Genomic DNA, 72,089 nt, shown 5'->3' with positions numbered 1-72,089 from the left:
ATGAATTAGATGAATCTTTTCCCACTGCACCACAAGCCCAGAAGAAAACATAACATTAACAACAGAGACAAAGTTGAAAATTCCGAAAATGTCACCTTGTATGTCATACAAATAACAATTTCCCATACACCTTCTATTTATCCATATAGGAAAGAAGAATTCCTTAGAAAGTGGATTCTATAAAATGATCAACATATATATATATGTATGTATGTATGTATGTATACCCTGGCTCAGAACAAAACAAAATGACAGAAACAAGTTGAAAATTTCGAAAATATCTGAGTCATACATACCGTCATTTGACAATGTCACCAACAGTTGTTTCTAATCTTTGGATTGGAACTTGTGCTCACACGTATTTCAACTGTATCCCTCTAGAAATTACGTAATACAGACGGCAAATCTGCATCCATTCTGCAACTGCAAGCACAGAGACAGCAACACAACTACAAAGCACAATCTACTTGTTCATGTTTGCAGGAATCATATCAAACCCACCACTGAATTTGTTTATAAACCGAAATCACAAAAAATAAGAATGTATAGTAATGAGGATAGCAATAAATAAACTTCACTTTCCAAAACCAAATTAGTTTATACAAGTTCATTTGTTAATCAAACGTCTCGTAATATGCATCTCTCTCAGTGGACACAACAATGCACAATTAAGTACAAACAGTGAATTGTTTACAATTGGGTGACAAAAATCAATACAACAAATTTGGCTCTCATTTTGAAGCCAGTTCTAAGAATTTATAACAGAATAGAATCAACTATATATATCATCTATTGTGATCGTCAGCTATGATGGAGGTATTAATAGAGAGTACCTATGTCTGTGATTGATGATGATCTCTTAGTAGACATCTTTTTATTGCTTCTTAAGACAGACGGTCGCCATTTCTTTGCTTCGCTAATCTGGCCTTAAATTGGGGTTAGTAATTTAGGGGCTAAAACATTTTCAGTTTCACTGCTTTTTTATGCTCTTAGAAGGACCTTATCTGCCATCATTATCTTATAACTAGCATGAGGACCTTCTGATGTATCCCGCAGATTCACGTGCCAACCCATGGCCTTCCCGATGTCCTGAAGCTCATCCATGACTGCAACGGAGTCTCGGATGTAGACGCGTCCACCCGGCCTCAGTATTCTATCCATCTCAAGCATTATGGTTGACATATTGCACCTGAAACATATCAATTTCGCAGATGGTACCCAACACAATGATTTTCACATTCACTCCGTTGACCACAAAGAAATCAAATCTAAGGAAACAAACTCAAACAGAGAAATCTAATACATCCTGTATACCTGTTCCTTTCAACTGAGAACAAACCAGCTGCATGCAATAAATCGTAGGTTCTTGGATACGTATCAAATGGTTCGCACCTGACATGTTACAATATTGTTTGTTCTGTTATCAATTACCGACATTTTCTTCTATATCACTGTAGTTTAAAACATGCATCCAAAAGCTTGATACTGATCTATATAAAAAAAAGTTTCGTATGTTACCAATCGTGCATAACTCCGATGAGTCCACGATCATAAATAACAGGCAAGGTGTTGGGGCCACTAACAGGAACAACATTCAACACCCAACAATCAAGTTTAAGATCGATCAACGCTGCTGCAAATCTGTTAACGAAGAAGATCTTAACCACATATATCAGGGGAGTAATGAAGAAATGGCAGATCAGTGGAAGAGTGGCTGATAAACATACCCTCCAAATCCAGCTTTCATATCCATTACATTTCTTAGTCTAAACGACTTCCAATGAAATGCACGAACATAGCTGTCTATTATCTCATTCCAGTATTTAGATTCTGCCTGAAAGAGCTCATTTCTGGAAATGTACGCATCGTATTGAATTGTCTGAAGCCTATCAGGTGGTGTATGCAACCGTGCAGGCCAAACAGTGATATTTCCTCCGTAACCATCTTCTGGAAGACGAGAGATGCATGTCTTAAGATTCACATTCCTGTCTCACAAGAAGTAATCAAAGATAATGCATAAAAATTACATATCAATAAAATAACTATAGAGAAAAGGGGGGAGAAAAAAAAAAGGAAAAGGAAAACTACAATTCTCTAATAACCTTAGAATTGCATTCATACCATACTCTGTCTGGGTCGTCATTTTGGTCACAAAGTGGTGGTTTAGTTGCTGCCTCACGATTTAGATAACAACTATTATTTAATGGCTTCTGCCAAATTGCTATATATCCATCTTTTTTCACAAACTCCCAACATAGTCGGTTGGTCAAATTGAGCATCTCTGGCAACCAAAAAAAAAAAAAGAACACACATAAACCTCACTTGAAAATTCAGAGATATTTAGGTCACTTTCATCCAAACTAACAAAATGTAGGCACAAAAACATATAACTTTCATCAGTCAGGTTCTATTACTTTCTTATCTAAAAAGCTTGAAGAGGACAAAAAGAGCTTGCAAGAGAATGGTTTTGTATTACTAAGAGCACAAATAGAGATGAGTGTAGAGTGCAAAATTTAAAACCGCTAACTAAGAATTGCTCATCCATACCAAACTTCACAGGCTAAAACACATCATCAGCATGTGATCTTAAGAAAATTAATAGTTACCTTCCCACTGTTCCTCTAGAACTTCTTCATGCTTATAAACTGGTTGTGCTGCCCATGCAAAGTATCCACCGGCCCTGAGCATTCGGTTAACCTCAAGCAGCAAGATACCATCTAAAAATGACGAAGTTGAAGATTAAAAATCAACAAAACAGCCATACAATGAACCTAAAGTAAATATGCTTAAAAACAAAGCTTCAACAGACAAATACTATAACTAAACAAAGTCTGGCACATCAAAAACATGAATTTCAAGAAACCTGTTTGAAATCCACTTAGGACTTCATGAGCAACAAAGTAAAAGGGTCATCATGATGTTTATCTTTGATAAACAATGATATATGGCATGAGTAGAAAGAATAAGAAGTGTTTCACTCTGGAAAAAGTATTGGGGAGTTTAAGTTATAGTCCTAAGTTCCTTGAAAAGAACATTAATTATAAAGTAGTATTTTTTTGCTCGTTGATTTGGATGTCATGCATCGCCAATGAATGTCTAGATGAGTTCTAGCAAAGAAAAATGTCATTCTTAAATTGAGTACCAAAGTGAATTCCATTCTTATCCTTGTTCATATTTACATGATATTATAATGGATGAGATAAAAAAGAAAAAGTACCATCACGAGTCCAGTTGATTCTGCATCGCGAACAATGTATTAAGTCAAAAGCTTGACTGGGATACAATAAACGATGAGTTGCAAATGCAGCAACCATTGCAGGCACACCTCGTTCAAGAGCAAACTGAATCTGATTCTCATGAACATCTTTTGGAGCAATGGACATAGTAGTGACATTCCGCGACAGCAAATAAGCGCCAAAACTTGCAACACCACATCCAATATCCAAGACAACGCGAGTATGACGGCCAAAGGCTATATCAGGGATCATCTAGTCAATATAAAGAGAAACAGCATCAGATTCCATGTCACCAAATGCATAATTTTCTATTCTAAACTTTCATAATTACAGTCTTAGTTACCTTTGAAATATGATCCAAATATTCATCAGCACCATGTATAAACTGTGTACCACCTCCAGGAAACCTAAACTTATCTTTGTCTCTGGTAATCCAGTTTTGACCCCCTTTATCCTCAACTAGGCGAGTATGAGGAACATTGCTGAACCAAACCTAAAACCAACGATACGCCTAAGTTAAGAAAACTCCAAAATATTTTCAAGAAAAAAACCAAGTCTTAATTAGTTGTAATAGTTTCAAATCATTCAATTTCTGTAACTAATTATCATAAAGCGAGCAATACCTCGTCTCTGCTTCTTGGCCAAGGGATTGGGGTTTGATACCCCTTCGGCGGCGGAATCAGGCAATCGAAACCTCCACCGGCGACAGGGCAATGCCTCTCGAACTTTTCCCCTCTTTCCGTTGACTCGAGCTTTGCAATTGCGTCCGCATTATCCAAACAAGGTATATACTCACTCATATTCTGAGGGCAGAGACCAAACTTCTTAATCCGGAATCTCCGAGAACCACCCTCGCCATTGTCAACCTGAGTGGAATTCCCCCAATTCTCTACATATTCAGGATCGAAATCCCCTACCTCAAATTGATCGGACATAGTTCCATTCTCGTCCACAATTCCAAATTTCTGCACCGAATCAGACGGCGGAGGGGGAGGATTCGTAGCGAGCAAGGGCGATGGAGTTGGGTCGAGATTCAATGTCTTATCAGGAAGCGTCTGAGTATCATTGTGATCAATCAGATTAGAGATATTGAAATGCTTGTTGTAGTTTGGTGAAAGTGAAACCGAAGGAGGTTTAGTGGTAGTAGTGGTGAAGAAGATAAGCTGCTGGTAACCATCAGACCAATGCTTCCCAAAGTAAAAGAAAGTAACAGCAACAAAAACAAAGGTAGCGATCTTGAACAATGGAGGAGCTCGAAATGAATCGCCATTGCCTAACGAATCAGATCTCATTCTTGTTCAATTTGCAGAGTTTTCCAGATCTCAGATCTTCTTCGCTTCCTCTTCTCTGCACTCTAAGCAATTGGGAAGCGGAATCGGAGGAGAAGAATTTAAGGAGAATTTGCAGAATTTAGCGCTAAATTATTATTATTATTATTTTCTATTTAATTTTGTTTTTCGAACTGTAAAAATAATACCAATATGGGGAACTGAAGTTGGCGGATTTAGATTACATTACTTTACTCCTCGTGTCCGAAAAGGCGAGTGAAATTTCATGTTCGAACTCACCCTGAGTTGCACCGAGTTTTAAAACAGCCTACCTGATAACACGCCACGTGTTAAAATAGACTTCATAAATGGAAGGCCGTTTAGAATAGTTTCAATATTAACGTCGGTGACCCACGAGACCGTAACGGTGAGGATTACAAATGCACCTTTCCAACTATACACGTCTTTGGGTAAAAAAAATATTCGTCAACTCATTTTTCTTATTTACCAATTTTTTTTCTGGATATAATTATTACACTATGAGTGATGAAAAGGAATAATTCTAAAAAGAGAGAGGCAATGAAAAAGAATTCATGACAATCGCTTCCTGAGATAAAGACTGATTTTTTAATTTACTTTACTTTTTAAATTATTAGTTCCTTTTCTAAATTTCTAAAATTATAGGCCCGTTTCATAATCATTTAGACTCTATTTGTTAACTATTTAATTTTTTGTTTTTATTTTTTAAAATTAAACTTATATCATCTATATTTCTTACCATGATTTGCATCTATGTTAAATAAATGATTGAATTCTTAACCAAGTTCCAAAAACAAAAACAACTCTTTGAAAGTTACTTAACCATTGGTGAAAAGTAGATAATAAAAAAATAATTTTGGAGTTAGAAGTAGTATCCATGGACTTAATTTTCAAAAAACAAAATAGTTACCAAATGAGACTTTAGTTTTTTGCTTTTGTTTTTTAAAATTAAGCATAATTCATCAATATTTCTCACAATAATTTGCATTTTTGTTAAGTACAATGAATGAATTCTTAATCAAATTCTAAAAACAAAATTAATTTTTTGAAAACTATTTTTTTTTTTTAGTTCCCGAAATTTTGCTTGGTTTTTTAAACAATTGGTGAAAAGTAGATAACAAAAAAAAATTGGAGATAGAAGTACTATCCGCCAAGCTTAATTTTCAAAAACAAAAACAAAAAGTAAAATGACTACCAAACGAGATCGTAACTTTTTTATGTTTTTTGAATTTTCTAATGAGACAAAATACCTATTAAAAATGTATAAACATACTCAAAATAATTATACAAATTTGGATTTAGAATATCATTTTAGTCCTTATAATTTGAATTTTTTTATTTTAGTTCTTGTACTTTTACCGATTCAATTTTAAGAACATTCATTTGCAGAGAATCTTAAATTTAGTATCTATTCCTTGTCTTATTTATTATTATTTAGGGGAAAAAATCTTATTATTTATTAGCAATTGCACTCTAAATTTTGAAACTATATTCACAAATTATATGTTTTTATATGACAATTATTATTATTATTATTTAGACAATTTTAATAAAAATTAATTTTGAGAGAGTATTAAATTTAAGATTTATTAAAAGTCCAATAACTAAATCTAGACATTTTAAAGTATAAAGATTAAAATTGAATTAAATTTTAAGATACAATGACCATAATTTTTTTTTTTTTTTTTTGAAAAAGATTAAACTTATAACTTAATTACTCTTTAAAATATATACAAAATTATAAATGCTGAAGTTGAGAACTTAAAACCTTTTATGTAAATTTTAAAACTTTTTTCAGTCTTATCTATGAATTTTAGAATGAGATTCCACATCTAAGTTAAAATAAATATATGTCTTAACTATTGAATTATACTTAGACTAAAAATCAATAATATTTTAACTATTGAATCATATACTAAGAGATGATTATGTACATCACCATACTTTTCTCTCCTACACATGTGTTATGGTGATGAATTATTTTATTTCTATATATAGTAGTTAGTTGGTCTTTCAAATAATAATTTAATACTAATATTCTTTCCATATATGATGCTTCTTTCCCATGGTTATTTCTTCCACTTCTAATTACAATATAGACATGACAGGGGCTGCACTAGTCCTTCTTCTCTTTTTCAATTTTGTTTCTTGATAATAAGAACAATAACTCTGACAAAAAAATCAGTATATCACATTTTTTAATAATGCTTCGTTTCTAAAAGTCAGAGATTTAATCATCTACACGTGCAGTTGTTGTGCTAGAAAACGAAAAAGAAAATATCAAATTGCATGATGAACATGAAAGTAACTCAAAAGCATATCCCTATTTTGAACTTTCAACATGATAAACCAGAGACAAAAGTTGGAAGGGCTTTTAACAACTACATAACTTTCTTATTAAGAAGAGAGGGATCTTTAAAGGCAGGGTGGAAATCCGGCCAAAGGAAAGCACCCATAGCGAACTGTCGTTTGTAGGGCAAGTCACCACGAGTCGGGAGACCGTACTCGACGAGAAGACGGTCGAGCTTCCATTCAGGCATGTCCTCGTAGTCCTTCTTCGAGTATCTCGGGTAATGAAGTGGCATTTGAAAGAAGCTTGTTCCTCCATTATTCTCCATTTTTTTTTGTTGGTTTTTGAATGTGGTTGTAGGTTTGATGGCGGCGGAGAGGTGTGTTTTTATAGGGAAGAAGGAGAGTGAGAGGGCGGCAGAATAGGCATGGAGTTGGTCACAAGGATTGTTTGATGCAACTTCTCATATGCTATGCGTTTATTGCTCATCAACGACTTAAAATGGATTTTGGGCCTCTCCAAAGCTCAATAATGATATATATGGGCCAATACAATATCCAACTCTTCTCTTGGATCTGGACTTTCCCCGAGTATTAGTCTACTATATAAATTAATATTTTATAATTTTTTTAAAATTCAGTAATAGCAGCATATCCAAACAGTTTTAACCTTTTTATCATGGATGTTCAAATAATCCGAACTACCAAATCCAAAATATATGGGTTAGGTTGGATTACTTTTGTTATTATTTTTATTGGATTAAGTTGGGTTGGATCGTGGGTTGACTAAAAAAAATTTGGTTAACCCAACTCAACCCGAATTTTATAGATAATCTTTGTTTAAAGTTTGATTGGTTTGTATTAATTAATTTGTGATTTTTTAATATTTTTCTTATAAAATTGTTATGGTATTTGCTTTTGTTTAATGTTTGCAATAAATATCATAGATATTTGGTGTTTAGCATTTAAATTTTATGAGATTTTAGTTAATAGTTATATAAATTTACATATTTTTAATTAAAAAAAAAGTTATAACCCGACAACCCAGCCAACTCAATCCAAATTTTAAGGGTTGGTTTGGATTGGGTGGGAGACTTTACTTGGATCATTTGGGTTGTCAACCTAACCAACCCGAATTTTCGAGTTGGTCCTACAAACACCTTCAATTCAACCTAATCCAACTCATATACACCCCTACTTTTGATATTCTCTTTCATAATATATTGTTTTTTTAATTTACTATTAACTATATAAGGATTTTATTTTTAAAATATAAAAAATTACATAAAATTTGTAAATTTATGTAATTTTGAAATATTTAATTTTTTTTTCTTATTAACACTATTTTCAAATTTTGACTTTGTTTTTATTATTTATTAATTTTGATTGGATTAATTTAAGGTAAAATATTTCAAAATAATATTTCTTTTGTAGATTTCATTTATTTTCTCCTATATTCCTAGTTGAAAATCAATATATCACCTCTCTATTGAGATTTCAAGTATATGTTGAATATATTGAAAAGTATAGATATACATTGCATATATCATGATTTATTATTTTGATATGTTTACAAATATACTGAAAATGTAAATAAACATTAAACATGATATTCGTTATATAAGATGATAGATTGTGGATATTGTGTTGTTCATGTAATTACTAAATATATATTGGTTTTCTTGTTTTTGGCTCTAGAGAACCTCCCTTCTTTATAGCCTTTGGTATGTATATATCTCTCTTTACACCCTTTTTCTCCTGTGGTTTGCCATGTGCACTGCTTTCTGCCTTACTTAATTCATGCTCTGTTCATTCATAATTTTTTTTTTTACAAAAAAAAAGTGAATAAAATATATAAGACTATAAATTGTTGTATAAAATTCGATATACCTTGCTATTGGGTTATTTAGATTTAGGAGGGAGTTCTGAAAGTTAATTAGGGAAAAGGGAGGTTTCAAACTTATTTAGGAGAAATGGGGACTTTTTTGTCCTCATCCATTCGGCAATATTTTTTTTTTCGGTACTAGAGACGCATTCGATAATATTTTATTTTATTTTTTTCACATTGAATGCATCTCTTGAAAAGATGCATTTATTTATAAAAAAAAAAAAAAAGAAAAAAAGATGCGTTTCTTGAAGAGACGCCTCCCTAAAAAAAATAATAAAATATTTTTGCTATTATTTTTTTCATTCTTTTAACAACCCGAAACTCAACTCTTTCATTACTTATGTTTTTTTACAGTTAATAATATTTCATTTGTTTAACTCTAAATCGAGCATATATTCTCACGTTGATTGGGGGATTGGTATTTCCCGACAAATCCAACAATAGAGTGCACCTGATGTATCTTCCTCTCTTGGTGGATTTTGATGTTGCCGGGACTTACAGTTGGGACACTGGATGTCTTGCATGGTTGTATAGGCAACTATGCAAGGCAGTTATAGATGGAAAAGACATTGCAGTCCCACTTTTATTGCTACAAATTTGGGCATGAGATCGATTTCTTCTTCTAGCACCTCGACGACTCCATAGATACGAGAATAACTTAGGTGACAGACCACTTGAAGTAAGGTAAGCATATTTACCTCATTATTGTTGTATTCATTATGAAATACTAATAGCTAAAATTCAACTTCTGATTGTTGTAGATGGAATGACAACTATTCTGTAATTAGAGCACCTATGCATGTCCTAGTACAGTGTAGACACATATTCGATACACATATGCCTAACCAGGTAATATTTTATTCATTCATATATTATATATTCATAATGCTTCAATCTTCTGGTTAATTCATTTTTTGACACATATGCGTGCAGATTATTTGGGAGTCATATAATCATCTTATCCAACTATTGCCGCCATACTGTCTCGATGGTAATGAGATATGGACATCCAGATGTCCACTCATATGCTTCTTCATTGTGGAGTGGCATCACCTAGATTGTGTGATGCATCAATTTGGGACGTTGTAACAAATTCCTTAACCTTGCAATACAGACGCCCGACTTCATTAACACGATCTAAGGGGCAGGCATGAGCGAGACTGAATTGCATATTTGGCTCCTCAAATTACAATCTGGGAAAATCGATAGAGTTTGGTTGTTAATAAACCTCCTATTAACAATGGTGTAGGTACCGAGCCTGGATATATTGAATGGTATTCCATTGTGAGCAGGCAGTACATAACTAAAGCAGGAGCATCCTATCACTTGTTGGTATGAGTTTATTGTTTACTATGATTGTTTGATTTTATTTCTTCATTGTACACCAAAATAAATTTTAAAGTCATTAACTTGTTATTCAATTCTTTTTCAGGTCGAGCTTCCAAATTTTCCAATATCTGCTCAAATAGCCTTGTGTAGACTCACCTCGATATATCGAGTGCGATATTTCGATGGTGATGTTTCAATGGAAGAACGAGGTGATCCAGCAAGACATGAGGATAGTTCTATTTGACCTAATGTTCAGAATGAATATCCAACAACGCCACTCGATCATTTTACACATACTTCCACGATGTCCTCTCCCTCAACATTTGAATTTTTTCCAACAACCCTCGGTACACTAAGCATGGAAGAAGGACAAACTTCACATGTCCATCCAAATATCCATGACCAGTATGTGACATATCGATAACATAGTGAGGGTATACACTTTGTAGAGGAAAGTCAACCATCAAGTGTAGGAGGACATGGCGATCGTGGACACTATGTCACTCAACATAAACGATCTAGGCGTAATAGAAGATCTTCTTCCAGTCACGAATAAAGAACATTGTACATATGATTAAATTTATTAATGAAATTCAATTACGAAAATGCACTTGCAGTCTACAACACATCTTAAAGAACCTTGAATATTATTTACAATAGTCGAAAGTTAATATCTATATTTTTGCATAAGTTTCTAACAACTTTAAACAAAAACAATAATTTGAAATTAAAAATTAATATTGAGTATATCAAATCAATTATAGCAATTTCTTAATCTCAAAATAATATTATTATTTATACTTTTAAAAAACTAGTAATATTACTATCAAAATAAAAAACGAGATTAGTGAGATAGTTGATTTTAGGTAAGAATGATTTAGAGTTAAACAAATGAAATATTATTAACTGTAAGAAAAACATAATAATGAAAGAGTTAGGTTTCGGGTTGTTAAAAGAATGAAAAAAATAATAGCAAAAGTATTTTATTATTATTTTTTTTAATTTTTTAGGGATGTGTCTCTTCAAGAAACGCATCCTTTTTTTTAATGAATGCGTCTCTTCAAGAGACGCAAAGAGATGCATTCAGTGTGGAAAAAATAAAATAAAATATTGTTGACGGAAAAAAATAATAAAATATTGCTCGGATGGGGACAAAAAAAGTCCTCCTTTCTCTTAAATAAGTTTGAAACCTCCCCTTTTCCCTAATAAACTTTCAAAACTCCCCCCAAATCTAAATAACCCCCTTGCTATCGCTACCCACTTTGACTGGCGAGCCTGTTTCTTATTTTTCTTTGATGGAATCACTAACAGTTTGTAGTATAGCACTTACTCTTGTTTTCGATTGTTTTTTTTCCTTTGCTATCACTAAACAATAAAAAAAATCATAACCATTTTCAAGATTTTTACTATGAAGGGATTGTAAATCAGTTTTATGATACACAACTTCCTAAAATGTAAGAGTCGGAAATTTTAAAATTTTAAAATCGTTGGTAACTGTATGAAATCCCTAAATTTATAGATATCTACCCAGTAAGAGGCCACTCTCATCGAAACATTATATCATGACTATATTAGGGTTAATATAACAAAATAAACATCAATAATATTGATTCGATAGTCATGGTCATACAATATTCACAGTACAATCTAACCAGCTACCAATCAATACATTAATAGTCTTATCGGCAATAATAGAGGTACTAACCTTTACATGCAGGTATACAGGTAAATAATTTTTTTCGATGAAGGCTTTCCGATCGACTATTTACAGTGGGGGCATTTTTAGTGGAGGTGGCAAAGAAGGTATATCTCAGGGAGATGGGTAGACGGTCGAAAAGGTTAAATGGATGGTAAGTGTTAAGGGTAGATGGATGGTAAGTGTTAAGGGTACGACTAAAGATGGGTGTGAGGGTCATGTAACGACTGAAAAGGTATACATCTGTGTTGCGGTTGATGTCTTAAATCTCGTGGTTTTGTAGTTTACAATTGTATTGTACAACCACTTTATTTATCTAATATTTGACATTTAGTTACATTAACCCACAAAAAAAAAAAAAAACAATAAACCCAAATTCAGGTTACCTTCTATAACTTAAACATGTATGTAGAGGCATATCGGTGGATTAAGTAATAACCTAAACGGTTAATAGTAGATGGATAAGGTTGGGTACCTTATCTTGTGACACTACAAATACGACCCGCTTTGTAATTATTACAATTGTTGTAAAGTGCACAAATGATCTGATTCTGATCATTCATGTGAAGATATGTGAGCGAGGTACTCCATACAAAGAGTTTGTATAAGACCGTCTCTATAAATAACCATTATTAGTAGGGACTTACATTTCATACCATAAGTGACTTGATCTGAATCAAGTTATAGACTGTTGCCTATGAAGGCGGTCCTTTGATTTGTATGAGTGAAAATGACTAATTTGACCGACTCAATATGTCTATCAGTTTGAGATTCGTCTGGTTGGGGAGTTAGGAACGCAAGTTCGCAAGAATGAATTCACTCCTTCCCTATTCTTAGGGTAGGTAAAGAAATTGCTCCTTAAGGGCTAATTCTGGGGCTTGAACAATGTGGCGTCACACCCTCTCTTGGTCCAAGAAGGGTTTGATTCTTAGACTTGAACAATGTGGCGACACACTCTCTCCTGACTCGAGGGTTTGGTTATAGTTGGACTATAAGTTATTGTTCATTATAGGGATTAGTGGTGGGCCCAGTTGTACTTAGGAGCAATCTGTGAAGGATCAATGTACTGTTGATTGGTTATATCTAATGGACACAGAAATTTATCCATATTGCGAAGAATGCAACTGTCGATCTTTAGTGGAGTGACCAACGGGCATGGCAGAATCAGCAGGGAAAGAAGACCCTGTTGAGCTTGACTCTAGTCCGACTTTGTGAAATGACTTGAGAGGTGTAGGATAAGTAGGAGCCGAAAGGCGAGCGTGGGGTGTTGGGAGGGCCTAAGGCGCGTGCTCGGGGACAGTGTCACTAACCTCTAAAGAGGTTTTTGATGTGCACCTGGGCGCCCACTCATAAGCCTCAGCCACGAGCCTTGGCATGCACACGATCGCCCAACCCATATACTTGGGCATCCAAACACCACGGTCTCTTTTCCTTTAGTGGAGTGACCAACAATTAATGGAAGTTGATTAATTCAATTAAAGAGCTCAATTGATTAATCAAGTACTATTGAAACTTCAATTTATAGGTTCATAAGATCTCCTCGTTAGTTCAATTGAGATTAAAGAGAATTGAATTAATTTGGATTAATTTGAATTTTTCAAATTAATAAAGAGAATTAATTATATAAGATATAATTGATAAAAAAATATTTATATGAAATATAATAATATAAAGTTTTATTTGAGAGAAAATGAATATTTGAATATTGTGCAAATCTTAAAATTAATATGAATTTGATTCTTATTAAATATTATAGGTTAAACGAGAGAATATTAAACTATAGATTATATTATATGATATGATATAAACTATAGGTCATATGTTACATTAGATATAATATATGTTTCTTTTAATATATATATATATATATATATATAAAGGAAAGAAAATTAGTTTTTGTTAATTAAATAATTTAGTTATTAGGGAAGGGAGTTATTTGGTAACTTTTTCCCTTCCTCATTATTCTTTTATTAACTAATATATGGAAGTGGGAGAGTTGAATCTTTTATCTTTCCCTTCAATTCTAGTATAAATATAGGTGTTGTGATGTGATCCTGGACTCTCTAAAATCAAGAACATTCATCCATTTTTCCAAATTCATCTTGAAGCGCATATACTCTCAATGATTCTCTACCCCGAGAATACCGGGATTTCCACATGGTGGTGTTCGATTGATTGAAAAATTTGATGCATTTTTGGTTGCTCATGAGTTCTGTTAAATTATAAACTACTTTTGTTAGGATTTTCAGGTTGCAAAGTCAAATCTTCTTTTGTTAGATAGTTGAGCTTTGTTAAGGGATTCTTGTTAGCTAATTTTAGTGTTGTACCAAGCTATTTATACTTATACAATTGATCAATAGAGACACACAGAAAATCATCCATTCAGATCTTGTTTTTACACGGTATCAGAGCCTTGCTAGCTGGTTTCTTCTTCCTCTTGTTCTCTGTCATCACTGCCGTCTAGTCATCACACCAATGTCATCCGCTCAGATCTTCTGTCCGGTGTGAAGAAGAACCACCCAAATTCCCTATCCGAAGCTACTATGAAAAACTCGACCCTCGATCCCTGATTCTCGATTCAAAACTTGACCCTCGATCCTCACTGTGAAGAACTCGACCCTCAATCCTCGATTCCTAGTCAAGAACTTGACCCTCGATCCTCAATTCCAAATCCTCGATCGGGGTTCGTGTCTCACATCCGAAGCGCGTGAAGAACTCGACCCGAATCTTGACCCACACCCAACTCGCAACTTGGACCCGAGCCTGTGAAGAACCGCACATCGAGTTGAGATCAAATCGAGCTGCCAAGCCGATGAGGGAGCTAAGTCGAATCCGAGTTGATCCTATTGTTTTGGTTTTGGTTTTTTTTCTTTAACTCATACTGTTATATTTTTTTCTCCTTGCTATAAATGGAGAAAACATCTTTCGTCCTATCAGCACAATCCTTGACAGAACCAACTATATTACCTGGACCTATCAAATGAAGAGCTTCCTAATTAGTCATAAATTATGGCGAGTGATAATAGGTGATGTCTTTAACCTTGTCAAAGGAGCCACTGAAGAAGACAGTAAATTTGTGGACATAATAGAAGACTGGGACAACAAGAATCATTAGATAATCATCTGGTTGGGTAATACCTCCATCCTAGCCATTCATACTCAATTCAATGCGGTTGACACAGCTAAAGAACTTTGGGATTTTCTGTCCGAACGATTCCAAACCGTAGGTCTTGCCCATTACTATCAGCTTCATACTACTCTAGTTGGCACAAGTTAGGAGATCGGCCAATCCATGAATGAATATTTCACTATTCTTCAACCTATTTGGACTCAATTAGACCAAACTAAGATCAGTCCAGATCATCTACAACTTATTAAGGTCCTTATGGGGTTTCGTTCTGAGTATGAGTCTATTAGTGCTGCCTTGTTACACCACGGTCCACTACCATCTCTTGATGCAACGATTCAGGAAATTCTCTTTGAAAAAAGGCGACTTGGGTTAGTCTTCTCTCCTTCCCCGAACGTTGCTTTCGCAACCAGCCATTCACGATTTCCAACTAACTCGGTTTTTTGCAAGAACTGCAAACAACATGGTCACAGATTTTCTAGTTGCCCTACCAATGAATGCAGATACTGCCACAAAAGGCGTCATATCTTGGACAACTGTCCTACCAAACCACCTCGACCTCCAGGATACATCAATAAATCCAAGAATTTCCCAAGCATGGTTCTTCGTCTGTCATGGCAGCTACCACTGCCTCGGATGTGGTACCCCCCAATCCTCCAAGTATCCAAATCAGCGATCTTCAGGACTTGCTGAAACAGGTGTTCTCTCTCAACTCTCCTACCCTTGCTGCCACACCAGATACATATTGGCTCCTCGATTTAGCCTGCTGCAATCACATGACCTTAAATATGGCCTTACTGTCTTCCTCCACCCCTGTACAATCCCTGCCTTCGGTATAATCTGCTGATGGTAACCACATGCCTATTTCACATGTTGGGACTGTCAGTACATCGAGTCTTAGTTTATCCACTACTTATCATGTCTCACACTTGACTTTCAATCTTGTCTTTGTTGGACAACTGTGTGACCTGGGACTAACTGTTCTCTTTTCCTCTCATTGTTGTCAGGTTCAAGATATGTGGACGGGTCAAATGGTTGGCACGGGTCATAAGGTAGAAAATTATTTGAGCTCATGTCCCTTCAGCCTCCTATTCTGCCATCTGTGTCTGCAGCTGTTACAGATACCAATACGTATTAATGGCACCTTCGTCTTGGCTATGCGTCATCTGACAAACTTTGTAGCCTAAATTCTGTTGGTACCTTAAGTAATGCCTCTAAATTTCGTTCATTTGATTGTTTACATTGCAAACTAGCAAAACAACCTACTTTTTCATTTCCTACTTCAGCATCTCTCTGCAATAAACCATTTAGCCTTGTTCATTCCGATGTTTGGGGCCCTGCTCCCACCCCTACAATAAATGGTTATCAATATTTTGTTTTATTCATTGATGACTACTCTTGTTTTACATGGATATATAATGAAAAATCAACATTTTTTATTGTTAGGTTTGTTTAACTGCATAACTTTATAGATATACATGGCTCTGATATTGTGAAAATTAGGGGTGTACATAAAAGCATCGAAACCGACTCAACCGATCAAAATTGACCGAATTAAGGTCAGTCGGTTGGTTTTCGGGTTTCCTGATAAAAAAAATTTGAAAAACCGACCGACCGACGTGTATGTGTGTGTGTGTATATATATATATATATTTATATATTTATCTTTTTATTTTTTTTATTTTTTAAAAAAATAAGTATAAAAGCAAGCCCATTACCACCAACCCAGGCTCAAGCCTACTATTTTAGTATTGATTTATTATTATTTTTATGTTGCCTAATTTTCAAACCATTACATGATTTATTTAAATTTTTTCTCCCAAACCGGCCGACCCGACCGATGTACGGGTGAATTTTACACCTTTTTTTTGGTCGATTTTGAGTGCCATTTTTCTCCCAAACTGATATCGACCGACTGATGTACACCCCTGGTGAAAATTAGGAATTTTGACATTTTTATATTTATTTTTATTTTTGTTTACGTGTAATTTATTAAATAGGTGTCCTTGATTGTACGGATTAGGTTAGTTGGTTAAATTTAATTTAAAAACCAAAAATCTGGATGGAGGGGTGTTTTTGTCCTATAAATACTAACAAAATCTCTTGAAATATATGTTTATGCATTTTTGCAATGATTTTTTGCTAGGTATTTTTAAAATGCAACCACCTCGATCTAAATATTTTTGTGCTCAACTCATTATTATATGTATAAATCTATTTTAAAAAGTGAATAGTAAGAATGATTGAAAAAGAAAATTGCATCCGGTTTCGTGTAAAATAATAGCTTATTAGGACTTTCATGTAAAAAAAAAAAGTAATTGTGTAATTAAACCTATTTATTTAAGCTATATGTATAGAAAGTTTTCATACTTTTTAATTCAGATAAAAGGAGAGATAAAAACATGAGGAAAAATACTCTTTGGTCTCTATGTTTTGAGTTAGTTTTTATTTGATTCATAGGTTTCAAAATGTTACATTTTGGCTCTTAGGTTTTAAGTTTAGTTTTCACTTGGTTCTTAAATTTTAATATTTCACACTTTTATACTCAAATTTTACTAATGTTTTTTTTTTTTTTTTTCAAAGTACAATTAGAGGTAGCTGAGATGTCCAATTTTCCCACGGGGACGGGTCTCGCCCCGGATTCCCCGATTATGCGGGGAATGAGAGAGGGAGTGGGGGAAAAAAATTCTCCGTGAGCTAAACGGGGACGGGGACAAGGAATGCATTCCTCGTCCCCGCCCCGATTAGCTTTTATTTATTTATTTAGTATAGTTATCTAATGTTATGCTATTATTATTATTATATAAATATTACATTTAAATTTCAAATTTGGTTATTTATTGGGAAAGATAATGAATATGTTTAAATTTAGATTATATATATGAATAATTTGATTTATATTTATTTCTTTCTACTAAAAAAATTAATTAGTCTTTTTAGTCCAAAATTTGAGTAATTTATCTTTAAATTCAAATTGTCATACAAAACTAACCATAATAATAATTTAGTGATAAAGCTAATCATTTAATTAAAATTTACTCACATTAGTGATTTAAATTATTTGGTTTTTTACAAAAAAAAAAAAAAGGTAACGGGAAAAAATTCCCGCAGGGAATCCCCGCCCCGATCCACATGGAGAATTTCACGGGGATGGTAAATAAAATGGGGAGCGGGGACGGGGATGGGGAATGACATCCCCGACCCCGCCCTGCCCCGTGGACATCTCTATCTACAGACCTTATGGATTACTAGCACACTCATATGCATTGAGCTACACTTACTTTGGCTGCTTATTTGGTAGGTGACATTAACTTTTAGTTAATTAATTTAAAATAATTATGATGTGGATTTTTTAAAATTAATTTTAATTGTAATGGAGAATTAGTGAAAGTTATTTGATTCTTTTAAATTAATTAATAGACATTAACACCATAGATTGAAAGTAAGTATTTAGTAAAAAATCAATGTTAACCATATAAATCTTATAGTCATAGAGATTAAATTGAAATAAAACTCAAAATTCAATAGTAAAAGTATAACATCTTGAAAAATAAGGATCAAACAAAAACTAAATTAAAAACTTAACCACCATAAATATCTCCCCCTCCAAATATGAAGTAAAAATCTAGTGTTAATTTGAGCAAATAAATAGATTAAAAAAATATTATCAAGATGAACATAGCTCAATTGACATAGTACCTGATACCTGTAATATCAAAATCAAAAGTTCAATTTTTCCATTCCACATGTTGTTAAAAAATCAATTAAAATAAAGGATATCTATCAACATCGTTGATATTGTACTACAGGAATTATTAAATTAACAAGAGCATACTGAAACAAAGTCTGAACTTTAGGCCTCACATGAAGGCAAGTGAAATTCATGAGTCGTATATGATTATATCTCTTCCGGTTCGCCTCAAATCTTGTACTTCAAATTGGAATATAATTTATTTAATCGTTAAATGAGGTTTTTGCTAATGTTAAAGAGTTGTTATATGATCTGATACTATATATTAAATTATAGTTCATTACAAAAATTAAATTGATGAGTAATGATAAATTTAAGTATATTAACACTTTATAAAAATATTCTACTTGAATAATTTTTTAAAGGCTCACAAAAAAAAATAATAATATAACCAAAATTTGACATTGAGAATATATATAAATAAAATTTATAGTACAAATATTATGATAGTTGAATAATGCGGATTTTGAAAAATATATTTAAAATTTGGAATAATATATACATACATACAAAGGAAGATAATCATGGAACAAGCCCATGGGTTGGTAAGAATAACGCTGGTTAAATAAATACAATGGACGCGGAATTTAGGGTTTGACTAAATAGGTAAATTTGCAAACGAAGACTTTATATTGTTTTATTTTTGTCAATTTTTCACATTCCAAATGTATTTTAGATATATATAATAATAGTAATAATAATAATAATGTCTAACTCTAAGATATGCACAATCAATCTCTTGTTGCTGTTATCTTTTGCATAATGTTTGAAATGTCGACGTCATATATATCATAATTCAATAAGTGAAATGCTATACAGTTGGCATATTCAATAATTTTGACCCAATATCATTTTAGTCAACTAAACACACTAATTTTCTAATTAAGCCAAATTGATTATTGTTGAAGTGAGATTATCCATCACATCGATCATCACCCAAATGAATTGGTTTACTCAACTGAAAGATCCCAATATTGACAATATAAACTATTAGATAGGAAAACAATCCAACATTATTAATTTCCCCTTGGAATTATACTTTAAATTTATCTCATGATAAATCAATATTTTCATCATATATATTTTTTTTTATATAATAATTATGAAAATGGAATCAGACCTTTTAACTTATAAGAAAGAAAGCCATAAAGAAAGCCATATTAATTACTGTTGAACTAAGTTTATTTTTATTATATATTTTATTAATATATATTGGTGGAATATTAAGTGATGTAATTATATTTAATAAAACTCTCACTGAGATTCTTGTGTAACCAATAACATTCCTTTGATGACTATTTATTATTATTTTTCTTATTATTTGATTTTAAAAATTAAGTTTATGTTTTCAAAACCCAACCAAATGTTTATAGTTAAAAAGGAATAATAGAAGTACTTTTTCAATTACATTTTTAAAGAAATTTGATTAAAAGTTTTTCTTTTTTAATTGTAAAATCTAGGTTTAAAAAGTTAGAAAGAAACAAGTAAAGATTATGGAAATGATTTTAAATAACTAAATTGTTGAAAATATTTACAAATATTAATAAAATATCACAGTCTATATGCGATAGATCACAGTAGACTATTAAGTGTGTCTATCATAACATGACACAGAGATAGATATACAGTAAAATTTTATTTTATTTATAAATATTTTGGTTAATTTTTCTATATTTAAAAATAATCTTACAAATTAAATATAAAATCAACAATTTTACCATTAAATTTTGTCCATTCCATCTTCTAATTGACATTGTTCATACTACACCAACAATTACAAAATAACCGTTATCTATATATATATATATATAAAAGCCTACAAAATAGTAACCAGCTCGTTTTGATGGATAGAGTAGTCACTAAATTTAAATGTTTAAATACTAGTATGGACTTGTATTTCTTGTTTTGGTTCATTTTGATATTTATATTTTAAAATATTAATTTTAGTCATCATACTTTTAACTTTGGTTTATTTTAGTTCCTGTATTTTCAAAATATGCATTTTGGTCCTTGTCTTTTCAAAAACTAACCATTATGGTCCCCTCACTTTCATTTTTACTTCATTTCTAAAGGATCAAAATGGATATTTTTTGGAAGTTTAAAGACTAAAATAAATCAAAATTGAAAGTACAATGACCAAAATAAACATTTTGAAAGTAGAGAAACCAAAATGTGTCAAAATTAAAAATATAGAACAAAATACAAAAGTTTAAATGAAGAACTAAAATAGTATTTAACCCCAATTTAAATCAATTTGGGCCAAAGTTAATTAATCTTTTGAAACAGATATTTTTGTGAAAACCAAAATGATAGGGTTTTGGTGGTTTTTAGAAAGGAAAGTCAAAAGTGTCATACGATTGTACATTTAACCATCCGTAAGTTGGGTGTAGGCAATTAATAAACAGCCAACTACACAGAGTGAGTAGAATCATTTTTAAAAATTCAAAAACTAAAAACTAAATTTTAGAAACCAAAGAAGTATGAAGGTAAAAATGTTCGAGTCTAATACTTTATTTTCCACTAAAAATTAGTTTATAGTTTACCCAAAAAAAAATTGGTAACACAAGTTTAAAAATCCATTTTCGCTTTCTTTTCTAATTATCGCTTCCCCTTGGTACATTCGGATGTTTAAAATTCAGAAAAGAGGTATAAGGTCAACATTTTAAATTGCGAAATTGACACAAATTTCTTCGAAAAAAACAGCTCAAACAAGTTTTTAATTACGCACATGTCGCTAAGTTTGACTTCCACCATTCTTCATACTTCAAAGAAAAATAAATATAATATATTTTCCATTTATTTCAAGTTTCAACTCACCGATTGAAATAACAAAACCCACCACCAGTTTCAGCTTCCCATCAAAATATCAATGGCATCCATTTCGAAACGGCTACTCCTCTTCACGGCGGCGCTACTCGCCACCGCCGAAATCGCAACCTCCGTCACCCGATGTCCGGACTGCGGTGGCGCTGTCGTCCCTTATCCTCTGAGTACGAGCCCCACCTGTGGGGACCAATCGTACAAGATCCGGTGCGACGCAGGCTTACTGAAATTCGATACGCTTAACAACACGTACCCGATCATCTCAATCAACCCGTCGATCCAACGACTGGTGATTCAGCCCTCAAATTTCGTCCCCAACACGTGCGTGACAGCGGATATCGCCTACGACGGGATCCAATTGAACAGTAGTTTACCCTTCAACGTGACGAGCGGGAACACGATCCTCTACTTCAATTGTACGGATTCGCTCCTACGCTCGCCGTTGAACTGCTCGTCGACGAGTCTGTGCCATTCGTACATCAATGGGTCGAGAGGGGCGGCGGCGTGCGAGGCGCCGCCGCTGTGCTGTACGTTTCGGGCGGGTGGGTCGTCGAATTCGTACATGATTCGGGTGAGGGAATCGGGATGTAGCGCGTACACGAGTTTTGTGAATTTGGACCCGAGTTTGGGAGTGGTTCAGTGGCCTGAACCCGGTTTAGAGCTGCAGTGGCTTTTGCCGAGTGAGCCGGTTTGTAATAACCAGGCCGATTGTGATGGGAACGCGGTTTGTGGTGCTGACGGCAATGGAACGACGTTAAAACGCTGTATTTGTAATTCTGGGTTTGTGTGGGACCCCGTTGCTGGAATCTGCTCTCAAAGTGAGTTTTTTACTTTTTCTCTCCGTTTGCCACGTAGGCAAAATTAGAGGTGGATTGATCGTGGTTGATTTGTTTTTTATCGCAGATACGTGTCATGATCCTGATGGTTGTAATAAGCACCGAACTGCACTGATAGCTGGTAATAATCTCTCTCTCTTTTTTTCCTTTCAAAATTCAAGAAACTAGCAAATTACAAATTATGATTAAATTCTTGTTTTCATATTAAAATCTAATATTAATTTATACCTCTAAATTTTCAATCCTAAACCAATAATTATATCATTTTAACCTTAAACTTCGTGGATTGTATCACTTTAAATTTCAAATTAATAATTTTATCAATTTCAACCATAAACTTTAAGAGTTGTATCAATTTAAATCATTCGTTATGTTTCATATGGATAAACATAGTAAAAGACTTGTAATTTTATCAATTAAAACTCTAAACTTACATAAGTTTAATTGAAATAAATAAAATATTTTGTCTTATATTTTTCAAACTAAATCTAAAGAAAGATATTGATATAATTATAAAAGTTTAGGGTTTAAATTGACACAATTATTAGTTTGAGGTTTAAATTGATACAACTTTTAAAATTCAGGATTTAAATTGATACCACCCCTAAAATTTAGTGGTGTAAATTGGAATTTGCCTATTAATGAACAGAAATAAAGGGTAGGGGTAAGGGTAAAATAGGAAATCAATTGGACAAACGTACATTTTCAATTTATTTTTCTAGTTCATTCTTCCTTAGTGTATCTTATTGACACCTTATTTGTTTTGAGTTACGTGACTAATCATCATGGTAATATGAACATTTAAGTGATTGATGTATTTAAATCAAAATCAAAAGTTGACATTTCATGCTTAGGTAGTTTATGAACTAAGTAGAAATATATGTGGTTTAGTATACATATAAATTGTTAGTAATGATTTTTAAATTAACTATAAAAATATTAATGGCGATGATTGAAAACTACATTTAAAAGGGTCTTTAATGTTTTAACGTTGAGTGAACCAAACGTTCAAATATTAAAACTATAATTTAATCCATAATTAATAAGAAAAAAATGTATTTGCTAGTAAGAAGGCAAGTTCATTTATGCTATATATCTACTACCCATTGAAATGAATTCTCAACAATATCTAAATTTCTTCCTTAAACTTATTTTATACTGAATGTTTTTATTTTTGCCTTTTGGAAACACAATTTTTAAATAATAAAATAATTATTATACTTATATAAGTACTTTTAAAAGAATCTTAGTTAAATGATTCCTCTAAAATTAAATAGTATAGTATTCAAAATGGTATTTTAACATATATTTATAACCCAACGTTACTAATTAAGGAAAAAACTAATGTGTATAGGCATCGTATCCGGCGTGGGCGCGGCGGTGATCGTCTCAACAATAGCGATGCTAGTGTACAATCGGCGTAGAAGAGCAAAAGAAGCTCAAGATCGTTTAACAAAGGAGCGTGAAGCCATTCTGAATTCCAACGGCGGAGGCGGAAGAGCGGCAAAGATCTTCACCGGCAAAGAGATCAAGAGAGCCACCCACAACTTCTCCGCCGACCGTCTTCTGGGTGCCGGCGGCTATGGCGAGGTCTATAAAGGCATTCTCGGGGACGGAACCACTGTGGCCGTGAAATGTGCCAAGCTCGGAAACGCGAAGGGCACCGACCAAGTCTTGAATGAGGTCCGAATCCTCTGCCAAGTTAACCACCGGAGTCTTGTCCGGCTTCTTGGCTGCTGCGTCGAACTAGAGCAGCCAATTTTGGTGTACGAATATATCCCCAACGGCACTCTTCTCGACCATTTACAAGGTACTATACACTTTTAAATTTCAATACCAGCTTTATTAACCGTATGATTTTTTAAAATTAATTGTTTATACACACTACTCTGATTTGGACTTTTTAAAAAAAAACAATTGTTTTTATTTTGGAAATTTAACTAAGAACACACAAGTTTAGTTAGAAAATATAAAAATCATGGTAAAAAAAATTAGTAAGAAAATACATAAAACTTTTCAAATTGACACCCAATGAGTATAGAAGTAGGAGTTGGAAAGTAGTAATCGTAAACCTCTTATTTGGCCTAGAGAATTTATGGGTCTCACCACTAACTCTAGACTCAAAGAGTTCACAACTATCTAGACTTCACAACGGCTTTAGCGTGTTTGGGACAAAGGATTTGTTATTATAGTTCTAAGTTATTATAATTGGGTTATAATAGTTTGTATTTGAGATATTAATTATTTTAGTTTAGATTATAATAGTATGTGTTTGAGGTGTAGACTATTTTAGTTTAAGAAAGAAATAGAAAACATATTATAGCAAAGAATAAAGAAAATGATGAAGGTAAAATAGTAAAAACTGTTGGGATTTTGAAATAGTGTTAACTATAGAGAATACAAAATAATATTTACTATAACAAGAGACGATTATTATAGTCTTAAGATAGTCGTTGCCATCAAACACACCTTTGGAGTTCACTATTCTACTCTTTGCCCCGGGTGTGTTTGGCCGAAGGAGTTGTGAAGTAGAAGTTGTGAACTCCACTCCTTGTTTGGTCCAAGGAGTTGGCGGGTCTCACTACTAAAAAATATTAATTTTATATCTTGTCAACTCTTTATACTATGAGTCTCGGGAGTTCCCGTCTCCCTAGACTTTATAACTTCTTACTCCTTACTATGTCACTCTTTACTCCTTATATTCCTCTAGCTTTCAATTATATGTTCAATAATATGTCATGAACTTTCAAGTTTGTATCTGATCAAGTCTTTTGATATATTCATTTTTTAAAAAACTATTTTATATATTAAATAAAAATTAATGTTAAAAAATACTTTTGATCCATAAACTTTTATGAAAATATTAATAATTTTGTCCTTGATCTTTAATTGATAATGGTTTAGTCCATATACTTTCAAACTTGTAACAATTGAAACCCCGTTTGATAACTATTTTGTTTTTTTAAAATTAAGCCTATGGACACTACCTTCACTTCTAAATTTCTTCTTTTGTTATACTTTTCACTAATGGTTTAAAAAATCAAGCAAAATTTTGAGAACTTAAAAAAGTAACTTTCAAAAATTATTTTTATTTTTGAAATTTGGCTAAAAATTCAACTATTGTATTTTAAAAAGATGTAAATCATTATAAGAAATGTGGATGAAATATACTTAATTTTCAAAACTAAAAAAAAAAACCAAATGATTACCAAACGGGGTCTTAGTCATTGAACTTTAATAAGTAATAATTTAATCTTTATAGTTTACTATTTGTAATGATTTAGAATTTAATGAAATTTTTTTTGCATGACATATAGACCAATAAGTTGATGAATAATCGATTTCTTTATATATAATTATAAAAATTAAATCTTAACATAATAAAAATCAACACTTAATTTTGAAGAGATTTGTCATGATAGAGATTAAATTGCTACAATTTTCAATTATAAGAACTAAGTTGTTACTTATTAAAATATAAGGGCTAAACTATTATTTATTAAAGTTTAGGAACTAAATGTTGGTCAACTAAAGTTCAAGGACTAAATTGTTACTAGAGACAAATATATATATATATATATATATTTAAAAAAAAATATTAAGGTTAACTTTCAATTTTGTGTCCAATAAATCTCCTTCGAAATATTTATTATTGTTTTTAAAATGAATTGAAGTAGTAGATAATAATATAATCTGAGAATTAAGTTTAGGTGGTAAAGTTGAACAAAAAAAATTAACCTCACAAAATTGAATCCTAAATTATTGATATGTATTTGTATGTATAGGTACGAACAACACAAAGGCATTATCATGGGAGGAACGGCTCCGAATCGCGCAAGGCACAGCAGAAGGACTAGCATACCTTCATTTCTCAGCAGTTCCACCCATTTACCACCGAGACGTAAAATCCAGCAACATCCTACTAGATCACAAGCTAATCCCAAAAGTTTCGGATTTCGGTCTCTCCCGATTAGCGGAAACCGATCTAAGCCATATCTCAACTTGCGCCCAGGGAACTCTAGGCTACCTCGACCCCGAGTACTATCGAAACTACCAACTGACTGACAAGAGCGATGTGTACAGCTTTGGAGTCGTTCTGCTTGAGCTGTTGACATCGCAGAAGGCCATAGACTTCGGTCGGGAGGCGGACGATGTCAACTTGGCGGTTTACGTGCAGCGACTGGTGGAAGAAGAGAGATTGGTGGATGCCATTGATCCGAGACTGAAGAAGGGAGCCAGTGATGTGGAGGTTGATACGATGAAGGCTTTGGGGTTTCTTGCTGTGGGGTGCTTGGAACAGAGAAGGCAGAATCGGCCTTCTATGAAAGAAGTGGTGGAGGAGATTCAGTACATCATTAGCGTCGCCATTGCCAAGGCTTGAATATTATTTACTTGCCTATGTTTGTGTTATGCATCGCTTAGTTTGAGCTCTTTAAATTTGATGTAAAGGGTTTTTAGTAGGGGAAATAAAACTTGGTGTAGCACTTCAATTTCGAATCATAATTTAGTATGTGATAAATTACTTTTTTTTCCATTTTTTTTTAAGATATATTTTGGAGTGGATTAATGGACTAGAATTGTTCCTCAAAATTTTCTAGTTTCTATACAATTACTCACATACAATAGTGTTTATTGAGTCTTGTGGTTGAAGTGCGTCACATTCATTGGTAAGAATCTATAAAAATATATTTAAAGTATAATTATTGTATATTGGTGCAATCAATACAATAATTTAGGTTTTAGATGTCAGTTGATATTATATAAGTGATGAAAGAAAATCTCTACGATGTTAGTTTTAGAAAAACATGCCTCTTTTGACATAAATTTTCATTTTTTTTTTCACGTGAAGATTATATATCATGATAGACCAAACACTATAAGAGTTAGGGTCTCTTGCAGCAGTTTTTATGTGCTATGACGACAATTTTAAACTGTTGGGAGGTATTTCCCAGTGGTTAACAAACTGCTGACAAAAGCTATGTTGAAAAGGTCTATTATAGCAGTTTTAACAAACGCTGGAATCAGCTTCAATAACGGCTGCAATAGGTACCTATATTTCTCGTTAAGTTCAATTTACCAATTATAATTGTGATAGTAAATATTTAAACAAAGACCTTATAACAACGTACTGAAGATGACTTTAACCAAAGTAGCTCCTTCTTCCAATTTCAAATCCAATAGTTACACCATGAAGAGATTGAATGGTATTTAAATTTCATGGCCAATCTTGTTTTTGAAACGAAGTGCTGGAATTATGGACTAAATTTAAAGAGGCAGTAGAACAATAAAATAGCAGGGAGGAGAACCACAATAATAATTCCAAAATGGGTACTCCAGATGAACATAAAATAATAATTCTATTAAAAAATAATCATGGGTCAATGATAATTTTCTATTCGATTTCTATTTTAAATGAAATATAATTAGCAACCAAGAAATGTGAGAACAGAAAATACGTACCTCGGCCGAACTACAAGTGAAATTAACATTTTCAAATTAAACATAAATTATTGTAAGAACTTCAAACTTTGGCATTAGATTAATCAGCATCGTAAATTCGTAACATGGTGAATGGTGAACAAATAAATACCTCACATTCAAGAACTGGATTTAAGTTTCTAATCTAAGGTAAGGAACCAAACTGGATGCTGTAGAAATTTCGTCTAATTTAATTTTTACAGCAAAAATTGTAATAGTAACGAATCTAAAGATCGGAGAAAGTGGAGAAATTCAATTTTTGTTATTTTATTTACTTTATTTATTTATTTATTTTATTTATTTATATACTATATTATGTTTATTTTAATATTTATTTATTTTATTATATATTATTATTATATTATATTTTCTCCGTATTCGTGTTCTCGTTTTGTGTCGTTCTGCTCCTCAAATTCACAATACGTCATCAACAAGAGTTTCTATACTTTTCCTCCCTAAAGGTAGGTCCTGAAGGTATGTCGGTTTTTCCTTCTTCGTTGTAATTAATAAATTCAACGTTATTTTGCATATTTAATATCTATAAATTTTTAATATAAATATAATATTTTATGATAGTGTTGCCATGACAAATCTTACAAAATTAGAATTTTTTACCCTTGATATTGATGACAATAATTATTTGTCGAGACTATTAAATAAGGAAATACGACATCCAGTCAGAATAAAGCAAAAACTATGATTTTCCTTCATCATCTCCACGGGGGATTGAAAATAGAGTATCTTACAATAAAAGATCCCCATATCTTGTGGAAAAATTTGAAAGAGAGTTATGATAAAAAAAAAAAAAAAAACAGTTATTTTTCCTAAAGCTCGTTATGAGTAAATGCACATAATGCTACAAGATTTCAAATCAGTAAGTGATTACAACTCTATATTATTCAAAATCAGTTCAAAACTATTGTTATGCGGAGAGAAAATTATATGTTAGAGAAGATATTTTATATATTTTATATCTCGAATATGCTCCTGCGGCAGCAATATCGAGAGAAAGATTTTAAACAATATTTTGAACTAATTTCATGCTTCTCGTGATTGAACAAAATAACGAGTTATTAATGAAAAAAATCATGAATCTCGATCAACGGGGATGATACCATTCCCTAAAGTGAATGTTGTGAATTTTAATAATAATCATGATCGAGGTTGAAGTCGTGACCGTGGCAGATGAAGAAATAATAATTATTTTGTGGTGATCATTCTAATCATTCAAATTTCAAAAGAACCACACAAAATAATGAACGCAAAGAAAAAGTTCCACAAGATAAGAGTTCAAAAAGTGTTGAAAATAAATACTTCCAATGCGGAATGACTAGGCATTGGTCACGTACCTATCGTACGTCAAAACATTTAGTTGATCTCTATCAAACATCCCTGAAGGAAAAAGAGAAAAATGTGCAAGCAAATTTTGCATACTAGGATAATGACATATTTGACCATCTCATATGACAAATTTGGATGTGGTGGACTTTTTTGAATCTCTTGAAGAGAAAATCGGCAGAATTGGCTAAAATCTTCGCTTAGAACTATTCTTGTTCTCCAAGTGTACATCTTCAATGCAAACTGCTTTTGTTGATTCATTATTACCCATCCGAACACTACCAAAATCACTAGGTGTATATGATGCAAGGAAATCTCTCTTTGATGAGGCACCACTGTCAATCACCCAACTTCTCTGTTGTGTAGCAAGATTTATAACATCACCATCGAATAAAATGTAAAAATCTTCGATGGCTACAATAATTATGTCTGCATCACTGTCATCATCATTCTTCTTTTCCTTGCCTTTATCATTTTTATTATCCCTTTTAAATTTCCGATAATACTTCTTTATATGTCCTTTCACATTACAATAATAACACTCGACATTTGCAAATTGGTCACTTTTACTTTTGCTTCTGTCTTTACCCCTCAGACCTTTACTCTTACTCTTCCCCCTTCTTTTAGTAACGAGAACATCTGACTGTGAAGAAGAGTTCTCTGACTTTCTTCTCATCTTCTCGTTCAACACGTTACTTTTTACTAAGTTCATACTTAGTATACCATTTGGGGTTGAGTTTGATAAGGAAGTTTTGAATATCTTCCATGAGTCCGGCCATGTACCAAGGACCCATAACCCATGTATTTCATCCTCAAACTTGATATTCATCCTAGATAACTAATTCATGATACCTTGGAGTGTATTCAAGTGAGCTAACATGGATGTTCCATCTTGATCCTTCAACTCCATCATTTGTTTAATCAGAAACATTTTATTATTACCAGTTTTAGGGGCATATAGCGACTCAAGCTTGTTCCACATAAAATGTACATGAGTTTCATCACCAATATGGTTTAGAAAATTATCTTCTACCCATAGTCTCATAATCCCACACACTTTCTTATAACATAATTTTCATTATTTATTCGTTTTATCGTCGGGCTTCTCTTAAAAAAGACCTGGAAGATGTAAATCATTCACATATAAAATATCTTCCATATTTCTTTTCCAAACTTGATAATTTGACCCGATAAGGTTTACCATTTTAGCTGAACTAGTATCCATTATTCAACACAAGGTAATCACAATTAATTTAACCAATACTCTAATACCACTTTTTTGGGATAAACATGATATTTTTTGGACCAATTATTCCCTCTTGTGTGAATCTAATAGAATACTAATCAACTAGTAACAACAATAATAATCAAGTAAGGATACAGACAATTTTAACGTGGAAAAACTCCCTCAATGTGAAGAATAAAAAAAACCACGGACCGAAGTCAAAAGCTCCACTATAATCAAATATGAGCATAAACAAGTTCTCCATAGTTACAACTAGAGGCATATGCAAATATATCTCAAGATTAACAATCTCGACAACAAACAACATTAAATAGAGAAGAACAAAATTAGAAACATCTCACTTGAAGTGCCAATAAATTACCCATGGTATCTAACGGTAGGTAGCTCCAAACAAAATCTCCATCGTCCAAATGGAAGACCCTTGCAAGAACATGATGTCAAAATTTTAGCTCGATCTCCAAATGGCTTAAAAACGCCACTGGTCGGATGAATCTTTCTCAATTTTTCTCACTGTCGTTTTCAATGTCCTCGGTATAGGTGATGATTCAAAAATTAACGGCGATTGCTGCTTGGTTTTTAAAACAAAACCTACAAAACTAATAAGCCCAAATGGGCTTTAGATTGGGTCTTTCACTTTTAAGTGAAATAACCCAATAGTCATTGGGTTGTGATTGAAATAACGAATTCTACATTAAAAAACCATCTTTGACCATATATTTTTAAAACATGTCTTTAATTTTGAATTTTTCAATAAAGGCTTTTAGTGTTATTTTTGGATAAAATTGTCATTTTCCTATTTTCGTTTTTCATCCTATTTAATTGCGTATTTATGCTTTTTCATTAATGAGCCACGTTTGTTTCTCTATTTTCGAAGTTTCCTTAATGATGAAGAGAGATACATTTATTATGGAGGGAGAAAATGAATTTAATATGTTTTTTTTTCATTTTTATTTGGAGAGAGAAAACATATTTAATATATATTTTTTCATTTTCAATTGGAGAGAAAAAATGCATTATTTTATTTTTTATTTCACGATTTCTAGCGTCTCTTGATTTTCATGCTTGATTTTTAATATTATGTGATATATACCCTTGTTTGTTTTGAGTATTATTTGTTTTATGTAATATATTTCATTGTTTATTTGGTTTATATACAAGTTATTTATGTATACACTTAGGTATCACTTGTGATGGTAATATATTCCCCGGATGTTCTGATATGTATGTCAATATACCTTGAAACATTGTCAATATACCTTGGAACATTGTCAATTTACCTCAGAGTATATACAAAATTAAGAGTAGATATTACATTATACAATAATAAGTTAGATATTACAATATACAAAATTAAGAGTATATATTATTTAATCGAATTTCTTTATCAGTTATCTCACAGTATATAAATCACATATTGACTTAATGTTCAATATAAACCACAATATATATTAAATAAACAAAAGGTATATACCATAATATATAATTCACATATATCAAATAAAGAAATGCATATTGACTTGGGGATTTATAACATATATATTTAAGGTTTAAAAGAAAAGAAAAGTTCTCCTTGGTCTTGGTGCAGCGGATCTATATAGGTGGCATGAACAAAGTCCATCTTCATCTCTCCATCTTCATATGGGGGTTTATAACACATAACCCTCCATCTTCATCTCTTATTCTTCTTTAGCCATGGCCTTCACAGATCTCTTTTCCCGTGTCGTCGACTAGATCTACTCGCCCCATCGTCGCCGATCGAATTTACGCGTTGTCATGTCGTTGACCAAATCTACTCGCTCCATCGTCGTCAATTCACCCTATTCCATCTGTGCCGTCAATTTGTCTCAAGCTATTCGTGTTGTCTCATGTTGCACTATCAATTTGCCTCATGTTAGTCGTCTCTCGTCGTTGGATCTGCTCGCCCCACACCGTTGTCTCCCATCTGCAACTCACACCGTTGGAAGGAGAAAATAGAGAGAGGGAAGAAGAAAAGAAAGGAAGGAGGAAGAAATGGGTATGAATCATGGGGAAAAGAATATATGAAATGTATTATGTATTATTGTGGGGAGAGAATATATGCATGGAGGAGAGAGAATATATGTATAAGGGAGAGAGAGTTATATATATATTTGTGTGTAGCGTCAAGGTTAAATTGTAAATAGCCACTGACATTCACTACAAGAAAAAGAGGGTCTCCTGATGCTTAAATCTTCCACCGAGAGATCGGTCGTCAGGAGATAGGGTTTCTCTCGACGACGTAAAGGACCCATCAGGAGTTATGAAAAACTCCCGACGACATATACTATCCGTCGGGAGATTGGAACATTACCCGTCAGAAATTACTATAACTCCCGATGGGTTATTATTCGTCGGGAATTCCTAAGGAACTCTCGATGGCCCTCAATAGCCGTCAGAAGATTTTTATAAAACCCAGATTGGGCAGAAGGCAGATCGACTGCCTTTCTTCTTCCCCAATTTGAAACCCTAGCAGTTGATCACCGCTACTATCATTTGCCGCTCCCATCGTTCGCCTCTCATCATTCGCTGCCGCCGTCATTCGTCGCCTTTCGTCGTCGTTTGCCGCCGATAGAAGATCCCTAAAAGGTAATTTGAAAATTCTCTCTCTTAAAATATTTCTCTCATCTTTGTTTTTTGGAAAATACAAGATAAAAAAATAGTAAGAAAACAAGTTTTAGTTCTTGAATGTACATATTGTGATTGAAAGTTTGCTTTAATTATTTTGGTGGCATAATCAAAATCAAAATCAAAATTCAATATTTGTATTGTTATTGTTTTGAATATACATATTAATTTTGTTATTGTTATTGTTATTGAATATATGTATTAATTTTGTTATTGTTATTGTTATTGAATATATGTATTAATTTTGTTATTGTTATTGTTATTGAATATACATATTAACTTTGTTATTGTTATTGTTATTGAATATACATATTGTGATTGAAAGTTTGCTTCGTTTGTTTTGGTGGCATAATCAAAATCAAAATCTAATATTTGTTTTGTTATTGTTTTGAATATACATATTAATTTTGTTTTTGTTATTGTTACTGAATATACATATTAATTTTGTTATTGTTATTGTTATTGAATATACATATTATGATTGAAAGTTTACTTTGATTGTTTTGGGAGTTTGAATATGGTGGGAGGTTGTTGGCAGAGGCAACACCAGTGGTTGGAGGAAAAATTATGGTGCATTGTTGAACTTTAAAATTGAATTGAAAATATTATGATGCGTTTTGATCACAACAAGTTTAACTTAGAGTACAAGGGTCATAGGGAATGTGGGTGTATATATCTTTCATGAGAATGAAGACATGGATGGAGTGTTTGGAGATTTGGAAAGTCTCAAGGGTAGGAATAATTGATGAATTTAGGGCATATGAAGTGTTTTATTGGAGATCACAATGTCATTATTTGGGTGGAAATATGTGTTGAGGTGGTTGAATTAATGCTTAGTTAATTTTGCCTAGAGTATGAGGTTTATTATTTGACTTGAATGTTGTGAGGTAGTTGACAAGTGATATACCTATGAGAAAATGGGTTGTGTTTGATATAAATTATATTCCATGGATGTTGTGTATACACAAGTCAAATCACCTATTAGAGGTTATTTAAAATTTTAAATTCTCCGAACAAACTTGGAATTGTTAATTAAATTAATCAAAATTCATACTTAATAAAGGATTTGTACTTTGTCCTATAATATAGGTTATTGTTTTGGATTACAAGTTGGTCAAAAAAGATATATTTTTAAGGATGAATAAAGAATGGATTAAAATAAGGAATAAGTTATCAGTGGAGTATAGAGAAGGAGATTACAATTGATTTCGTGGATTGAAGTCTTCAAAGATGAGTTATTATGAAACCCTCTTGATATTCTATGAATACGCTTAATTTGATGCTAAAATTAATGAATTGGAGTGCTTAATGATCCTAAATTCTTCAGTTGATTGCTTGCTACTTCCAATAAACTTTCCGCATTGTATATATATTTCTGTGTCCACGCATATAACCAATCAATAGTAAGTTGACCCATCACGAATCACCTGTAATTACAGTTGGGACATATTACCATGTTACCCCTATAATTACATCCAACTCCTTAAGTCCCACTGATCATCTAATAAACAACCTATTTATGGTCCTACCATAAACAAAACCCCCTCGGAAGAGTAAGAGGTAGGGACCCCATTGTTTAAGACATGAAGTCAGCACTTAAGGGAAGAAGTGAGTTCCATCTTGTGTAGCTTAAGCATGTATATGAGATATACAAGTGGATCATGCCTTAAGTGATAACCTAAAAATATTTGTAGTATAAGGATTAAGGAGGGATACCTGATCCTAGTGACACTAAGGATATGACCCGCTTTGTAGAGTTTTTCAAGTGTTGTGAACTACTACAGATGGTTGATCCTGACCATTCATATAGAGACATGCGAGTGAGGGTGTCTTATACAAAAAGTTTGTATAAGACCGAACCATGAGATGAATAGTATCATTATATAACGCCGTTGATACTTAAGACTTACATCTCACCTAAATGACCATAGGTGACATGACCTTAATCCTGAGTGTTTTAAGAACTCCTGCCTTTGAGGGCGGTCCGTTGGTTAGTATGGGTGAGAGTGGTCAGATTGCCAACTCAACAACCCTACCTTTTTGGGGATTGATGCAGTATTTTATTCAGTGGAAATATGGATGATATGTGTTGGTGGATTTGCGTTGTGTACTCAAGTTTCCCAAGCGGAATTCAAGTGTAAATTCCTCTGAGTTTCCTGGTAAGTCCAGGGTCGAACACAGGAACTTGTGAAAATAGATTACGTTGGTAATTTTGATAAAAACTTTGTGATAACTGGGTAAATAAATAAAGTGTTTGGTTTGTTGTTTGCGTTGACGAAAAAGAAGTAAATAAATGCGGCGGATTTGAGAAACGAAAGGTGTGTTGATAGATGCAATGAGTACACGATGAACGGGTTGAGAAGATCTTTAGCTAGCGTTACTCGGGAATGTGTCAGACTATGCGATCATGTTACTACCATGCACAACAAGTCATTTTCCAATGTAAATGTGATGCTCCTAAATCTAGGACGCATGTGTTGAATGCAAAATGTCCATAGAGCTCATCCCTAAGTCTCTACTCTTGTATAAATCTTCATATTTTCATATGCGTTGTTCCTCCATTCTTCCAACTCGATCAGTTGCATTTTTTGCGCGTCCCCTGCCTTTTTTAAATCAAAATTCAGCTTCTTGACTGCCCACAATGCTTTATACTCCAGATCCAAAGGCAAATGACACGCCTTTCCAAATACCAACGCATAGGGGGACATACCTATTGGTGTTTGGAATGCGGTCCGGTATGCCCATAACGCATCACCAAGCTTCATTGCCCAATCTTTCCGCGAAAGCTTTACTACCTTCTCAAGTATCAACTTAATTTCTCGATTGGACATTTCAACTTGATCATTCGTTTGTGGATGGTATGCGGTGGCCACTTTGTGAAGGACATTGTACTTGCGCAGCAACTCCTTGATATTGTGATTGACAAAGTGTGATCCTTCATCACTTATGATGGCATGAGGGGTGCCAAAACGAGTGAAGATATTTTTCTTCAGGAACTGGGAGACTAGCGCCGCATCACTTGCGGCGCATGCTATTGCCTCTACCCACTTAGAGACATAATCGACGACCAATAAGATGTAATACTTGCCATGCGAAGGAGGGAATAGTCCCATGAAATCAATCCCTCATACGTTGAATAATTCCAGCTCTAAGATAGTGTTCATTGGCATTGCGTTTTTCCATGAAATGTTGCCTGTGCGTTGACACCGATCACATTTCATTGCATAGTCAACAACATCCTTGAATAATGTGGGCCAAAAGAATCTACTTTGTAAAACCTTGGCTGTAGTGTGTTGCCTTCTAAAGTGCCCACCATATGGTGAGTCGTGGCATTGTGACAATATGCGTTGTTGAGCAGCATTTGGTACGCATAATCAAATAATCTGGTATGCACTTCTCTTTTATAGATTTGGCTCATCCCAATAATAATGTTTGCATTCGTGCTTAAGCTTCTTCTGTTGATGGTAGGTGTAATCTTCAGGAAATTGTTCACAAACCAAATAATTAACGATGTCCGCATACCAAGGTAATTCTTCTATGTGGAACTACTGCTCATCCGGAAATACGGCACTCACCTCAGTCTCATTGCGGTCAACTTCAGGATTTTCCAGTCTAGACAAATGATCTGCAACTTGATTCTCTATCCCCTTCTGATCAATTATTTCGATATCAAATTCTTGAAGGAGGAGAACCCATCTGATCAGCCTCGGCGTTGCGTCCTTCTTTGTCATTAAGTATTTGATCGTTGAATGATCAGTGTGGATGAGTACCTTGGTTCCCAACAGTATGCCCAAAATTTTTCCAACGCAAAAATCACAGCCAGGAGTTCTTTCTCTGTAGAGGTATAATTTATTTGAGCAGGGTTTAAAGTTTTACACGCATATGTGATGGGGTGCAAAATTGTTTCTCTCTTTTGCGCTAAAGCTGCCCCAATCGCATACCCGCTTGCGTCGCAAATGATTTCAAATGGCAATGTCCAGTCCGGCACAATCAGTACGAGTGCGGTAATCAACGCATCTTTTAAAACTCTGAATGCGTTGAGGCAGTTGTTGTCGAACTCAAATTTTCTGTCAGACTCTAGCAACACACTCAATGGTCGTGCTATCTTAGAAAATTCCTTGACAAATCGTCTATAGAATCCAACATGCACTAAGAAGCTTCGCACAACCTTCACGCTGGTTGGAGGTGGAAGTTTTTCAATTGCGTCGATCTTTTCTTTGTCCACCTCCAACCCATCCTGGGAGACTTTATGTCCCAACACTATACCCTCTTTCACCATGAAATGACATTTTTTCCAGTTGAGCACCAAATTCGTCTCCTCACATCTCTTCAGAATTTTCTCTAAGTTGGCTAGGCATACTTCATTAGTGTTCCCATAAATCGAGAAGTCGTCCATAAATATTTCCACTGAATCCTCTAGATAATCTGAAAAGATCACCATCATGCACCTTTGGAACGTGCTCGGCGCATTGTAGAGACCAAACGACATACGGTGAAAAGTGAATGTCCCATATGGGCAGGTGAATATGGTCTTGTCTTTATCTTCAAGAGCTATCATGATTTGATTGTATCCGGCATACACATCCAAGAAGCAGTAAAAATCATTCCCTACTAGTCTGTCTACCATTTGATCGATGAATGGAAGAGGGAAATAGTCTTTCTTTATGGCCGCATTCAATTTGCAGTAGTCTATACATATGCGCTATCCAGTGATGGTCCTTTGCGGTATTAATTCGTTGTTCTCATTTGGCACTACCGTCATTCTGCCCTTCTTCAGCACACATTGCACGGGGCTGACCCACGTGCTATCTGCTATGGGATAGATAATGCCTGCATCCAGCCATTTGATAATCTCCTTCTTGACGACCTCCTTCATCGCAGGGTTGAGTCTGCGTTGATGTTCAATTGTTGCTTTGTGGTCGTCTTCAAGACGAATGTGGTGCATGCAGTACGCGGGGCTAATTCCTCTGATGTCAACGAGCATCCAGCCAATTGCTCGCACATGTTTCTTGAGAATACTCATCAATGCATTCTTCTGTTCTTTGTTGAGCGCAGAGGAAATAATCACTGGCAGCTTCTCATTTTGCCCCAAAAATGCGTACTTCAAATGGGTTAGTAGGGTTTTTAGTTCAAGTGTTGGTGGCTCCACTAAGGAAGGTTGCGTTGTTTTTCTTTCTTCTGTCGACTCTACTTCTTGCTTTGCGATCATTTCTTCTTCTTTGTTTGTTTTTGCTATGATTGCATTACAAGCAGCAACGGATGCGTTCACATCCTCTTCTTCACACTCTTCATCAGACTTTTCTTCTTCAATCAAATTCAGGTCATCATCAGAATCTTGTAGGTCTTCTTCATCCGTAAATTTCATGGCACGAATTATATTAAATTTGAGTTTCTGTCCGTTTATACTCAAAGTGATTTCTCCCTTATGCACATCAATTTGAGCACGACCCATTGATAGAAAAGGTCACCCCAAAATGATGGGCACATCTTTGTCGGCCTCGTAGTCTAAAATGATGAAGTCAGCTGGAAAAATAAATTTATCAATCGTGATCAACATATCCTTCACCTTACCTTCTAGATGAACCAGAGATCTATTAGCCAATTGGAGAGTCATTGATGTGGGCACAAGTTGCCCCACATTTAATTGTCTACAAATTGACAGTGGCATCAAATTTATGCTGGCCCTCAAGTCACACGGCTTGCCCAATATAGAGTCCTCTTATGGAGCAAGGAATAGTGAAGTTCCTAGGATTGCTCATCTTCGGTGGGATAATTTATTTGGAACTTTGCGTTAATGCCATCGTGGCAAATTTTCCAGCGCCCCTCTTCTTAGTTACCATGTCTTTCAGAAACTTGGCATGCATTTCCTCAATCGCTTCACTGAAAGGAATGTTAACATGTAATTGCTTTAACATAGATAAGAAGTGTTGGTACTGTACCTCTTCATTTTTATTCTTCCTTAGTATCTGTGGGAAGGGTGGTAACTGGACTTTCACGGTTCCCGTTTCATTAGGCTTCGAGGTCGACGTAACCTCAGGTTCTGCTGCTTCATTTTCTCTTTCTTCTTCTTGCGTTACCGTAATCTCAGGCTCAGTTGCAATGGAATTTGTTCTACTATGCTCATTCTTTTCTCCCTCCACAGTCTTCCTGCTGCGCAATGTCACAACCCGACATTGCTCTTTACCTGATCCCTTCGAGTTGTGTGGAAGTTCGGTTGAACTTGACAACGCCCCTTGTGGTCGACTTTTTAGCTCACTCGCAATCTGGCCCATTTGCAATTCGAGATTGCGGATGGACGTGGCCTGACTTTGAAGCACTATCTCGTTTTTCTCTATACATTGCTTCAATAGGCTCTCTAAATAAGAGGATTGCGGTGGTTTTTGTGAGCTACTTGCTTGACTGCTCCGTTGACCATTGTTGCGTTGAAAGAATTTTTGTGGCCCTTCTTTTTGCTCCACAGGTTGAAAAGTTTGTTGTTGATTCTTCCAAGCAAAGTTAGGGTGGTTTTTCCACTCGAGGTTGTAGATGTTTGAAAAAGGATTATTTTTCACAAAGTAAACAGATTGTGGATTTTGTGGGCAATCTTCCATCGCATGCCCATCATCGCAAGTCGCACACCTTGCGGTGTTCTGACTGATTGCGTTGATTTGCCCACCTTGCGGTGTTGGGCTGCTGATCGCCATTCCTTGGATCAAATTCATTATTGCGGTCATTTGGTTTTGCAATGAAACAATAGCACCATTGTTTGCGTCAGAATTTTTAAGTCTCGATCTCTGGTCACTCTCTCTCCAGTCTTTATGGTTCTTGGAGATGCGATCCAGGATATTCTTCGCCTCATCATAAGTTTTGTCAAGCAAACCACCAGTGGCTGCAGCATTGGCAGTGGTCTGGGAAGTGGGATTCAAATCATGATAGAAAATCTCCATTTGAAGGCAGTCTGGTAACCCAATATGTGGACAATCCCGAACCAACCTTTTAAACCTTGCCCAAGCATCGCTGAGCGATTCATCCAAGTCTTGTTCAAAATTTGTAATAAGCTTCCTTCGTCTTGCGTTCTCGGTAGGTGGAAAATACTTCTTCATAAATTTCTCCACTACCTGCTCCCAAGAAGTGATCTCTCCTAGTTCGAGTGAATATGCCCATTTCCTAGCCTGATCACAAAGAGAAAATGGAAACAGCGTTAGTCGAACTTCTTCAGCATAAATGTTTGGGAACACAAAAGTATTGCAGATTTCAATAAAACTTTAGAGGTGGACGTGCGGGTCCTCGCCACACCTTCCTCCGAATTGACCTGTAGTCTGGATCATCTGCAGCATCACCGGTTTCATTTTGAATCTACTTCCGTCGAGGGAAGGCCTCATGATTCCTGGAGAGAAATCATAGAGGTTTGGCAATGCATAGTCCCTGATGGGCCTATTGCGATTGTTCGCCAACAGAATCGAATTCGCCATGACATTATTATCATTTGGTGCTCCATTTTCAGGCTGCTCTACCATCTCTTTTTTTATCGGATTGTGGTTGTTATTGGCGGTCTCGCAATCTTCTTCTAAAAGTCCTCTCAATCGCTGGGTTGTAATTCGCCAGAGATTGAGAATTCTGCAAAGAAATCAAAAAATTATCGTTAGCAAACTATTTTGTCGAAGTCCCTGGCAACGGCACCAAAAACTTGATGCAATATTTTATTCAGTGGAAATATAGATGATATGCATTGGTGGATTTGCGTTGTACACTTAAGTTTCCCTAGCGGAATTCAAGTGTAAATTCCTCTGAGTTTCTTGGTAAGTCTAGGGTCGAACACAGGGACTTATGAAAATAGATTACGTTGGTAATTTTGATTAAAACTTTGCGGTAACCGGGTAAATAAATAAAGTGTTTAGTTTGTTGTTTGCGTTGATGAAAAAGAAATAAATAAATGCGGCGGATTTAAGAAACGAAAGTTGCATTGATAGATGCAATGAGTATGTGATGATCAGGTTGAGAAGATCTTTAGCTAGCGTTACTCGGGAATGCGTCAGACTATGCGATCATGTTACTACCATGCACAAAAAGTCATTTTCCAATGTAAATGCAATGCTCCTAAATCTAGAACGCATGTGTTGAATGCAAAATGTCCATATAGCTCATCCCTAAGTCTCTACTCTTGTCCTATGCGTTGATGCAAGATGCATGAAAACAATGTGACCGCTTATAATCATATCCTATCTCTAAGATGCATGCGATGCGTTGATAACAAATAGTGCTCATTCCTAAGCGCCTATCTCTTGTTTATGCATTCTAATCTGGTTCTTCCAAACCTAGATTCTAACCTGACCTTCCCAAGTCTAGATCCTATCCTTAGACTACCCTTCCGAGTATCTCTAATGGACGAATGAATCATACATAAACAAGATAATCACAAAGAATAAAGATTCCCTAGTTGTGCTAGCTAAATGATTATCAACCCATTCAACTGATTTAGCTACTCATGCGTGAATCACAGAAAGTGAACAGATATAGAGAAAGAAATTACATTCTTATAAATGAGTTGAGTACAAAATGTCAATGGAAGTTAAAGGTAGAGAGCCTGGTAGCAATTCCTTGCTGACCAAGGCTTTTTACACTGAAGTCTCTAATCTGATCTAAGTATGTTCCCGCTTCCACAGGCGTCGGCCCTCTCTCTATCTTTGGAGCTTCTGGCGCTCTCCCAAGCTTACCGGAATGATCTACCAGCACAACTTCCTCCCTCGCGTCCGCCTTAAAATGAAAGAAAATTATGGACAGAGGCGTGAATTTGTGGAATAAAAGATTATAAAAATGGTGAACACCTTCTCTGAAGAATGCACTTTGTATTTATAAAGCATCCATGGTGAAAGGCGGGTTCTCTCTCCCGATTGTACAGATGGGACAACTTTAATTCCTGATTGACGCACCGAATAATTATCACCAATAAAGCTGAATGTAGTTTGTGACCGTTCTCGGCTATCATCTTAATTTGGATTCAATTGTCATCAACTTTTTGTCCTATCACTCTTAATTAGCCTTTCTCCCAGATGCGCCCACCATGTTGCACTGATCAAGTTGTAGCGATCCTTCTCGGGCGGATGTTTACAAGCATGATCAATGCAAAGCCTTGCAGTGAAGTTGCGTTCGACCAATGAATTCCTATTATCGCAATCTTTGTATTGCGTTAACGCATAGTCTGCACAAAAATACAAAAATCAACTGTTCCGATGCGTTGAACGCATGCGACCGCAATATTACTAAATTGATGCTTAATGGACGGAAAGTAACATATTTCATCAACGCAATCCAACATTTTTTAAGAACTTAACACTATGATAACGTGCATTTCTGCCCGTTATCAGAGATTTGTCTGATTTAGGAGCTGGGAACTTAGTTACACAATATGGAATTCACTCCTTCCTCGAAGCAGAGGTAAGTAGATAGATTGCTCCCTTAAGGGCTAAGTTCGGGTGTTAAACATAGTGGCCACAACTTCTCTGTAGAAGAGAGGACTCAAACATAGTAGGACAATGGCTTATGTTCATTAGAGGGATCAGTGGTACTTAAGGAGTTAGATGTAACTACAGAGGCATAACAATTAATTGACCCAGTTATACTTACGAGCGATGTGTATGACGGAAATCGAATATGAGGATTTTCATAAGCAGTAGAATAATTATTCCAAATTTCATTCGTATTTGAACATACATAATTACAATCAAGAAACGAAAACTAACAGGTTATGCACAAAACAAAATTACAGCATGCTTAACAGATAATCAAGGGAAAGAATAAACATACCTTTGAAGACTCATCTTCAAAATACCTCGATCACGAACGCTCGTACAATCTTCAAGACTACAACTCACGAACGCTCGAACTAGCGACCGCAACATAGCACGATCAATCAGTAACCACCACACGAACACCGCGAACACAACAAACGGCCTCCAAAAACCTCGACTCGATGTGAGAATCCAGAAGTGTGGGTTCTGTGTGGACTTGGTTAGAGGAAGAGACCGAAGGAATAACAATCGTGTAAATGATTGAGCAAGTGGGAGATGACAAAGGTCTATCGTATAGACGAATGCCCAATCGTTTAATAAATGCTCTGCGATTGTTTAGCAAAAGCTCCGCGATCGTTTAGCTAAAGGCCAGCTGAGTGAACTATCGTGTAGTATCACTCCACGATCGTTTAGTCTCTCTTCAGCTATCATTTTGTGAATCCTATTCACTTGACAACCAATCGTGAGTCTTTCCGAGAATGGAAGATCTCAATTCAACAACTACTAAATTTAGGAAAACATTTTTTCTTTTATCTAATGGTTACCATGAAACCACCAATAACCTCCCATTCAATTGGTTATTAGAGAAAAAGATATAATTATTTAATAATTAATATTATTATAAATATATATGATAGCCAACTTACCATATTATATTTATAACCTATAGTTTTAATATTTCATCTCATGAAACATATAAACGATAGTTCTTTTTCTATTTCATGGTACTTAATGTAAATCTCATTTAGATTAATCCTCCACTTGATGTATCTCATATATCACACCGGTCATATCATATATAATCGAATTTCCACTTGTCAATTTGAACATTTCAAATCAACACCAAGAACTGATTCTCAACTTGAATCCATTGAGCTACCAAGGGGACCTTATGGACCTGTAGCTCGAAGCTCCAACGGTACGTGAATAACTCAGTAAACTCTTTAGTCACGGGAGCCACTATCCATTAATTGCTAGGCACTCCACTAAAAATCGACAGCTGAACTCTCCTTACCACAAATATATTATGTATTCATATCAACCAATCAACGGTGCGATAACCCTTCACAGATTGCTCGTAAGTACAGTTGGCCAATAACCGTTATGCCCTTGTAGTTACATCTAACTGTTTAAGTACCACTGATCCCATTTCATGTACATAAGTCATAGTCCTTCTATGACTGAATCCTCTCTTCCAAAGAGAAGCCATGGCCACTATGTACAAGACCCAAAATCAACCCTTAAGGGAGCAATCTATCTACTTATCCCTGCTTTAGGGAAGGAGTGAATTCCATCTTGTGTAACTGAGTTCCCAGTTCCCAAATCAGACAAATCCTAAAAAAGGTAGGTATGTTGAGTTGGCAATCTGGCCACTTTCACCTATACTAATCAAAGGACTGGCCTCAAAGACAGGAGTTCTCAAAACAGTAAGGATTAAGGTCATGTCACTTATGGTTGTTTAGGTGAGATGTAAGTTTTCAGTATCAATGGCATTATATACAGAGACAAATCATCTTGTGGTCCCAAACTCTTTGTGTAGGACACCCTCGCTCGCATGTCTCCACATGAATGGTCAGGATCTACCATCTATAGCAGTTCACAACACTTGCAAACCTCTACAAAGTGGGCCATATCTGTAGTGTCACTAGGATCAGGTATCCCTCATTAATCCTTATATTACAGACTTTTTTAGGTTATCACTTAAGGCATGATCCACTTGTATATCTCATATACATGCTTAAGTTTACATACAATAACCATGGAGCTTTGTCTATTGGATATAAGTAAATGCCAAATAAAATACTCTTATTTTATTCATAACAATGTGTACAGATTACAAACTACGAGACTCCGGGAGAATTAGAACACCAATCCCAACAATCTCCCACTTGTCCTAATGCCTCGGGAGATTAATGTACAATACATGAAAAAAATACAAGTACAATATACAATTAACTAGGCATACTCTATATCCCAGTATCATCTCCCACTTGCCCTAGACAAGATGCCACATGTCCCGTAGACCCAGACTCTCTAGGTGGCCCTCGAACACTTTAGTCGTGAGAGCCTTTGTAAATGGATCAACAATGTTGTGCTTCGACGCGATCTTCGTGACTATCACATCACTGCGATGCACAATCTCCCTGATCAAGTGGTATTTTCGTTCGATATGCTTGCCTCAACGATGTCTCTGAGGTTCCTTCGAATTTTCCACAGCCCCACTGTTATCACAATAAAGAGTGATTGGAAAATACATATTTGGAACAACTTCCAAATCTATAAGGAATTTCCTCAGCCAAACAACCTCTTTAGCTGCTTCACAAACGGCTACGTATTTAGCTTCCATAGTGGAGTCCGCGATGTATCCCTGTTTGATGCTTCGCCACACTACAGCCTCTCCATTCAGAGTGAACACTGACCCCGATGTCGACTTACAAGAATCTATATCGATCTAAAAGTCAGAATCTGTGTATCCTGTAAGGCACAGATCCTTATCTCCATACACGAGCATGTAGTTCCTCGTTCTCTGAAGATACTTGAGGATCGTCTTGACCGTCGTCCAGTGATCAAATCTTAGATTTGAATGATAACGAATGACAATCCCTACTGCATAGAAAATGTCAGGTCTGGTACAGAACATTGCATACATTAAGCTTCCAACAGCTGAAGCATAGGGAATTCGTCTCATCTCCTTAACCTCCTGAGGTGTCTTAGGATATTGGTACTTAGACAAAACGATTCCATGTTTGAAGAGTAATAAACCCTTCTTGGAATCCTACATCCTGTACCTGATAAACATTTGATCTATGTACGATGCCCGAGATAAGGCTAACCTCTTGTTCTTATGGTCCCGAATAATTTGGATCCCTAGAACATAGATTTGGATCCTTAGAACATACTGCACCTCATCCAAATCTTTCATTTGGAACTAGGCAGTTAGCCATTTCTTAATGTCAGTAAAAAATCCTACATCATTCCCAATGAGTAGGATATCATCCACATACAATACCAGGAAAGCTATTGAGTTGTTGATGATTTTCTAGTAAACACAAGGCTCATCAACATTCTGATCAAAGCCAAACGGTTTGACAACACTGTCAAATCTAATGTTTCATGATCTAGACGCTTGTTTCAACCCATAAATAGACCTATTAAGCTTGCAAACTCTTTGCTTTTGATCTGGAACTACGAACCCCTCTAGTTGAGCCATGTAGATGGTCTCCTCAAGATTACCATGGCAGTCTTGACGTCCATTTTTCATATCTCACAATCATAAAATGTGGCTATGGACAGGAGTTCCCTAATAGACTTGAGCATGACAACAGGTGAGAAAGTTTCCTCATAGTCCATTCCTTCAACCTGGGTATAACCCTTTGCCACGAGTCTAGCCTTAAAGGTTTGCACCTTTCCATCTGTACCTTGCTTTCGCTTATAGATTCACTTACACCCTATAGGTCTTACCCCATCAGGCTGATCCACAAGCTCCTAGACTTGATTGAAGTACATAGACTCCATCTTCTGGTTCATGGCTTTAATCCACTCATCTTTATCAATATCCTCCATTGCTTACTTAAAAGACAATGGATCCTCGACCCTATCATTAGAAATGGCATCATGGGCTTCAGTCAAACCCATGTAGCGATCCAGTGGGTTTATAAGCCTCCCACTACATCGAGGTAGTCTCAACTCTTGAGTTGGTTGATTAGATGTACCGACCTCAATAACTCTTGTTTATCTGTCACTCTGTTCAACAACTCTTGTTGAATCCTCAGTAGTCTCAGTCTTACTAGAAATCTCATGTAAAACAGGCTTACTTCGTGGTTTATGATCTCGGATGTAGTCTTCTTCCAAGAAGATAACATTTGTAGAAACAAATACTTTGTTCTCACTCGGATCATAGAAGTATCCACCCCTCATTTCCCTGGGGTAGCCTACAAAGAGGCAAACTTTCGAACACGGTTCCAACTTCTTTGGGTTAGCCACAAGAACGTGGGTCATACACCCCTAAATTCTGAAGTGGCATAAACTACCTTTACGGACTCTCCACAACTCAAAAGGTGTTTCAGAAACACTTTTTGAGGGAACGTTATTCAGAATGTAGCATGCAGTCTCCACTGCAAAACCCAAAAACGAGTCTGGAAGATGAGTATAACTCATTATAGACCAAACCATGTCCAACAAGGTTCTATTTCTCCTTTCTGATACACCATTTTTCTGAGGTGTACCTCGGGCTGAAAGTTGGGACGTAATTCCATGTTCTATCATATAGTTCGAATTTGAGGTCCATATACTCTCCACCACGATCAGATCATAGTTTTTTTTATCTTCTTCCTAACAAGTTTTCAACTTCAGCCTTATACTCTTTGAACTTGTCAAAGGCTTCAGACTTACGTTGCATTAGGTAGAGATACCCGTACCTTGAATAATTATCTATGAAAGAGATGAAATATTCATACCCACCTCTAGCTCTACACTCATCGGACCACAGAGGTCAGAATGTACAAGCTCTAAGGCTTCCTTGGCTCTGTAATCTTTTCCAGTAAAAGGTCGATTGGTCATCTTGCCTTCGAGGCATGATTCACACACCGACAAGGAGTTTTCTTCTAAACTATTTAGAAGTCCACTTTTCACCAACTGCTTAATCCTATTGAGGTGTATGTGACCTAACCTTAGATGCCAAAGATGAGCATTTTCCTTAGAAGAAACCTTTGGCCTTTTAGCTATTGTTTCCGTACTGAACATTTCAGTATTAAATAAGGCTTTTATGACTAACAGTCTTAGTACATATAAGTTACTTTTCATTGAACCAAAACCAACCTCCATTCCATTTTTGAAAATAAACACTTTATTTTAAGAAAAAGAGACTGTATAACCTTGTTCAATGAGACAAGAAATTGAGATTAAGTTCCTCCTAATATGAGGAACTACGAAAACATTATTCAGCAATAGATAACGTTTCTTGTCCAAAAATAACTTCAGCCTGCCTATAGCAACAACTGAAACAACCTCACTAGTACTGACTCGAAGAGTCAACTCTCCCTGTGGCAGCGTTTTCTAGGAACTAAATCCTTGGTAAGAGGAACTGATGCGGTTAGTAGCACCTGAATCAAGGATCCAGGCAGAATCATCATTCTCTACCAAACACGTCTCCAAGACCAATAAATCACATTTATTGTCTTTAGACATCCTTCTCTTTTGGAGAGTAGTGGGATCAGTATCAGAACCTAAATAAGCTCCAAGTTCCATGTCAGAGAACACTTCTCTTCTATGAACTTTAACAGAGTCAGCAACACTTTCTTTCTTTTCTTGAAGTTTAACTTGGGAACTGACACTACTGGTTTTGTCATCCATCCCTTTGTGCTTCAAAAGTAAGAACTGACGTTCAAACAAATCTTGCAACAAGTGCATGATCTCACGTGAAATTACCATATTCTCAACCTTTTTGGCAAAAACATCAGGTATGTTAGCCAATATGTGAAGTCGGGCCAATGAATTAGTCTTCATCCACACCTCATATGCAGTACGAACAGTTCGCGGTGCATCAAGGATCGGGACTTGAGGGCACTCCTCAACCATGATAAACTCGAGGTCATTTACCACGAAATACGTTTCACAAGACTCTTTTCACTGTATGTAACCGGTCAAATTAGAGGCATTAAATAGAAAATCAAACATGTTGCTGAAAACAAAAACACATTGACCTATGTTATGTTTTAAGTAAATTACTCGTTGAAAAAACCTACAACATCCAATAAGGTTTAGTAAAACTAACATGAACCCCGTGTGACATTTAGTTTCGCAATGTCGCTCCAAAGGTTAGGACAAAAGCCGTCGAAGGGTGGTCAATTCATCCCAGACATTCTCAACCAGCCATTAATACTAGAACAACTCTTGCTCCTATAACGACTAGCCATCATTGATTTGGTCAAGAAATCATTAACTTACTTAACAATTTTCCGTAAGTGTGACCCGTCATTTTAGGCCCTAGAGTTCCGCCCTAAGCAACCATTCCAAAGGGAAAAAATCTGATTAGGGCAAAAACTAAAGTGACCTATCCATTTCTAGAGTTCACCTTGATATTGACCAACTGCACAAAACCCATCCGAAAAGGGATGCTCCCAAGGTGCCACGAGGGAGTACAAAATGATCTCACGGGGACTAATGACAGAGACCGTAGGACGTGTTGACACACACTCTTCACTCACTTAATATAAACACTCTCTCTGTCCACCTTGATATTGACTCATGCAAACACCATTCGAAAGGGGATGCTCCCAGGGCACCACGAGGCCAAGCATGAATCTCACGGCGTGAACATTCAGGGAGAAACGTGAGTGGAATCATTGACATATCAGATACATCTCTTCCTCCCATTGAGTATTTTATAACCTAGGGTTTCGTTTACTTAGAAAAAAACACAGCTAAGAATTTTAACTAAGTGATTGTTTAAGTTTTCCCAAGAGTAACTTTTACGTTGGATAGTTGAACAACTTTTGATTATCATCCATTAAACTCTTTAACGGAGTCTTTGACCAATTGTCGCATGCTTGCAGAAAATCTATCTAATTCACCTTTCTAGGTAGGTTCCCAGGTAGGGGTATTCCGTTTCCGTCAGCTTAGTACCCCAACCTAGACAGAACTCGCATTAAACAAAAGGTCCCTTATAGATAGATTTGATACAATTTTAATCTTTTATGCCAATCAATTTAATCCTATTAAACCAATTTAAAAAAATTAAACTAGGTTGCTGATCCCATTAGAACCTTTGAACATAGGTCTATCTCAATCCAATTTTAAAACCCTTTTAAAACATGAGTTTACCTAAGTCCACATGCAACTTTTTCTTATCGATTTTAGTTCTAATTTCTATTATAACGCTTATAACAGAAACAACCAAAACCATTCACAATGCAAAGCAAACACATACAAGGCATTCGTAACGCTTATAAACAGCCTAAGTGTCATGCTCCATGCATTTTTCATTCATTGCTACTTTTACATAACTCTTATACAAACAAGCAACGAACCAAGCAAAACATGCTTCCATTCACCCTTATACTATAACGCTTATAATATAAAGATGATGCATGAATATGCTTACTACATGCATAAATATAACTCTTATATTTTCATGACGCACGTGCATGCTTTCTTGTAATTTCATCATGCCATATTATAACACTTATAATACATGATGCATGAATAATTGTAAACCTAAGGTGGGTTTCAAATATATATGTCATACACTATACCATATAAACCATATACATCTTATGTATAATAAACAAAAGTTGATGAATCGGGAAAAATTGCCTCAAATACTTAAAACTAAAAGCTAACTATTACAAATGCAAAGAGTCACCGGTTCAAACAGGCGAACCGAGTCTTGAACCATTTGGTCGAAGTCCGCGTCTCCACTGATCGTGTACCAAACTTCCTCACGATTGTCTACATGAAAGAGTAAACGCTTTACTCAACCGTTTACCTATGCTTCTAGGGCTAAATGATTATTTAGCAACGATCGTGTACCTTTTACTATGTGATGAAGCATGAGGTGCGCGATCATGTAACACACAACTCCTTAAGCAAGCCTTATACAATCGTCTAAATGAAAACAATGCGGTGAAGCAGAATCGTCTAAACAATCGCTAAGCAACCGCCTATGTATCATATACCGCGTGATCGTGTAGTCAGTAACTATGCGATAAGGCATGCTAACTACACGATTGTTTAGCGCGTGCCTTTTTCTAAACGATGAGCATTAAATGCTCCCACTCGATCGTTTACCTCCAACGTCTACGCGATCGGGCAAGAACAGCTACACGATAGAGCGAACACTTTACCCCATCGTTTAGCATAGCTAAATGATCGTTTAGTAAATATTACATGATCGCATAGAAAAATCTACATGATCGTTTAGCCAAATCCCAACGATCGTTTACCTAAGGCTACACGACACGACCAACTCTTGGTCTTCTTCTTCGCTGAGAACCGGATCTCCATGCTTCGAAACTTCATCACAAATGACTTGACAAACTCAAACACTTTGAATTACAAACTCGATTGCATGTTAATTATGCCCAAAAACACAGGGGCCCTTACAAATTAACACTTTGTAATTTAAAAAAAGTTTTTAAATAGAGGCAATTAACCCAGAAACATTCATCAACGGCATCCACAAACAAACTTAACATTTAAACGCAATACAGAAAACCCACAATGATTGTGAAAAAAGTTTAAAATAGAAGTGAAATTTGGAATATCAGAACAACCTGGCTCTGATACCGATTGAAGGAAATCAGATATGAGGATTTCTATGAGCAGCGGAATAATCGTTCCAAATTTCATTCGTATTTGAATATACACAATTACAATTAAGAAACGGAAACTAACAGGTTATGCACAAAATAAAATTACAGCATGCTTAATAGAAAATCAAGGGAAAGGCTAAACATACCTTTGAAGACTCATCTTCAAAATCCTTCGACCATGAACGTTGTATAATCTCCAAGACTGCAACTCACGAACGCTCGAACACAGCGATCGCAACATAGCACGATCAATCAGCAACCACCACACGAACACCGCAAACACAACGAACAACCTCCAAAAACCTCGACTCAGTCAAGTTGAGTATGTAGGATTGTATCAACGGCAAGGAAGCACAAGGTTCATCTAAGCATTCATATTCACTAATTTTGGCAAAATATAAAGCATGCTTTTGCAGAAAAAATGAGTTTCAAGACATACCTCTTGTAAAACTCCTTTAAATCTCCATCTCCAGCTGCAATCTTCTCCATATCTTGTTGTAGACCACCTCAAGATCTTCCCCACTATTCTCTTGGTGCTCTAGATTGATTTATGAGACTCAAAACAAGCTTGAATCAAGGGATGAAGGAGAAAAGCTCACTGCTGTAACCTTGTTGAAGAACATTTCTTCAAACAAGTTTTTCTCTCAAAAAACTTTTGATTGCATGCCCGATTTTCACTCCAATCTCTTCATTATATTGCAGATCAACATGCAAAGAGAAGAGTTGTATGAGTTGCAGCTCATGCTTGAAGAAGACAAAGGCAAGATGTTGCTTCATGTGTGAGTTAGTTCAAAGATGGATAATGGAAAAAAATCATTTTTCCATTTTTTGTTTTTGTTTTCCAATTTTATGTAAAAATCAAATTTTGATTTAAAAAATCTATTTGATTTTAAAAATGAAAAATTAATTAATTTCATAAATTAATTATTAAATAAAACTTAATTAATTTAATATAAATATTAAATTAATTTTAACACATCCATCTTTGTATATTTAAATCATATTTACAATAAACATAATTATATCTCATATAATTATTAATTCCCTTAATTCTAATTTGAACGTTTCAAATCAACTTATCACGCTATTATAGAGCTAGTCCGTTACGAGCTAGTAGGGGGACCTCGTAGACCTACAGATCATGGGCTCCAATGATCTGAGATTAATTGGCTAAACTCATTAGACAAAATTAATCCTCATTCGTTAACTAATGTGTCACTCCACTAAAGCCCATAGTTGCACTCCTCTCACTGTAGATATATTATGTCCACATGATTTAACCATAATCAGCAAGTCGACTCTTCACAGGTTGTTCGTAATAACGGCTGGGTCAATATCTATTTTACCCCCGAGGTTACGTCTTATTCCTCAAGTCCCTACTGATTCTCTAATGAACAACTGGTTTGTGATCCAATCACCAAACCAAACTCTCTCAGCCAAGTGAGAGGGTGGGGCCTCTTGTTCAAGACATGGATTCAATACTTGAGAGAACAACCTTTCTCCTATCTCTAAATCGGGTAGGCGTGAACTCCGTCTTGCACCCTATGTCCCCAGCTATCTATCCGGTCTTACCCCTGAAATGGAGTCTTATTGAGTCGGTGCTGTTGAGCCAACCCTCAACTATGCAAATCTAAGGGCAATCCCGAATAAACAGGAGTTGATAGTTAACTCAGGATTAAGATTGAGTTACCTAGGTCATCTAGGTGAAATAGTCAGTCTTAAACAGTAAACAACGTTATAAAGTAAGAGTGACTTATTTCTTGGTCCTGGTCTTATGCAAACTCATTGCATAGGACGCTTCCACTCCCTATGTCATAACATGTACGAATTAGGATCACATCGTATGTAGCACTTTACAACTCTTTGTAACAACTAAAGGGTAGGTCGCATCCAATGGTCTTACCAGAATAAGGTACCCAACCTCATTCATGTACCATAGATCATTTTGACTATTTACTCGAACCCGATCCACTCTTATGTCTCCATATAAAGTTCAAGTACTCATACAATAGTCATGGGTCTTAGTTTATTAGATTTAGACTTTTATACAATTTATGAGATCAATAACAAGTATATTGATAATAGAAAATGTTTATCATTTTACAAACTGCGAGTTTTAGGACATAAAACCCAACAATACTCCCACTTGGAGTAAAACTCCAGTCGATCAATATATATAAATATATATACAATGTTGAATTTACATGGAGAGAATAAAATGTACAAATACAATAAACTAGGGCATTACAATACCCATAAATTCTCCCACTTGCCCTAGTGATACAAAACTCGTAGACCTAGTCCTACTAGGTGACCCTCAAACAATTTAGCCGAGAGGGCCTTCGTAAATGGATCAGCTAAGTTGTCTTGGAAAACAATCTTAGTGAAAAAAAACGTCTCCTCTGTGTACAATCTCCCTGATGAGATGGTACTTCCGTTCGATATGCTTTCCTCTTTTATGGCTTCGTGGTTCCTTTGAATTTGCAACTGCTCCACTGTTGTTACAATAGAGAGTGACAGGCAGATGCATGTTAGGAAATACTTCTAGATCTGTCAGAAACTTTCTGAGCCATACTGCTTCTTTTGTTGCTTCGCTTGCAGCTACATACTCGGCTTCCATTATAGAGTCCGCAATACAACTCTGCTTGATGCTCCTCTACACAACCGCTTCTCCGTTCAGAGTGAATACTGACCCCAAAGTTGATTTCCTTGAAACAATATCGGTTTGAAAGTCAGAATTAGCGTTTCCAATAAGGATCAGATCCTTAGAACCATACACGAGCATATAATCTCTCGTTCTCCGAAGATACTTGAGAATGTTTTTAACAGCAGTCCAATGGTCATGACTAGGATTGGACTAAAATCTGCTGACAATTCCTACGGCATAGCATATGTCGAGAAGAGTACACAATATTGCATACATTAAACTCCCAACTGCAGATGCATATGGAATTCGATTCATCTCCTCAACCTCTTGAGGTGTCTTAGGATTCCGCTCCTTAGACAAGTAAATTCCATGCCTAAAAGGTAAAGATCCTTTCTTGGAATTTTGCATTTTATATATAGACAACATCTTGTCTATATAAGATGCTTGAGATAATGTTAATGTTCTGTTCTTGCGCTTCCGAACCATTTGTATTATGAGAACATACTATTCTCCTAAATCTTTCATTAGGAATTGTGAAGCCAACCATCTCTTAACGTCAGCAAGATATTCTACCTCATTCCCAATGAGTAGAATATCATCAACATACAACACCAAAAAAGCGACAGTTTTGTTGACGATTTTCTTGTTGACACAAGGTTCGTCAATATTTTATTCAAAGCCATTAGATTTGATCGTAGCGTCAAATCTCATATTTCAGGATCTAGAAACTTGTTTTAATCCATAAATGGATCGATTAAGCTTGCAAACTTTTTGCTCTTAACCCTGCTGTATAAACCCTTCTGGTTGAGACATATAGATACTCTCTTCAGAAAAGCTGTCTTGACATCCATATTTCATAATCATAAAATGTGGCTATGGACAAGAGTATTCTAATAGAATTTATCATGCCAAATGGAGAGAAGGTTTCTTCAAAATCTAACCCCTCTCTTTGGGTGAACCCTTTTGCCACTAGTCTAGCTTTGTAGGTATGTACCTTACCAGCTTGGTCTCGTTTTCTCTTGTAGATCCATTTTCAACCGATGGGTCTTACCCCTTTCGGTTGATCTACAAGATCCTAGACAGAATTGAAATACATAGATTCTATTTCAAGGTCCATGGCTTTAATCCATTAGTCTTTGTTCACATCGTTCATTGCTTGATTAAAAGACAATGGAACCTCTAAACCATCATCTGGTATGATGACTTGAGTTTCAGTTAAACCCATGTACCAGTCAGACTGTTGCACAACCCTCCCACTACGACGGGAAATTCTTAACTCTTGAGAAGGATGTGAAGTATCAGTTTCATCAACAACTATTATTGACAGACCTGCTCTATCAACAACTCTTGTTGAAGGACCTACCCGATCAACAACTCTTATTGATACATTTGTCGTTTCTCTGGACATTTCTTCTATTACTAGCTTACTGCGAGGTTGATGGTTCTTTATATAATCTTCCTCCAAAAAGGTTTCATTTGTCGATACAAATATTTTATCTTCCTGAGGATCATAAAAGAGACCACTTTTGTTTCTTTTGGGTAGCCTACAAATAGGCATACTTTTGAACGGTATTCCAAATTTTTAGGATTTTGCACCAACACATGTGCTGGACAACCCCAAATCCTAAAGTGACGTAAATTTCCTTTACGTCCCATCCAGAGCTCATAAGGCGTTTCAAAAACGCTTTTGTTCAAAATATACACCACAGTTTCAACTGCGTGTCCATAAAAAGAATTTGGTAACTAAGCGTAACTCATCATGGAACGAACCATGTCCAACAAGGTTCTGTTTCTCCTCTCTGCCACACCGTTCTGCTAAGGTGTGCCTGTTGGGATGGGTGTCCTAATTCTCCCGGAGTCTTTTGTTTTGTAAAGATGCACATTGTTAAATGAATAAAATAAGTGTTATTTAATTCTGGCATTTACTCATATCCAATAAACAAAGCTCCTTGGTTATCTTATGTAAACTTAAGCATGTATATGTGATATATAAGTGGATCATACCTTAAGTGATAACCTAAATCGGTCTGTAGTATAAGGAATAAGGTGGGATACCTGATCCTGGTGACACTACGGATACGACCCGCTTTGTAGAGGTTTGCAAGTGTTGTAAACTACTACAGATGGTAGATCCTGACCATTCGTGTGGAGACATGGAGTTGGAGTTTCCTAAGTTTGTATAAGACTTGGACCACGAGATGAATAGACTCTGTATATAACGTCATTGATACTAGAGACTTGCATCTCACCTAAACGACCATAGGTGACACGACCTCAATCCTGAGTTTTATGTGAACTCCTGCCTTTGAGGGCGGTCCTTTGATTAGTATGGGTGAGAGTGGCCAGATTACCAACCCAACATGTCTACCTTTTTGGGGACTTGTCTGATCTGGGAGCTGGGAACTCAATCCACAATATGGAATTCACTCATTTCCCGAAGCAAGGATAAGTAGAGAGATTGCTCTCTTAAGGGCTGATTCCGGGGCTTGAACATAGTGGTCACAGCTTCTCTTTGGAAGAGAAGACTCAGTCATAGTAGGACTATGACTTATGTTCATTAGAAGAATCAGTGGTACTTATGGAGACAGATGTAACTACAGGGGCATAACGGTTATTGACCCAACTGTACTTACGAGCGATCTATGAAGGGTTGTTGCACTGCTCATTGGTTAAGATGGACATATAATATATCTGTAGTGAGGAGAGTTCAGCTTCGGTCTTTAGTGAAGTGTTTGGCAGTTAACGGATGGTGGATCCCGTGACTAAAGAGTTTAGTCAGTTATTCACGTACCTTGGAGCTTTGGATCTACAGGTCCATGAGGTCCCCTTGGTAGCTTGGATTCTGTTGAGGATCAGTTCTTGATATTGATTTGAAATGTTCAAATTGACAAGAGGTATTTAGATTATATATGATATAATCGGTATGATGTATAAGATACATCTAGTGGAGGAATGATGTAAATGAGATTTACATTAAGTACCATGGAATAGAAAAAGAATTATGGTTTATATGTTTCATGAGATGAAATATTGAAACTATAGGTTAAAAATATAGTATGATAAGTTGGTTATTATTTATATTTATAATAATATTAATTATTAAATAATTAATATTTTTTCTTTTAAATAACCAAATGTAGTGAGTGGTTATTGGATCATGGTAACCGTGACTACAAAGGAAAGTGGTTTCCTATTTTTTGAAAAGAAGTTTTTTTTTTCACAAAAGTTTGAAAAGATTTTGAGTTTTTTCTCCGGCGAAAAGAAACTCACTGAAGTCATCAAGTAAATACAGATTTACTAAACGACGATTGGGCGAGCTAAACGATCGTGCAGTGTTTACTAAATGATCGCATAGTTTTTACTGGATGATCGCTGGCCCAAGGTAAACGATCATGTAGAGTCTGTACGCGACAGACTCAGCTAGACGATAGAGCTAAACTATTACATAGTTTTATATAAACGATTGGGCATCGACCTATGCGATAGGTCTCCAACTTCTCCCACTTGCCCAGTCGTGTACACAATCGTTGTTTCCTCCGTTCGTCTGCCTCACACAAGTCCGAATAGAGCCCACCCTCTAGATTCTCACACCGAGAATACCAAGGTCGCATTGTTGGTGGTGTCAGACTCAACTCGACATCGTCGAGTTTTCTGGAGGCTGTTCGTGGTGTTGTAAAGGAGTCCGTTCGCTGTTGCGAAGGAGTTCGTGACTGAGGACGAGCGCGAAGTGTTCGTGTTGTGTTTGTGCGGTGTTGCGATTGTGTAGATCGAGCGCTCGTGGTTGCTGTTGTTCGCTCAGAGTGCGCATCGGAGCGTGGAGAAGAAATCTCGAGTTCGATTTCCTTCAGTGCCTGGGGCTGTAAGTTGAGACTGATTTCCATGTTCTATCAAATGGTTTTGGAATTCTATGTCCAAATACTCACCACCTCGATTCGATCAAAGTGTTTTAGTCTTTTTACCTAATTGGTTTTCAACCTTAGCCTTATACTCTTTGAACTTTTCAAAAGTTTCAGACTTTTGGCGCATTAGGTAAACATGCCCATACCTGGAATAATCATCTACAAAACTGATGAAATATTCATACCCTCATCTTACTTTAACATTTAGAGGCCCACAAAGGTCTGAGTGAATCAGCTCTAGGGGTACTTTGGCTCTAAGACCTTTTTCAGAAAAAGATCTTTTTGTCATTTTACCCTCAAGACAAGACTCACATGGTGGTAATGAACTGTCTTCCAACTTATTTAGATGATCGTTCTTAACCAATCTCTCAATCCTGTTGAGATTTATGTGACCCAGTCTCAAGTGCCAAAGATAGGCATTTGGAGAAATCTTCCTCTTCTTATGAGTCCCAGCAGTTTTAAACATCTCTATGTTAAAAAAAGCTTTGACCTCAGTTGGTTTTAACATGTACAAGTTATTTCCTAATTTTACAGAGCAGATATGTTTACTTCTCATTTTGATGAACACTTCACCATTTTTGAAATAAACTTTATAATTTTGTTCTAGCAAACAAGAGACGGATATTAGATTCCTTTTCATAAAAGAAATATAATATACATTTTTCAAATAAATGTACTTATCTCCTATAAATAACTTCTTATCTCCTACTGCTTTGGCTGAAACAATCTCTCTGTCCCTACGTTAAAGATTGTTTCATCTTCTGTCAACTGTCTCCAAGAACTTATTTCCTATGAGATAGTACATACATGAGCGGCACCTGAATCAATTATCCAGATTTTATCGTTTTCCACTAAACATGTTTTGATAACAAGTAAATCATATTTATCTTGTTGCTCGAATTCAGCATAGAGGACAGTCATCTGTTAACACTCTGTTAGTATAATCAACCGCTAGTAATTTGTTTGTCAATTTGATTTTACTGTTATGTACATCGGAAGTGAGTATACTAGAATTCGACATGCTGATAAATTCAAACAAATTCTAATTAGCAAATTGTAACAAAATCCAAAATCAAATTTTAGCAAAAAGTAATAATGTACCCATAACCATTATTTATTTGCAATGATATTTTAGTAAGTCAGAATATGCACTACCGTGAGGCAGTCAGATACTCCTTCACTAAAACAAACAATTTTGACCAAACACTATCCCCAGAATAACTCTTATTCCTATAGTCGTTTAGTTATCACTGGTCAAGATCTTTACTAACAACTTAATAATTCTTGTAAGTGTGACCCGCCATTTTCAGATCCTATAGGACGGTATGAATTTGCCTCCGAAATAGAAGACAACATCCAAGACGGAACTATAAGACCCTATTCATTTTATTGAAGCCTGGGTTGTTCCGAATCCTATGTTACAATCCTCTGTGGGGATAGTCGTCGCTAAACGACTAGCAAAGGGTCGTTTAAAGCTAACCAGCAGGCGCAATATAGGAATCTCACGGTTCAAACCAATGGAGAAGACCGTAGGATATATTGACACGTATCCTTCACCCACTTACTATGAACTACTTCCTCCGTTTACCTTGATATTGACTCATACAAAACACTATTCGTAGATAGGCCACTTCCAAGGTGACACGAAGCGTCATATGAATCTCACGGTGTAAACTATGTGGAGACGTGGCAGTTGATTTATTGTATAATAGAATTATGTTTGAACAACTTCCTCTTATTCACCGAAATCTAGATTTAAGCTAAAAATACTTTCCGTAGGGAGGTCACTTCCAGGGTGACACGAAGTATCGCTTAAATCTGAATTGTGAACTCTTAGAGACGTGAGAGCTAAAAATAACGTATCATATATGTTATTAATCTCCCACTGAAGTTTTCTAATAACTCTATCATATAGAAGTTATTAAACTGCCACTGAAGTGTTCTATTTTGGGTAGATTTATACTTAGGTTCTTTTCGGCTAATAAAACAACCCTAAGTCTATGTGGTTTATCCAAGTATAACTCTTATAATTGGACTTTAACCTACGATGTCTAGGTGATAAACCATTTTATTACCTCACATCACTGACGTATGCCTATAAAACTGGTTACCAATGCTCAATAATTCGGCCATAATCCCTAGGTAGGAGGTGTTTCGTAAACCGTCAACTTAAGTACCCCTAGCCTTAGACAGGATTATATACCGGTTGAGTTTGTAACCTAGGGTTTATAAGTTTTAATAATTAAAACATGTGGTCAACCTACATGAGCATGCAGCTATTGTTTATGAATTTTAAATGTCTAACCCAATTTTATAACAACTTATAAAACTTAGACATGCTATTCATCTATAACATACTTGAGGCATTCAAATTTAATATAACATTTATATTAAATACAAGAAACCCTAACATGCATACTATATATTATAACAATTATAACATACAATGCATGTAACATGCTTCCTATGGTGGGATTTTAAATCTAAATGGCATACTATATGCAGATACAAGATTTATTTAATTATAACATACATCAAATGTATAAATAATTAAACACAGACTGATATGGTTTTAGTTTTGGCAAAAAAACAAGCAAACAAAACCTAATTATTACAAAAACAACTTCCGAACCACTCCCGGGCCGCTCGAACTGCTCCAAAACGAACTCAAGTAGCTTGAACCAGACCCGAACCGTCTAAACCGGACCAGCCAAGAACCATTCGAAGCTGAACCGGACCAGACCACAAGAGAACTGGTTGAACTAGCAGCCCTTGCACATGTTCAACATCTTGCTAAGTCTCATCGTTTAGCAATGACGACCATTGTCTAGCATTTTGCCAGATCGTTTAGTAAATCCTTGATTGTTTAACGGAGCAAAAGGTAAATGATCGTTTAATGCCATCGCATAACTTTCAATGCATCGCCTATCTGCCGCACAAAGGTATGCGATTGCGTAGTGCTATCGCATAGCAACTAGTCGCATCCTTTATCTCCCGCATAGAGGTAAATGATCGCATAATGTTGTGGCATAACAACTCGACGCATTGTTTAGCTCCCGATCAAAGATAAATTATCGTAGTAAGCGATCTCTTAGGGCTATCGTATAACTTTTCATCGAATTGCTTAGTTCTATCGTATAGAGCCAAACGATCACTTAACACCATCGTCTAGCACTTCATGCCATCATTTAGTATCCGTCGTAGCTAAACGATCACTTAGCTCTATCGTATAGAACATCATCGCGTTGTCCAACATCATAGGTAAGCGATTTGTTTAGTTCCATCGCATAGAAACTTCAACGAATTGCTTAGCACTTCGTCTACACGATCGCTTAGCTCCACATCTAAACGATCGCTCAGCGCTATCGCGTAGCACCTCATCGCATCGCTTAGCACGCATCGTTGCTAAACGATCGCATAGTATCATCGTATAGTAAATTCAACATATCGTTTAGTTCCCATGCCAAAGCTAAATGATCGCTTAATGCTATCGTATAGCAAATTGAACACATCGTTTAGCTCCCGCAGGTACACGATCGTCTAGTGTTCAATATCACAACGACCAGCGCCCATTGCTATACGATCGTCTAGCTTTTCTTCACATCATGTAGCGTCTGGAGCTAGACGATCGTTTAGCAACTGGAACCTCAACGACGATAAAAATAGAGACTGATTTTCTAGAACTTCAACTCGGCCTCTTCGCCTGTTTCTTCGATTTACAGCTTAATTTCAACTCTAATGACTCCAAATAAATTACAGACTTTTGAGAACACATTAAAGCTCATCAAGCAAGAGCCAATTACAAATTTAAATGAGAAATTAAAGATAATTAAACAGCCAAAACTCAAAAAACCATATTAGTGCACCAGTTTCGTATTTCTCATATAAAACACCACCAAACCAAAATGAAACCGAATTGAATGCTTATTTGATGCTCTGATACCAATTATAGGATTGTATCAATAGCAGCGGAAGCACAAAGATCATCTAAGCATTCAAATTCACTAATTTTGGCAAAATATAAAGCATGCTTTTGTAGAAAAATTGAGTTTCAAGACATACCTCTTGTAGAACTTCTTCAAAGCTCCATCTTCAGCTACAATCTTCTCCATATCTTATTGTAGACCACCTCAAGATCTTCCCCACTATTCGCTTGGTGCTCTAGATTGAGTTGTGGGACTCAAAACAAGCTTGAATCAAGGGATGAAGGAGAAAAGCTCACTGCTGCAACCTTGTTGAAGAACCTTTCTTCAAACCAGTTTTTCTCTCAAAACTCTTTTGATTGCAGAGTACAACACCACCACAATGGCTACCTTGGTATTCTCGGTGTGAGATCTCAGAAGTGTGGGCTTTTTGTGGACTTAGTTAGAGGAAGAGACTGGAGGAATAATAATTGCGTAAATGATTGAGCAAGTGGGAGATGACAAAGGTCTATCGTATAGACGAATGCTCAATTGTTTAACAAATGCTCCGCGATCGTTTAGCTAAAGGCCAGCTGAGTGAACTATCATGTAGTATCACTCCACGATCGTTTAGTCTCTCTTCAGCTATCATTTAGTGAATCCTATTCACTTAACAGCCAACCGTGAGTCTTTCCGAGAATGGAAGATCTCAATTCAACAACTACTAAATTTAGGAAAACATTTTTCCTTTTATCTCACGGTTACCATGAAACCACCAATAACCTCCCACTCAATTGGTTATTAGAAAAAAAGATATAATTATCAAATAATTAATATTATTATAAATATATACAATAACCGTATTATATTTAAAACCTATAGTTTTAATATTTCATCTCATGAAACATATAACCTATAGCTCTTTTTCTATTTCATGGTACTTAATGTAAATCTCATTTACATTAATCTTCCACTTGATGTATCTCATACATCACACCGATCGTATCATTATAATCGAATTTTCTCTTGTCAATTTGAACATTTCAAATCAACACTAAGAACTGATTCTCAACTTGAATTCATTAAGCTACCAAGGTGACCTTATGGACCTGTAGCTCGAAGCTCTAACGGTACGTGAATAACTGACTAAAGTCTTAGTCACGGGATCCACCATCCGTTAACTGTCAAGCATCCCACTAAAGATCGACAACTAGACTCTCCTTACCACAGATATATTATTTGTCCACATCAACCAATCAATAGTTAGAGATGTCCATCGGTCCCGCAGGGACTCGCCCCGAATGGGGCAGGGAGTGGGGAATTTTTTTCCCATTTACATTTTGGGGCCGCAGACGGGGAATATATTCCCCAGCCCTAGCCCTGACCTCGACCCCGTCCTGACTCCTTGCCCCGCCCTGAGTATATATATATATATATATAATACTATATTATATTATATTATATATATATATATTATAAAACTCTAAGGAATCCCTCAGACCCTCACCTCACGCGGCACGCAGACGCACGACTCAACTCAGTCTGCAAATCGCAAATCACACCCTCACCATGAAATTGACTAGTTAACTAGTTGACTATATATATTTTGTATGTATGAAATTGACTAGTTGTTCGATTTTGTGATTGTTTTGTTACTATTTGACTATTTGTAGGTGAAATTTGAAAATGACTCTATCGAATAATAATGAGTTAAAACAAGGTGGTTCAACTCCAACATCCATGAACATGAGCGAATGAACCCTAATAAACAGTGTTTCTAGTGGTAATGATCAATCTAAGCCTATTACATTAGATACCAATGATAATGAGGATGTACTAAAAAGTAATAGGTTGACGTTAGTAGTATGGAATCATTATAAAAGACAAAAAATAAATGACACAATGAAAGCAATATGTAATTATTGTGGAAAAAAGTTAGGAAGTGAATCTAAAAATGGGACAAAGCATTTACATGACCATTTCAAAATTTGTCCCTTACGGAGACAAAGAGACATTAGGCAATCATGTTTGAGACCCACTAAAACCAATGAAGGAAAAGTAGTCCTAAATCCGACCCTTTTTTATTATGAAGCTTCTAGAAGAGATCTTGCTTGTGCTATAATTTTACATGAATCACACTCCAATAATTCCAATGTATTTTTTGAAGAAGTTTGTGAAATTAAATTAGAACTTTCTAAGTGACTTAACTCTGATGTTGAGGAGGTACAAGTAATGGCATCAAGAATGATTGCTATGTTTGAAAAATATTGGAGTGTGATTCATGGTGTATTGGCAATAACTACAGTATTAGATCCTAGATTTAAGATGAGATTGATCCATTTTTATTTTCCTCAAATCTATGGATCTCATCATACTGTTGAAATTAAACGCGTTAGAGACTTGTGTTGTGATTTGATGAAGTTTATAGTTCAAATTCAAGAACAATAAAAGAACCTCAATGTTCTACATCTACAATTAGTACTTCTTCGACTTCAAGGCGAGTGGTGTAAAATTAGAAAGGATTTAGAAAGTTTTTTAGTGGTGTTCAACTGTTGTTTAAGATGATTTCAAGAACCACGATGAGGAGTGATATAATAAAAGTTTATGAAGAAGAGAGAATTAAAACAATGAAATTTTTGGAAAACAATAGAATTAGGGTCACTTTTACTATGGACATGTGGACTGCGTCTAGTCAGAAGAAAGGATACATGGCAATCACTGTACATTTTATTAATGATTCTTGGGTCCTGCATAGCAGACTTTTAAGGTAATTTAAATCTTTTATATTGTTATGTATTTTTTGTTCATTTGGTAGTTTTCATTTTAACATATTATTACGTAATACTACTATACTAGGTTTGTACACGTGCCACATCCACATATTGGACAATTACTTTCTGAAGCATTAATGAAGTGTATTTTTTATTGAAACATAGATCGTAAATTATCCACTTTAACAGTAGATAATTGTTCAACAAATGATGTAATGGTTGACATTTTAGTAAGGAAGTTAGATTTAAGGACACTGTAGTTGCATGGAAGTTTGTTCCACATTCGTTGTTGTGCACATATTTTGAATTTGATAGTGAAAGATGGTTTGGCTGTAATTTCAGATGGTATAGAAAAAATTAGAGGTACTGTTCATTTTTGGACTCTTTCTCCAAAATGAAAGGAAAAATTTGAAGAAGGAATTCGTCAAGTACAAATTCCATGCACTAAAAAACTAAGTCTTGATTGTGTTACAATATGTAATTCAACCTTTGTGATGCTCAAAACTGCTTTAGAATACAAGGATGTTTTCCCTCATCTAAAACAACATGAATCACTATACACTTGTCTTCCTTCAGATACTGATTGGAATTTTGCAAAAGAAATGTGTGATAGATTAGAACAATTTTACTTGATGACTGAGTTGTTTTCTAGGTCAAGTTATCCAACCTTCAATGTCTTTTTTGAATAAGTTTGTGAAATTAGATTGGAACTTTCTAAGCGACTTAACTCTAATGTTGAGGAGGTACAAGTAATGGAATCAAGAATGATTGCTAAGTTTGAAAAATATTGGAGTGTGATTCATGGTGTATTGGTAATAGCTACAGTATTAGATCCTAGATTTAAGATGAGATTGATCCATTTTTATTTTTCTCAACTCTATGGATCTCATTATACTATTGAAATTAAACGCGTTAGAGACTTGTGTTGTGATTTGATGAAGTTTTATAGTTCAAATTCAAGAATAATAAAAGAACCTCAACGTTCCAGATCTACAATTAGTACTTCTTCGACTTCAAGGTGAGATGGAAGTAGTAGTTCAACTGCTCTTATTAATAGGAAAGATCGATATCTCAAGTTTGAAGAGTTTGTTAATAATGTTGAAAATGATGTTGATAATGTCAAATCAGAGTTGGATCATTATTTGGATGAGTCTCTTCTACCGCGGTCGGATGACTTTAACATTTTGCAATGGTGGAAGTTGAATGGAGTGAAGTATCTTATTTTGTATCAAATTGCAAAAGGTATTCTAGTCGTTCTCGTCACTATTGTTACTTCTAAATCTTCATTTAATATTGGTGGTAGACACGTAGGTCCAAATCGTTCTCAAATTCATGAAAATTTGTTGGAAGCTTTGATGTGTACTCAAGATTGGTTATGGGCGGAATGTATGAATTGTTTAATTTATTTAGAAAGCTTTTATTATTTACAGTTTGAGATCTAATTTTCCTTTTACATGTCTTAAATAGATAAGCAAACTCCTATAGATGCTAAAGTTTTGGAAAATGTTCTTGAGGATCGAGATCCAGATGATGTAAGTTATAAGTTCGTGTATTATTATTATTATTATTATTTTAATATTGATTTATATTAATATGTATAATATTTGTGTGTTTTTTTTTTAGGAATCATCTCTTGCAAAGTTGGATGAAATTCGTTGATGGCGGCTTGGTTTGGCTATGTTATTGTCATGTTGTTGTCTGTTATGTCTTAAACAAATATGTTTGTTGTCCTGTTGTAACTTTTCTTAAAATAGTTGATGGATTAGGAATGGATATTATTTAAGTTTAAGTTGAATTTCAATGAGATGGATGTTTTTATTATTTAAGTTTATATTGAATTTTAATGAGAATAATTGATGGATTATGAATTGATGTTTTTAATAGAAAAATTGATGATATTCTATTAAAATTTGCACTAAGAAATATTTTGTTTCAATTAAAATTGCATTGGAAAAGTCCATATATGATTAAAAAAATTAAAAACAAAGGCGAGGACTTCTTTTCCGCGGGGAACCCGATCCTCGCAGAATCCCCACCTCATTCCCCGCAGGAAAAATCGCGGGGACAGGGAATAGTATAGGGGGCGGGGACAGAGACGGGGATGGCTTCCCTGTCCCCACCCCGCCCCATGGACATCTCTATCAACAGTGTGATAACCCTTCATAGATCGCTTGTAAGTATAGCTGGGCCAGTAACCGTTATGCCTCTGTAGTTACATCTAACTCCTTAAGTACCTCCGATCCCACTAATGAACATAAGTCATAGTCCTACTATAACCGTGTCCTCTCTTTCAAAGAGAAGCTGTGGCCACTATGTTCAAGACTCGAATCAGCCTTTAAGAGAGCAATCTATCTACTTACTCCTGCTTCGGAAAAGTTCCATCTTATGTAACGGAGTTCCCAGCTCTCAAATCAGACAAATCCCCAAAAAGATAGGCATGTTGAGTTGGCAATATGGCCGCTCTCACCCATACTAATAAAGGACCGCCCTCAAAGGCAGGAGTTCCCAAAACACTCAGGATTGAGGTCATGTTACCTATGGTCGTTTAGGTGAGATGTAAGTCTCCAGTATCAACGATGTTATATACAGAGACGAATCATCTCATGATCCGATCTTATATAAACTATTTGTTTAGGATACCCCCGCTCGCATGTCTCCACATGAATGGTCAGGATCTACCATCTATAGTAGTTCACAACACTTGCAAACCTCTACAAAGCGGGCTGTATCCGTAGTGTCACTAGGATCAGGTATCCCTCCTTAATTCTTATACTATATACCTTTTTAGGTTATCACTTAAGGCATGATCCACTTGTGTATCTCATATACATGCTTAAGTTTACATACAATAACCATGGGGCTTTGTTTATTGGATATGAGTAAATGCCAAATAAAATAACTCTTATTTTATTCATAACAATGTGTACATATTAAAAACTACGAGACTCCAGGAGAATTAGGACACCAATCCCAACACTGTGAAGGGCGATTGCACTGTTGATTGGTTGATATGAACACAAAATATATTTGTAGGAAGGAGAATGTAGTTGTCGGTCTTTAATGGAGTACCCGACAGTTAACGGATGGTAGATCCCGTGACTAAAGAATTTAGTCAGTTATTCACGTACTGTTGAAGCTTCAAGCTACAGTCCATATGGTCCCCTTGGTAGCTCAATGGATTCAAGTTGAGAATCAGTTCTTGGGGTTGATTTGAAATGTTCAAATTGACAAGAGGAAATTCAATTATATATGATATAATTAGTATGATGTATGAGATACATCAAGTGGAGGATTAATGTAAATATAATTTACATTAAGTACCATAAAATAGAAAAAGAACTATGGTTTATATGTTTCATGAGATGAAATATTAAAATTATAGGTTATAAATATAGTATGGTAGGTTGGTTATCATATATATTTATAATGATATTAATTATTGGATAACTATCTCTTTTTCTCTAATAACCAATTGAGTGGGAGATTATTGGTAGTTTTATGGTAGCCGTGAGATAAAAGGAAAAAAAAATTCCTAAATTTAGAAGCGTTGCTTAATTCGGAAAGGTACTTATGGAAAGACTATCAAGTGAAATCGTTTCACTAAAAGATAGCTCACGGAGAGACTAACGATCGTGGAGTGTTACTATACGATAGTTCACTCAGCTGGTCGTAGCTAAACGATCACAGAGCATTATCTATACGATAGGTTGCCTTCTTTTACATGATTAAGCATTCGTCTATACGATAGAAACTTCTCATCTCTCACTTGCTCAATCGTCTACACGATTGTTGTTCCTCCAATCTCTTCCTCTAACCAAGTCCACACAGAACCTACACTTCTGGATTCTCATACCAAGAATACCAAGGTAACTATTGTGGTAGTGTCTTCACTCAATTCGACTAAGTTCGAGGTTTTGGAGGCTGTTCGTTGTGTGCTTGCATTGTTTGTGTGGTGGTTATTGTTGATCTTGCTATGTTGCGGTCGTTGTGTTTGAGCGTTCATGTATTGCTGTCTTAGAGACTGAACGAGCATTCATGATCAAGGGAGTTTGAAGCATGAGTCTCCAAAGGTATGTATACTTTATCTCTTGATTTCATTGTAAAGCATGTTGTAATTTCGTATTGTGCATGACTTGTAAGTTTCTGTTTGTGTAGTGTAATTGTGTATGTTCAATTTCGAATGGAATTTGGAATGATCATTCTGTTGCTCATTGAAATCCTCATGTCTGATTTCCTTCAATTTCTAGCTCCCTACTCAGCCAAATACCAAATGGTAGGCTTATTAAGTTGGTGATTCGGGCCACTCTCATCCATACAAATCAAATGGTTGCTCTTACATACAGAAGTTCATAACTCACTCCGGATTGAGGTCGAGTTACCTATGGTCTTCCTATGAAATGTTAATCTCTTCAGTCAACGGTGTTATAAAAAGAGATTAATCATTTTATGGTCCGGCCTTATACAAATTCTTTGTATAGGACACCTCCACTCGTGTGTCTCCACATGAACGATTGGGATCAAAACGTTTGTAACACTTTACAACTTTTATAACAATTACAAAATGAGTTGTATCCGTAGTGTCACTAGGATAAGACACCTAAGTTTATCCATATACTACAACCATTTAGGTTATTACCTGAACATGATCTACCTGTATGTCCCACATACTATTCAAGTTTCATAAAATAACTTTGGATATTTTTTAATGGATAATTTCATATACAAAATAATCAACCATTATTTCAAATAACATATTAACTATGAAGTTTTAGGGAATACATTCCAACACCACTATCCATTTTCGTCGTTGAAACCACTGTCGTCCTTCTCTCCTTAGCCTCCCTTTCTCCCCTCATCTTCTTTGTTTGAACTTTATTTCCCTCTTGTTGCTCTCTTCCTTAAATTTCTTTTTCTTTTTTTTTTTTCAATTTTTCTTTGTTAAAGAATCCTAATTTGTTTTTGTTCTGTGTTTGGATAGCATTATTTGTGTAAAAAAAAAATCGGCTTAATCCCAAATTAAACTGTTTGGACCTTATAATGGGTTGGTTCAATTTTAACCAATTTTGGTTTGATTAATGGTTTGGCTAAATCCAAACCAAACTGAACTATGAACGCTTCTAATTGTTGTGGTTGTGAACTGAGAAGGAGTATTGGTTGACAACATGTATCCCACGATATAATTCGTATTGGAGCTTAAATGGACAAACATTGTATTAATGAAAAATGGAGTTGGCCTAAATATATAAGAGTTAGATGGATATAGATAACTTTTTCTTAAAGAAGAACACGGTGGTATTTTCATAATCAATTTATCCCACATCACTTGGATTTGACTTATTCAAACTCAAATTAATATAAAAAAAAAATTATAACCTAATTGATCTCATAAAAAAGATTAAAGAATGATTTTTTAAAAAAAATAATGGTATTTTAATATATATTAACAAAAATAGGGTAGGATTGAAAGTATTAACGAAAATAGGTTTTTAAATCGTGTACCCGGTACATGATTAGCCCTAAATCATGTACCCGGTACACGAGTGCCTGTTGATCTGGCATGCGCAGACTACCAATGTGGCAGTCATGCAGCGTTGACTGAGGTAATCGTGTACGTATATGATTACCTTAAGTCGTGTACCGGGTACACGACTTCCTTCTCCATTAAATCGTCGTGCGACCCTTCTTCTTCCTCATCTGAAAGCTTCTACCTTTTACGTTCGTCTTCTCCGTCCACTCTTTGCTTTCATCTTCTCCGTCCAAAATCCTCTGAAAACCTTCTCCATTTGCTTTTGTCTTGCGCGTCCAAACGTATCATTTTGCCTCCATTTAACCGTCCGTCCAAAATCGTCTGAAAGCTTCTGCCTCTCTTTGACTGTGGTAAAAAAAAATTTCTACGTTGTTTTCCAATATATAATCTTCATATATATATCATTTTGTTTGCATTTTGGCTGAACTTAATGTGTAGTTTATGGATCCATGATTTATTTATTGGGTTGAATCTAGAAATATATTTATATGTTTATAAAAATAAAGATTGGTTTATATATATATATATATATATATATATATATATATATTATTTTGTTTGCATTTGGACCGAATTACATGTACGATTCATGGATATATTATTTTGTTTTTATTTGAGCTGATAATGTATAGTTTATGGATCTTTGATTTGGGCTGATTTAAATATATAGTTTATAAATCTTAGATTTGGGCTGATTTAAATATATAGTTTATGAATATTAGATTTGGGCTGATTTAAATGTATAATATTTAGATCTTATATGTTGAACTTAGAAATTGGATTTTGTTGGGTTGACATATTAACATATTTTTTTTTGTCAACTATAACAATTGAAAAAATCATAATAAATATGTCGATGTGCCCTGAAGATTTAGTTATTCTTGAACCTAGAAATGATTGAGACAGTGATATTGATGTTGAAGTTGATGAATTATTTGAAAATGATTAGGAACATAATCTTAAATTGGTACCGTCGATATGCTCACCCAAATAGATTGGAAAATTACAAATTCTATGAACTAGGGCCTACTTTGGAGGAAAGGAATATAGGTGTAGATAATTGTAGTTTAATACAAAAAAGAATGTTGTTTAATACTAAAGAAGATTTACAGCTTGCTGTAAAAAAATATTGTGTGACAAAACACTACGAAATTATTGTATGGAATCAAATCAAGATCTTTGGTATGTCAGATGTAAATCATGGAGTGGAGTGATGGTTGTGCTTGGAGGTTACGAGCATGTCGGCGTAAAACTTATGGGATGTTCGAAATCACCAAACTTCAAGGAGAACACTCGTGTTTGTTTTCAAAATTGACACAAGATTATTCAATTCAAATTTTATGAGTATCAAAATCCAAAATTTGGTTAGAGCTGATCTTGTGGCCCTACCCCAAGAAGCAATTAAAAAACAATATGGATATAATGTTAATTATAGACGGGTGTGGCAAGCCAAGAGAAAAGCGTTGATTGCTGTGTTTGGTGATTGGGAGCAATCATATTCAGAGCTTCCGTATTGGTTGACTGCTCTTGTTCATTACAATCCAGGAACATGAACAGATTGATTTTTCCTTCCCTCTGATGTGCTAGGTACGACTATTTTTAGTTGAGTTTTTTGGTCCTTTGGTCCGGAAGGGTTCAAACATTGTAGGCCATTAATCCAGATCGATGGAACTCATCTGTACGAAAAGTATAAAGGGAAATTATTGACCACCTTATCTATTGATGCAAACGGGCATATATTTCCCTTTGCTTTTGCTATTGTTGAAGGTGAAAATTCGTCCAGTTGGTCATGGTTTTTGTGGGCATTGCGTGAATATGTTACACAAAGAGATGGTATTTGCTTGATTTCTGATAGACATAAGGGCATTCTTGCTGTAATTAATAATGAGAAAATTGGTTGGAGTGAACCTAGAGCGTACTATCGATATTGTCTTCGTCATGTTGCCAGTAATTTCAATACGAAATATAAATCAAAGCAACTAAAAGATTTGTGTTTAAGATAGGAAATCAACACCAAAGGCGCAAGTTCATTCGGTGCATGAAAGAATTGAAATAATTGCACTCTAAATGCCTTGAATATTTTTTAGATATTGACTTGGAAAAATGGACCCAATCACATGATGGTGCATACTGCTATGGGTGGATGACAAACAATGCAGCTAAATGCATGAATGGTGTTTTCAAAGGTGCTAGAATGTTACCAATTACTTCTTTGGTTAGGCTAACATTTTATCGTATAATACTGTATTTTGAACGTCGAAGACAAGAAATCAGTGA

General features: G+C 35.3%; 2 protein-coding genes across 2 annotated transcripts; one reads left to right on the top strand and one right to left on the bottom strand.

Moving 5' to 3' along the window:
* Positions 1-558: 558 nt before the first annotated feature.
* LOC120076020 (putative methyltransferase PMT11) lies at positions 559-4,719 on the bottom strand. Its single transcript, XM_039029798.2, has 9 exons — positions 3,860-4,719; positions 3,580-3,729; positions 3,218-3,488; positions 2,607-2,717; positions 2,122-2,281; positions 1,728-1,985; positions 1,519-1,641; positions 1,315-1,392; positions 559-1,189 (listed from the first exon to the last, which is right to left on the bottom strand). The coding sequence occupies exons 1-9, from the start codon at positions 4,526-4,528 to the stop codon at positions 982-984; spliced, it is 2,028 nt and encodes a 675-aa protein (XP_038885726.1). The 5' UTR covers positions 4,529-4,719; the 3' UTR covers positions 559-981.
* A 16,679-nt stretch (positions 4,720-21,398) lies between these two features.
* LOC120075126 (wall-associated receptor kinase-like 20) lies at positions 21,399-26,872 on the top strand. Its single transcript, XM_039028301.2, has 4 exons — positions 21,399-22,264; positions 22,350-22,403; positions 23,637-24,092; positions 26,068-26,872. The coding sequence occupies exons 1-4, from the start codon at positions 21,493-21,495 to the stop codon at positions 26,661-26,663; spliced, it is 1,878 nt and encodes a 625-aa protein (XP_038884229.1). The 5' UTR covers positions 21,399-21,492; the 3' UTR covers positions 26,664-26,872.
* The last annotated feature ends 45,217 nt before the right edge of the window (positions 26,873-72,089 follow it).

This window comes from Benincasa hispida, chromosome 4, assembly GCF_027475165.1.
Source record: "Benincasa hispida cultivar pf3 chromosome 4, pf3_genome.v1.1, whole genome shotgun sequence".
Classification (NCBI taxonomy): Eukaryota; Viridiplantae; Streptophyta; class Magnoliopsida; order Cucurbitales; family Cucurbitaceae; genus Benincasa; species Benincasa hispida.
The sequence above is the reverse complement of the archived record's forward strand: the minus strand, read 5'-3'. Positions and strand labels throughout refer to the sequence as shown.

Coding starts and splice junctions, on each gene's coding strand:
- LOC120075126 (XM_039028301.2), top strand. CDS start 21,493: ATGGCATCCATTTCGAAACGGCTACTCCTCTTCACGGCGGCGCTACTC. Junction 22,265..22,349: donor TGCTGGAATCTGCTCTCAAA/GTGAGTTTTTTA, acceptor TTTTTATCGCAG/ATACGTGTCATGATCCTGAT. Junction 24,093..26,067: donor TCTTCTCGACCATTTACAAG/GTACTATACACT, acceptor TTGTATGTATAG/GTACGAACAACACAAAGGCA.
- LOC120076020 (XM_039029798.2), bottom strand. CDS start 4,528: ATGAGATCTGATTCGTTAGGCAATGGCGATTCATTTCGAGCTCCTCCA. Junction 2,718..3,217: donor AATCAACTGGACTCGTGATG/GTACTTTTTCTT, acceptor CGTCATTTTTAG/ATGGTATCTTGCTGCTTGAG. Junction 1,986..2,121: donor GACGACCCAGACAGAGTATG/GTATGAATGCAA, acceptor CTTGTGAGACAG/GAATGTGAATCTTAAGACAT.